This window comes from Lepisosteus platostomus, chromosome 5 (genome assembly GCF_059453375.1).
Source record: "Lepisosteus platostomus isolate fLepPlt1 chromosome 5, fLepPlt1.hap1, whole genome shotgun sequence".
Classification (NCBI taxonomy): Eukaryota; Metazoa; Chordata; class Actinopteri; order Semionotiformes; family Lepisosteidae; genus Lepisosteus; species Lepisosteus platostomus.
Window position 1 is genome coordinate 24,814,423 of NC_142615.1, and position 71,697 is coordinate 24,886,119.

At 43.0% G+C, this 71,697-nt stretch overlaps 1 protein-coding gene and 7 non-coding genes across 8 annotated transcripts; 1 reads left to right on the forward strand and 7 right to left on the reverse strand.

Annotated features, from left to right (window-relative positions):
• Nucleotides 1-13,620: 13,620 nt before the first annotated feature.
• trnal-aag (transfer RNA leucine (anticodon AAG)) lies at nt 13,621-13,702 on the reverse strand. Its single transcript has one exon. It is a non-coding gene; the product is annotated as a tRNA-Leu (tRNA).
• A 2,749-nt stretch (nt 13,703-16,451) lies between these two features.
• On the reverse strand, nt 16,452-16,533 carry trnal-aag (transfer RNA leucine (anticodon AAG)). Its single transcript has one exon. It is a non-coding gene; the product is annotated as a tRNA-Leu (tRNA).
• An 11,197-nt stretch (nt 16,534-27,730) lies between these two features.
• Nucleotides 27,731-27,803, forward strand: trnak-uuu (transfer RNA lysine (anticodon UUU)). Its single transcript has one exon. It is a non-coding gene; the product is annotated as a tRNA-Lys (tRNA).
• A 6,544-nt stretch (nt 27,804-34,347) lies between these two features.
• Nucleotides 34,348-34,458, reverse strand: trnal-caa (transfer RNA leucine (anticodon CAA)). The gene is made up of 2 exons: nt 34,421-34,458; nt 34,348-34,393 (listed from the first exon to the last, which is right to left on the reverse strand). It is a non-coding gene; the product is annotated as a tRNA-Leu (tRNA).
• Nucleotides 34,459-38,037: 3,579 nt separating this feature from the next.
• trnal-caa (transfer RNA leucine (anticodon CAA)) lies at nt 38,038-38,148 on the reverse strand. The gene is made up of 2 exons: nt 38,111-38,148; nt 38,038-38,083 (listed from the first exon to the last, which is right to left on the reverse strand). It is a non-coding gene; the product is annotated as a tRNA-Leu (tRNA).
• Nucleotides 38,149-45,384: 7,236 nt separating this feature from the next.
• On the reverse strand, nt 45,385-47,994 carry LOC148665338 (zona pellucida sperm-binding protein 3-like). The gene is made up of 9 exons (XM_088630936.1): nt 47,220-47,994; nt 47,003-47,118; nt 46,824-46,930; nt 46,552-46,726; nt 46,357-46,474; nt 46,058-46,158; nt 45,907-45,980; nt 45,555-45,737; nt 45,385-45,476 (listed from the first exon to the last, which is right to left on the reverse strand). Exons 1-9 carry the CDS (start codon nt 47,853-47,855, stop codon nt 45,469-45,471), a joined length of 1,518 nt encoding a protein of 505 aa, XP_088487062.1. The 5' UTR covers nt 47,856-47,994; the 3' UTR covers nt 45,385-45,468.
• Nucleotides 47,995-55,028: 7,034 nt separating this feature from the next.
• On the reverse strand, nt 55,029-55,121 carry trnar-ucu (transfer RNA arginine (anticodon UCU)). Its single transcript has 2 exons — nt 55,085-55,121; nt 55,029-55,064 (listed from the first exon to the last, which is right to left on the reverse strand). It is a non-coding gene; the product is annotated as a tRNA-Arg (tRNA).
• A 15,662-nt stretch (nt 55,122-70,783) lies between these two features.
• Nucleotides 70,784-70,877, reverse strand: trnai-uau (transfer RNA isoleucine (anticodon UAU)). The gene is made up of 2 exons: nt 70,840-70,877; nt 70,784-70,819 (listed from the first exon to the last, which is right to left on the reverse strand). It is a non-coding gene; the product is annotated as a tRNA-Ile (tRNA).
• Nucleotides 70,878-71,697: the final 820 nt, after the last annotated feature.

A 71,697-nucleotide genomic window follows, 5' to 3' on the forward strand; every position in this document is an offset into this window, starting at 1 on the left:
AGCTAAAAACCTTTCTGTAAAATCTGAAAACATCCTCACTTCCTTCTGCTGACATGCTGTTACTTTTCTCTAATCAGTTTTCGGTGGGTAATGCTCTTTCAAAAATCTCCACACTAATTCCCACCCTTCTCCCAGATTCTCTCTCAAGGCGTTCTATTTCTTCTTTTGCTTTTTCTTTTTCTGCATATATAACTTCGTTTCGTTCAGCCATTGCTTTTAGCTTTTCCATCAGGGATTTTTCCGTCTCATCTATGATATTCTGTTGAATTCTCAAATATTCCTCTAAATATTTTTATCCAAAGGTTCATACACTTTTCTACATTCCTGTTCAGCCTAAATTCCGTCTGACAGTCAATATTTCTTTTAAATTTCACTTTGGATTAATCAAACTTTTTTTTTCCCTTCACACCTAACCATTTTCACGTCTCCCACGCGCCCCGCGGAATCCCCCAGTCAAGACAAACTGACAAACTATCACAATACGGGAACACGGACCAGGTTCCAAATCCTGGCTTTAAACACACAGTTGAATCGAGTTACCATTTTCGGCTCTTCTGCAAGTACAGTTCTAGTTACTACCTTCAGCCGTACTGCAGTCGTGTACCAGGATGCAACACCTGGATTTTTTCGCACGGGCAGGGCGAGATGCTATTCCTTCAGCAATCCCTCCTTTTCTACCCCACCTTCACAAAACAGGCATCTAAGACACATACACCATTAACTCATTTTTCTGTTGTACTCGCTTCAGCTTCAGGAAAACCCTGAACCCACCACAGCAACATGGAGAGGACAAGGGACTTTTTAGAAAAGAGGAGTCCTTACCTCTTTTTAGAAGCGGCCGCCTAACTTTTCCTCTCCATGTCCGTGTGGTTTAATTTAGATGGATACTTCTTCATCATTTGGGTCACGTATCCGCCAATCTGCCTCCTCCTTTTTAGAGGACGCTGTAAGCCTTTAGGAACAATATGATCTAGCAACAAGGTTATGTCACTGTAGTTAGGCTTAAGACAATCAAGAACAAGGCGCTTGCCTTTCTTCTAAATTCTTTACGATCATCAGGCAATTAAGGAAAAGACTTAACTAATGCAAATAATTCACTAGGAGACCAATGTCAATGTACTGTACATATGCTGGAGTTCCTTCTGGACCTGGAAAAATGCACATTGGTATTTCACAAACAAGTGGCTCCGGACCGCTTTCTAATTTCGGTGGAGACTTTTTCTTTTTAGTACGCATGGCCATGACTTTAGCTGCAGCTTGCTGTTCTTTAGTTTCAAGACTAGTCTTTTTTTTTAAGCTTCCCATTATTTCTGTGATTCCTCTTTCCATTAAATAAGTTTTCCAATTCATTTTCTTTCATTTCTTCTCCTTCTCTTCTAAGTTTCCCCTTCTTCAGGAAACTTCTTTTTCCTAATTCAACTTTCCTCTGTCCATTCTGATTCACTTACAAAGATCCTTCATAGTTATGGGCCCCTAATTATCATATATAAATTATGTGCAAGTTCCCTTACACCTATTACCCTAGCTTTACAGTTCATAAACATAATTTTTTTCCCTAACCCAGGCTATAATTGTTTCTCCGAATTTGTCGTACAATACTTTTGCTGGACTGCTCGGTCCCATTTTCGTCTTTGAATTTTAATTTCCCATTTTTACCGATCGGTGCCTTACTTAGAACCTTATCACATTAACTACTCCGCAGAGCAAAAACCACACGTCTGTGTTAAGATAAGTTCTTTATATGAGTCCCAGACTCATCAAACCCGCGTGAGAACACCCCTGTGGCTCGCTTCTCAAACTATTAATTTTAAAGGATCACTTACTGACGTCAGACAGCTGCCAATTCTCCAGACGCGTCTCTGGAAGGATAAACAGTTTATCCTCCGAGGTTCGTCCAATTTGCTAAAATTGTCCGGGTCCGGATGGAGTTTCAGCAGCCGTTCGCGTTCAGGTTTGTGATCCCGGACGAGCCCCCAAACTGTCATGGAAATATAACTGTCAAGGAAGCCACAAGAGAGAGTTCTCACCTGAGTAAGGTCTTTATTTCAATATTGCAATATTGGGAGCCCTGCTGCCACTTCGCCAAGTGCATCAGAGACTCAATTTGTTACAAGCAGTACAGGGTTTTTATAAGACGTTGCGCTGTAAAAAAGTTCAGCACTTGGTCCCTTCTAAAACTTCCCCTTTCTCTAAGAGAAAACAGATTACATCATAGAGCGAGAGAAGAAAAACTAGATTTGTTATTCAAAGCTTATCAGTTACTTTCAGCTAATTCTAATGACCCAGACAGCATATATTGTTTTGGTACATTGTCTTCTAAACTAACCTGTTTCCGCCCAGTCTCGAACCGGGGACCTTTCGCGTGTTAGGCAAACGTGATAGCCGCTACACTACGGAAACCTGCAGGGGCTGCTGCTGGTGTCTCGCTTGCGTTTCGGGCTGAGAAAGGGACGCGTCACTTTAGGCAGGGGGCGCTGGAGAGAGGAACAAAGGGCGCGATGAAACAAAATGCCAAAATCCGGGATCGAACCAGGAACCTTTAGATCTTCAGTCTAACGCTCTCCCAACTGAGCTATTTCGGCGGTGCGCAAAGCCCACAGCCACCTGCTCCAGCCTTCCTGTGTTGTGGCATGAGCGCACCAAGAGTAGCGGGAGAGTGTTGCAGGAACGTCACTCAGAAGGAAAGCCACCCAGCTGCGCCCTCTGAGCTCTGTCCAGCGCATCTTCCTCGCATGGACTCCTGCCTGCGACGGGCAGGAAACAATTAGCAAGAACAGAACGACACCCCAGGGGTGTCTCATGACCGCACCTTAGGTTGTGACACGTGCAGGTGTGAGGGGTTGCCGGGCTACTTTGGAGCAGAGCTTGGGCGGAGGGGGGGCGGGAAAGCAGACAAAGAGGTGACACCTCAAGGTCTGCACGATCACAGCTCTCCGCCGCCCCAGGCTTCCGCTCGATAAGCTACTGGACACACCCGCCCCTCCTCACACAGACCGTGGAAAAGCCCCCGAGTGGGAGGGCTCTCTCTTCCTCCCAGGAGCTCTTGGACACGACGCACAGACAGGGCGCGGGGAGCCGCCGCCTGCAAACACGGCTCCAGGCAGGACTCCACTCCGCAGGAGCCGCAGAGCAGAGGAGATGAGGGCAGCTTAGCTCCTGTGCAGAGACCTGAGCTGTTGTTGCTGTGGATGCTGTCTTTTCTGCACTCGGGGTAGGAGTGAATGTTGAGTTGCCCTTAGAAATGAAGCAGAGCACTTCAACGGCACGGGTGTGTGTGTGTGTGCGCCCTGGTGATTCTGGGAGACAGATCGAACCTGGGCTAAAAGAGAGGGGGCTTAGCCCTCTTCCATTTGCTAGTTCAAAGTTGTACAACCCATTTGTATCTGCTAGGCGGCGCAGTCGTCGTGCACAAAGAACGCTTTGAAAAGCGTCAAAGGCAAGTCATTCCGAGTTGGTCGTTTGTGTTTTCCGTTCAGACGCGAAATGCTGAAATGATCTCTCGGCTCCTCGGTTGTCATTTCTGCTCCGTAAAGGGATCACAGCACGCGTCGGCTTCCAGCATGCTGGGTCGGAACACGATGCCGGGGGTTGGAGAGAGCGTTGTTTTCCTCGTTAGTATAGTGGCAAGTATCCCCGCCTGTCACGTGGGAGACCGGGGTTCGATTCCCTGACGAGGAGTAGCTTTTCTTTCACCTCCTTAGAGAAATGACTGCCTTTCACTTCTCTGTTTTCTTTCACAGCGTCGTGCACCTTTTCATTGCTCTCGCTTTCAGAGCCTCCGCACGGCACACGACTCGACATCAGGAAGCACATTGAAGTGAAAGCAGGAAGCGCTGCGACATGCACTGTGCAGATCCCGCCACACTAAGAGGTGAGTGGGTCTGTTCGATGCACAAAGAACGCTTTGAGAAGCGTCAAAGGCAAGTCATTCCGAGTTCTTGCAGGTCCTGCGCTGCTTTTGAGCCGACAGAGCTCGGCCTGGTCTGTCGGCACAGCCCAATTGCAAATGATCGGCTCCGCGTACAGAAGGAACGTGCGTTTGGTACAAGAGTGCACGAAGGCACCGGAAATACATTGGGAACAAATGACCGGTCGCTCAAGACCTCTGTGAAGTACAGGAGCGTGCAGAACGAGGCTGTTTCCACCCGGTCTCGAACCGGGGACCTTTCGCGTGTTTGGCAAACGTGATAGCCGCTACACTACGGAAACCTGCAGGGGCTGCTGCTGGTGTCTCGCTTGCGTTTCGGGCTGAGAAAGGGACGCGTCACTTTAGGCAGGGGGCGCTGGAGAGAGGAACAAAGGGCACGATGAAACAAAATGCCAAAACCCGGGATCGAACCAGGGACCTTTAGATCTTCAGTTTAACGCTCTCCCAACTGAACTATTTCGGCGGTGCGCAAAGCCCACAGCCACCTGCTCCAGCCTTCCTGTGTTGTGGCATGAGCGCACCAAGAGTAGCGGGAGAGTGTTGCAGGAACGTCACTCAGAAAGAAAGCCACCCAGCTGCGCCCTCTGAGCTCTGTCCAGCGCATCTTCCTCGCATGGACTCCTGCCTGCGACGGGCAGGAAACAATTAGCAAGAACAGAACGACACCCCATGGGTGTCTCATGACCGCACCTTAGGTTGTGACACGTGCAGGTGTGAGGGGTTGCCGGGCTACTTTGGAGCAGAGCTTGGGCGGAGGGGGGGCGGGAAAGCAGACAAAGAGGTGACACCTCAAGGTCTGCACGATCACAGCTCTCCGCCGCCCCAGGCTTCCGCTCGATAAGCTACTGGACACACCCGCCCCTCCTCACACAGACCGTGGAAAAGCCCCCGAGTGGGAGGGCTCTCTCTTCCTCCCAGGAGCTCTTGGACACGACGCATAGACAGGGCGCGGGGAGCCGCCGCCTGCAAACACGGCTCCAGGCAGGACTCCACTCCGCAGGAGCCGCAGAGCAGAGGAGATGAGGGCAGCTTAGCTCCTGTGCAGAGACCTGAGCTGTTGTTGCTGTGGATGCTGTCTTTTCTGCACTCGGGGTAGGAGTGAATGTTGAGTTGCCCTTAGAAATGAAGCAGAGCACTTCAACGGCACGGGTGTGTGTGTGTGTGCGCCCTGGTGATTCTGGGAGACAGATCGAACCTGGGCTAAAAGAGAGGGGGCTTAGCCCTCTTCCATTTGCTAGTTCAAAGTTGTACAACCCATTTGTATCTGCTAGGCGGCGCAGTCGTCGTGCACAAAGAACGCTTTGAAAAGCGTCAAAGGCAAGTCATTCCGAGTTGGTCGTTTGTGTTTTCCGTTCAGACGCGAAATGCTGAAATGATCTCTCGGCTCCTCGGTTGTCATTTCTGCTCCGTAAAGGGATCACAGCACGCGTCGGCTTCCAGCATGCTGGGTCGGAACACGATGCCGGGGGTTGGAGAGAGCGTTGTTTTCCTCGTTAGTATAGTGGCAAGTATCCCCGCCTGTCACGTGGGAGACCGGGGTTCGATTCCCTGACGAGGAGTAGCTTTTCTTTCACCTCCTTAGAGAAATGACTGCCTTTCACTTCTCTGTTTTCTTTCACAGCGTCGTGCACCTTTTCATTGCTCTCGCTTTCAGAGCCTCCGCACGGCACACGACTCGACATCAGGAAGCACATTGAAGTGAAAGCAGGAAGCGCTGCGACATGCACTGTGCAGATCCCGCCACACTAAGAGGTGAGTGGGTCTGTTCGATGCACAAAGAACGCTTTGAGAAGCGTCAAAGGCAAGTCATTCCGAGTTCTTGCAGGTCCTGCGCTGCTTTTGAGCCGACAGAGCTCGGCCTGGTCTGTCGGCACAGCCCAATTGCAAATGATCGGCTCCGCGTACAGAAGGAACGTGCGTTTGGTACAAGAGTGCACGAAGGCACCGGAAATACATTGGGAACAAATGACCGGTCGCTCAAGACCTCTGTGAAGTACAGGAGCGTGCAAAACGAGGCTGTTTCCGCCCGGTCTCGAATCGGGGACCTTTCGCGTGTTAGGCAAACGTGATAGCCGCTACACTACGGAAACCTGCAGGGGCTGCTGCTGGTGTCTCGCTTGCGTTTCGGGCTGAGAAAGGGACGCGTCACTTTAGGCAGGGGGCGCTGGAGAGAGGAACAAAGGGCACAATGAAACAAAATGCCAAAACCCGGGATCGAACCAGGGACCTTTAGATCTTCAGTTTAACGCTCTCCCAACTGAGCTATTTCGGCGGTGCGCAAAGCCCACAGCCACCTGCTCCAGCCTTCCTGTGTTGTGGCATGAGCGCACCAAGAGTAGCGGGAGAGTGTTGCAGGAACGTCACTCAGAAAGAAAGCCACCCAGCTGCGCCCTCTGAGCTCTGTCCAGCGCATCTTCCTCGCATGGACTCCTGCCTGCGACGGGCAGGAAACAATTAGCAAGAACAGAACGACACCCCATGGGTGTCTCATGACCGCACCTTAGGTTGTGACACGTGCAGGTGTGAGGGGTTGCCGGGCTACTTTGGAGCAGAGCTTGGGCGGAGGGGGGGCGGGAAAGCAGACAAAGAGGTGACACCTCAAGGTCTGCACGATCACAGCTCTCCGCCGCCCCAGGCTTCCGCTCGATAAGCTACTGGACACACCCGCCCCTCCTCACACAGACCGTGGAAAAGCCCCCGAGTGGGAGGGCTCTCTCTTCCTCCCAGGAGCTCTTGGACACGACGCACAGACAGGGCGCGGGGAGCCGCCGCCTGCAAACACGGCTCCAGGCAGGACTCCACTCCGCAGGAGCCGCAGAGCAGAGGAGATGAGGGCAGCTTAGCTCCTGTGCAGAGACCTGAGCTGTTGTTGCTGTGGATGCTGTCTTTTCTGCACTCGGGGTAGGAGTGAATGTTGAGTTGCCCTTAGAAATGAAGCAGAGCACTTCAACGGCACGGGTGTGTGTGTGTGTGCGCCCTGGTGATTCTGGGAGACAGATCGAACCTGGGCTAAAAGAGAGGGGGCTTAGCCCTCTTCCATTTGCTAGTTCAAAGTTGTACAACCCATTTGTATCTGCTAGGCGGCGCAGTCGTCGTGCACAAAGAACGCTTTGAAAAGCGTCAAAGGCAAGTCATTCCGAGTTGGTCGTTTGTGTTTTCCGTTCAGACGCGAAATGCTGAAATGATCTCTCGGCTCCTCGGTTGTCATTTCTGCTCCGTAAAGGGATCACAGCACGCGTCGGCTTCCAGCATGCTGGGTCGGAACACGATGCCGGGGGTTGGAGAGAGCGTTGTTTTCCTCGTTAGTATAGTGGCAAGTATCCCCGCCTGTCACGTGGGAGACCGGGGTTCGATTCCCTGACAAAAGATGTCTGTTTCCGCCCGGTTTTGAACCGGGGACTTTTCGCGTGTGAGGCAAACGTGATAACCACTACACTACGGAAACAGTGGTAAGACATGCCCAGCGGCATGTACTTGCAGGTCCTGCGCTGCTTTTGAGCCGACAGAGCTCGTCCTGGTCTGTCGGCACAGCCCAATTGCAAATGATCGGCTCCGGTTACAGAAGAAACGTGCATTTGGTACTGTTGTAACAGAAGGAATAAGGTTCTTGATCCCAAGATGAAGTAAAACAGATGAGTTTATTGCATGCAAGGAACAATAAAGCCGAAGTCTTGTTTCCCGCAAGAAACAACAAAACCGAAGTATTGTTCGATGTGCCGGTACAAACTTTTAGGTTATATAGTCCTTGCTTGCTGCTTCAGACGTCATTCAATGTTATGGTAAGGGGGGGGGGTCATGGTATTTGGCCAGTTAAGAGGCCCAAATGGTCAGTTTAAGATTATGCCCCCAGGGGGTTCCTTGTTCGCATCTGGAATCCTTATCAGTTAACCCCCTTTCGTGCCATAAACCCCTGTTGCTTAGAAGTCTAATTTTCAGGCAGAACTGACTTAAGTTAACCCTTTTTACATCTTATCTCTTACTTCATTCCCCCCTTATAAAATATGGCATACGTCAGGACTGCCTATTTTTACACATACAATGTCAGGGCAGATCTTTCCTTTTTAAAATGTACAGGCATGCATTACCATGACATTGTGTGTTCCACAGTTACAACAAGATGTTATTGATGTTTTTGTACAAGTGATAGTTACAATTATACATATAAAACAACCCTAATCCTACAAATACATAAAGTCCTACTCCAGGACCCAAACGCAGACCTCAGCCATGTGGAGATCTATCGTCAGGATCTTGGAACAGCAATACTGACCCAACTCCGATTATAATTTTTTGGCTTATAGATATGCCAACACCCGGAATGTATTGATACCATATCCCCAGAAATGCTCCTCAGGCCTAACAAGCACACTGTTGGTCTTAGGAAACATCAGACACAGAAACGGTAACAACATCCTTCTTTCTGTTCACTCAGTCTCTGGTGCCGTGGGTTGGTGAAAGTGCGATACGCGGATCCAGCGATCTCATCCTGTCACTCAGATGGCACAGTCAGTAGTTGGTGGCACTTGATATGGTCCCTCCCAGCAGGATTGCAACGTCTGGCAGGGTATCTCTTCTTCACCTACACCCACTCGCCAGGTATCCGGTCGTGTCTCCCCTCTACTGGAGGTCCCCAAGCGTCCGGCACCTGTTCACGAGCCCTGTGCACTGCTTCAGTTAACAAACCTAAAATACTTTAATAGAGAGTTAGTTAATTCATCAGTGCGTTAGCCAAACTTGGCCTCCAGGGAGTTTCTTTGGCTGCCCGTGATGATCTCAAATGGGCTCAGTCTCACAGTTCTGTTTGCTCCAGCCCGCAAACCGCACAGGACTGCAGGTAGAGCATCTACCCACGGTGTTCCTTCAGTTGATATTTCCTTAGTTGGTCTTTCAGACTGTGGGTGATGGGGGCAATGTGACTTCTAACTTACCCCTAGTGAGGCAATTACAGCCTGGCACACCTTCCCAGTGTAGTATGCCCCTAGATCAGTATCCAAGGGGAAGGGCAGTCCGTACCACGGGATCATCTTTGTCATACACTTGGGTATGTGCCAGCCCACATCCCATCATTATACAACCCCACATTTTTACACATTTGTTCTAACCACTATTAAACATCTATTAAAGCCCTCAACCTGAATTCTCCCCTTTCCCCAATAGAGGTTTCACAGGGGTCTCAGACTCCCGCTCTCCCAGTGCCGCTCGTCTGGCATCTGCATCTGCATGGTTGTTACCTTGAGTTACTGGAATTCTTTATTTATTGTGTTATTTACACCTTACTCAAGCTGCTTCTGTCGGCAGCTGTAAAACTACAAATCAGTTCAGAGACAAGCCCAGTATTCTTAACTGGAGTCCCTGCAGTTGTGAGAGAATCCTATTTCTCCATAGCCATCCAGAATTGTGGCCTACATGCAACAAATACATACATTATATACATATACAGTAACCCTTTGTCCACACTTACATATAAAGGAATGGTTGATCCATCTGAGGAAACCCCAGTCTCAGCACCTGTAAGAGAGCTTGTTTCAAATTATTACAGGCGGCTTTTGCTGCTGGAACCAAGGCAATCTTGTCCTTGTACTGCACTCCCCCCTTAAGCAGATCTGTTAAAAGTTGTGCTCACCCCGTAAAAACATTGCACCCTGGCCCTGTTAAAATTCCACAATGCTCGACACAAAAGGGCCTTATTATAACTGCTTAATATTAGACACTCTAAAGCTGAAGCAACTCAGACTTGTGGGTTTCTTCGTCAGGGGAAGAACTCAGAATAAGTAAACAGATCTTCTCACAAGACGTTATTCTCTCCAGTCTTGATTCTAAACCTACAGCGTTTCAGCATGTCTGGTTTCGAGACATTCGAAAAAATCCAAATTGTTTCCACTATTGCAACTAATTGTATAAAAATACAAACACTGTTTATCTAACTACTTTTACGTCCACCTGTACTGTACTTATACGTTTCAGACGCTCTTATATTTTCCAATCTCCTTACAGATGCAGCCATTCAAAGTGCGCGGTACAGACACGTACCGGAGGTAATTGGCTACGGCGTCGTGCATCGTGACGCGCGATGACGCAAAATACCGCGGTATGTGATTGGTTGACCGACAGGGGCACTCGTGGTCCGTTGGTCTGTCATAGAAAGACTTACTGTAAACGTCTTTACTGTGCCCGTTGTAGATATTGAATTTTACCACTGAAGGGAAATCTGAGTAGCTGAGCATAAAAAGAATAGGAGCATACTGTAATGCGTGTGAAGGCCATAAACGATATTAATTTTGGAACATAAACATACAGTATATAGCTGGTCTTGGTACTTTAAAGAAAAAAATACACACCAGTATTCCATTTCTCCCTAAACATTGTAAACTTCGAAGTCTTTAACTAACGTGATACCGGAGTCAACAAGCATACTTTTCGAATTTGATTAAAAGGGAATATAATATGGAATCGCGTATCTCAAGAATTTAATAACGGTATGATTATATCCATGTACTGCGACAGGGCTCTGTAGGGCTGTTTCGCCTATGTATTCATGTGAGCTCTCTTTTAGCCCACTGGTCTAGGTGCGTGACTACCAACTGGCAGGTTGTGTGTTCGAATCCAGCTGGTGCTGGACTTTTCATTTTTATTTATTTATTTTTTAATCACGTAACATAAACATATTACCGTATGCAAACTGTATACAGTATGAATATGTATATTTAATGTCTTAACTGTGCCCATTTAAGTATTGAATATTCATATCTAATTTTACCACTGAAGGGAAATATTATTACATGGGGATTCAGTTGTCTGAAAAAACGCGTTTATTTCGGGCTGAAAAACACGTTTTGAAAAGTGTGCTGTTACTGCCCCATAACTTACATGGGGTTGACCAAACTTGCAGAAACATGTTTATTTCTGCTGAGAAACACGTTTTGACCCTTTCTGCACACTGGGGTTAAGAGCTGAGTGTGTGGGCTCTTCTGAGCATAAAAAGAATAGGAGCATACTGTAACGCGTGTGAAGGCCATAAACGATATTAATTTTGGAACATAAACATACAGTATATGGCTGGTCTCGGTACTTTAAAGAAAAAAATACACACCAGTATTTCATTTCTTCATAAACATTGTAAGCTTCGAAGTCTTTAACTAACGCGATACCGGAGTCAACAAGCATACTTTTAGAATTTGATTAAAAGGGAATATAATATGGAATCGCGTATCTCAAGAAATTAATAACGATATAATTATATTCATGTTGCAAAAGAACTGCAACGGACATAAAAACTCCCTTGCTTTTAACAGAGCGTTCCATAATTTCTAACTACGAAAATGCCAGGTGAAAGGATTTGTAAACATATTTTGTTAAAGCAAGTCATTTTTTTCCGCAACACATAAAATACATTTTTCCAAGAAAGTTTAGCTTTTGTCACTAATGAAACCACTAAATAAAGACATAAATATAGAAATCTTAAGATTTGTTTTATTTAATGTTGGTAGCAGGATGAACTGTCAGAGTGTATATTTTGTCGCAGAGTTGCTACAAGATGTTAACAGTGAAAAAGGTATTTAGAAATGAGTTATTTCAAGATGAAAAAGAAAACATACACGAAACATGGTTTCATTATGACCAGAATCGGTCTTGAGATATTTTTAACTTGATTTACAGTATTTGAAAGGTATGTCTTAACACCGATACTACAGTGCTTAAGTACTGCTCATGTATATGTTTCTAGGTTTATATTATGCATTTCATATGGTCAAATTACTTTTTGAGCAACTAATAAGAAGCGCGAAACGGTATCTGTTTTAGTTTCGTTTTGTGCTGGGACCCGTGGATTGATTAGAGATATCAAGTACATACAAGTCATTTTTTAAATGTTGTAGTTCGTCTTGAAAAAATGTTACGAGTACATCATCTATCAACAATTACACAGGTTCTGTTTCCATATTGCGGATTTTGGTTACGTAATATTATTTTCTAGATTTCACGTTGTGAATATATGATTTGGGCAAACAGAGCCGCAAAGAAGTACATTATTGGTTGTTGTTTTTTTTTTGCAGTTTTATCTAGAACAAGCGATGCTTAAACCTTTGTCTGATTCTTGTGAAACTATCCACACGACAGTTACAGTACCTAGGAGTTGACTTCAGTGATGTCACTGATGGGATGTTTCTAAAAATCCATCCTCTGTAAAACGTCTTCTCTGGTTGTCCTGCATATGTATTCGCTAATGAAGCTGTGTGTTCTGAGCCTGGATCTCTACATTTCTGTATGAACCAGCTTAGAGGGCTAAAGACAGCTTGTGTTTAAATTGAGTGTAAGGCAATTTATGCTTCTAAAGTCATGGTCAGCATTTATTTATGTACTGTGCTGTAAACTTGTTCTGTTAAAGTCACATTATTTTATAGCGTTTTTATAGCGTTATCAAATCCAGTGGCGCTGTGTGTTAGTTTCCTGACTCCCATGTCACATGGTCTGTGATTGAAACCTGTAAAACCGGTTTAATTCGCCACAGCCAGCACTCTTCAGGTGTGAGGGTCTTCTGCTCAGAATGAAACGCTAAAATGTTTGTGTATATTCTAATGGTAGTGGGGGCAGGGTGTGTGGGAACAGGTTTGGTTGAAATTGCATTGGAGATCTATGTTCTTCACACCTGAAACATTTTCTCTGAAAGCATTTTCTTCACAGTTTAACCGATCTTGTTACACCATGTTACAGTTTACTATTATTAACCATATTAATTTTAAGTGCTTAATGTAAAATCTTGTAAAAATATATTTTCATTGTTCAAATATACATTAAGTCTGACTATCATATAATAAGTTAAATATAAAACTAAAGAAAAAATAGGGTTAAATATAATTCAAAATATTTTGCTAACAATGTTAACTGTTGATGAATAATAAAATTTATTAACTAAGGAGTAGGATGGCACAGTTGTTAGTATGTTTTTTGTTTTGTTTCTTTTTCATAAATACAACAGTAGTACCTGATGTCTCAGTGGCTTTCAAAATTAAATTATGCATGCAAACCTGTGAACTAGAAAGATAACTAAGATATCCATCCATTATATTCCATAATATCCATGAAATATATGGCGCTGAAATATGTGTGACGCAGTGGTGGCCTGACACGGTGAGGTGCCCTGGCAGCTGTATGATGCAGTGGTGGCCTGGCACGGTGAGGTGCGCTTGCAGCTATGTGGCACGGTGAGGTGCGCTGGCAGCTGTGTGATGCAGTGGTGGTCAGGTATGTAGAGGTGTCGAGCGAGGCATGCTTTTTGCACGCATGAAGTAAATCCCACGATCGCTTTTGAACTTGGACAAAGTCCTTCCAAAGGAGCGCTATGCGCAAAGATTTAACAAGCTCAACCCCCGCCGACGATTTGGTGTGAAGAAGCAGAACATTCAAGTTTCACAGACAGAAGCAGCACGCCAGCACAGCCAACATTAAAACGGAGGGCACACTACGATTTGCATTGACACAAAAGTGATCTGGGCAGACGTCGTTCCCTGCATAACGCAAAAAGTGGCAAGGCGCTTTTGGGTTGAGAGGACGCAAGAAGGTTTTTGTTTTGTGCCTTGATGTCAAGCTGAGAAAGTATCTTTAAACACTTTGCTTAGTTTCTCGAGAGACTGCCAAAAAGCAGTTCCCTCCCTTTCGTCTGAAGCCAGCTGAAAGGGGGTCTCGACAGAAGAACCTGGCAGTGGTGGGATTCGAACCCACGCCCCCGAAGAGACTGGAGCCTTAATCCAGCGCCTTAGACCGCTCGGCCACGCTACCCGCTGTGTGTTGTCTCTTTGTCTCATTACTTGCCTGGAGGAAGCCGGGTGGGTTTTGCTCTTGTCGCCCGACTTAGTGGCGTTATGACCGTGGAACCGACTGCACCTGCTTTTTCTGAGATGCTTCCCCTCTCATGGCGAGATCTCGACTTCTTTAACACCTCTGGATAAAGATCTTCTGTGGAGCAGGTTTCAGACCTCTGCGTACAGCACCCTTGATGTCATTTTATTTTTACAGCAGCCGCATCCGGAAAGTTGTGTCTTTTACGTTTTATTTGAACAACAAAACTACATACAATACAAACAAGAGCACATATAACGTATCAAGAAAATCGTCAGGGGCACATGCTATAATACAATTACACTTTATGAAAAACGATTACACAAGGTAAATAAAGATAAGGTCCGCACAGCTTGTTCTTACATTTCGAAAGAGTCCGTAAATACCCCTTTACGTCTATTTTGAACTGTTCAAACGTAGGACTCTTCCCAGACCATTTCACTTTATACCACATTCCTAAACGAGGATGCTTCTCCTGTTTTAGAACTATTTTGGGCGGTATGGCTTATACAGCACACCCACAGTATTCTAATGGTGGACTGCAGATCTGTGCTATAGTTCAGTCGAATTCAAAGGATCCAGCAATCGTACTGGATTTGACTGGGATTCTGAAATGTCTCTTGCAAAAGTATTCGGGTTTGCTTGAACCTTTGATACAAAAAGTGATCTGATCTGAAACTAGCCAGCTTACAATCTCTGAGGTAGTTGTCACTAAACTCGGACGTGATGTGGCACACATGTGCCGTGTGCCTTTACTTTTGTAAAAAACTGGTACTGGGAAAAGTTTCTTAATATTTCTTTTGATTAGCATGCAAGAAAATGTGATTTTACCTATGGAATTTCCCGCCAGTGTGGAGCTTGAATTCACAACCTTGAGACTCAGTGTTCAAGAGTCACAGAAGAGGTCAGCCTGGTCTTCAGTTTGCCAACGATAAGCTCCGGCAGTGCTCCTCTGTAAAGCAGATTGTTCGGATCGGTTATGTAGGACGGTACTTCGATACTAAGATCGTTTGCAGCACACGCATGGTTTCCCCCTTCACGCAAAAAACATAGACGAAGGAAGCTCTATTGTCTTGGGCTGCTGACTCCCGGATTTAAAGCGCTCTGGGTGCCAGCTAAGTCTCTAACAAGCACACTATAAAGACAGGAATTACACTTTGCTCACGTCACGCATGGAATGGCGAGGCTTCTTGATCCAATATTATCTAGTCTTACCTCATATGGTGCCGATTCCTGGTTTTCATTTAAGAAAGAGCACTGCAAACACCGTAAACAGTGCAAAACGTGTGATGAAAGAAGTCTTTTCCCCCCTTTGTCTAAAGCAGAACACAGCGGAGTCATGCCGAGGGTTGTGAGATCAAGATTTCAGTGGAGCACTGTCGTCTACGTCTTTAGCTACATGAGTTGGACATCCTCTTGTACACGGAAAGCAGATTGAGATCCTCTGACATGAAAAGTGCCAGATAAAAGCCATTTCTCATCCTTTCTCTTAGTGGTGGAGCTATCGCATGTAAATGAGGCAACTTGCAAGGCGAGCAGGCTCGGTGCACACCGAACGCAGATGTCTCAGAGCAGTTGAGACGTGTCCAAGTGGCTGTCAAAGGACAGCACTTTGCTGGCACTGTGGCTTAGTTGGCTAAAGCGCCTGTCTAGTAAACAGGAGATCCTGGGTCCGAATCCCAGCGGTGCCTGTCTTACTGTACAGAATTTATCCTTATGGGCAAATCCCATACCTTTTAATTCAGGTGAATGCAAGTGTTCGTTTCCTTTCTGGAACAACTTGTTTTGAAAGAAATCTATACAGCTTGAGAAAGATGAAACACAAATCTTGCTTATCAGTGAAGAAGAGGTGCTCCCAGCAGGCCAGCTAATACCAGCAAGTTTTTTTTCACCCTGACCCAGAGAATGGAGAAAAGTGAGGCGCCTGTGGCTCTGCAGTGTAATCAGTTCGGGAGTTCGGCGGTTAGCTGAAAGAGTGGTAAATGGAGCTTGCCCCAGCCCGTCCTTATTCTTTTAAAGAGGATAAAAAATTAACTTCGCCGCCATTACTACCAGCTTTAAAAGACTGCCATGGGCACGGAAAAAAACACACTACAGATGACTTTTCTGGAACCGAAGCAGAGATTCCTTTACGAACCAACTGATAAAGCTCAGCCAGTGAATACTGTTAACAGAATGTGAAAGCACGATCAACTTTGTAACTGCAACCACAGGAAAAACAGCAAGAAGCAGGCTCCATTCCCCATTTAAATCTGTCGTGCGAAGCATGCTTTTTGCACGCATGAAGTAAATCCCACGATCGCTTTTGAACGTGGACAAAGTACTTCCAAAGGAGCGCTATGCGCAAAGATTTAACAAGCTCAACCCCCGCCGATGATTTGGTGTGAAGAAGCAGAACATTCAAGTTTCACAGACAGAAGCAGCACGCCAGCACAGCCAACATTAAAACGGAGGGCACACTACGATTTGCATTGACACAAAAGTGATCTGGGCAGACGTCGTTCCCTGCATAATGCAAAAAGTGGCAAAGCGCTTTTGGGTTGAGAGGACGCAAGAAGGTTTTTGTTTTGTGCCTTGATGTCAAGCTGAGAAAGTATCTTTAAACACTTTGCTTAGTTTCTCGAGAGACTGCCAAAAAGCAGTTCCCTTCGTCTGAAGCCAGCTGAAAGGGGGTCTCGACAGAAGCACCTGGCAGCGGTGGGATTTGAACCCACGCCCCTGAAGAGACTGGAGCCTTAATCCAGCGCCTTAGACCGCTCGGCCACGCTACCTCCGATGTACTTTGACAACTTAACTTCTGGATTTAGAGACATTTACCTTAGTGTCGGTATACTAAGATGTTTTGGTAACGAGGAAGGAGGGACAAAGCAAATTGGCAGAATGTGTGCTATTTTTAGTCCTCACATGCCAGAGGGTCAATATTAAAAAAAATGTAACAGTATAATCTCTTGTACTTCACAATTTAATAGTGTCTGTTACATTGTGTCTCACACCTCAGTGTCAGAATTGTGAGACGAGTTTGTAATCAGGAGGGAGGGCCATAGCAATTCAGCAGAAATTGCATTCATCTTTTCCCAATGCATTCTCACATGGCATTTTCTCACATGCCATGTTCAGAGGGTCATATTTTTAAAATGGTACCGTAAAATGTCCTGAAGTTCAGGATTTTGACAGTCTGTTATATTGTGTCTCACACCTTGATGTCAGAAATATGAGACGATTTTAAAATCAGGAGGGAGAGCCCTAGCAATATAGGAAACAGTGCATTTACCATTTGCCAATGTATTCTCTCATGCCATGTTCAGAGGGTCGTATTTAAAAAAACAGTACAGTAAAATGTCCTGAAGTTCAGGATTTTGATAGTCTTTTCCATTGTCTCTCACACATCTGTGTCAGAATTTTTAGACATTTTTATAACTAGGAGGTAGGTTCACAGCAATAAGCAGAAAGTGCGATCACGCCCTGCTCATCCTCAGTTAACCATATATTCTCATATACCATGTTCTAAATGTCCCATTTAAAACTGCTATATTAAAATTTCTTGCAAAAAGCAAGAGTTTGAGACTTTTTATGATCAGAAGGCAAGGTCGTGGAAAATATGCAGAAAGTTCCAGTGAATTTACGTTTTGCCTTTGTCTTATTTACTCGTGGTATAACATGCCAGTTTGTTTTATTGTGAGTTGTGTTTCTGAAATGTGTTTCATACAAAAATGCAATTTGGACAGTCTCTACTTACATATTCCATTTTACTGAGGATACGTACAGTAATACATCTGGATAAGTATTTTTAAAAATGACTGTAGAGAGCCATCTACAGGCGAAAGATGACATAACATCACAGCAGCAGCATTTAAAATGGAAAGAGAAACGCGAAGCAGCAGCTGGTGAATAAGAAGCCAACTTCAGCCTCGTTAATGCAATAGCATTAGGTGAGGTGGAAAAATATTTCTTGCTCTGAATCTTAACATTTTTATAGGAGGTGTTCTAGGACTTCTTGCCTCAGAAAAAAAAACTGCCAGTACATCACTTATTTTTACTCCATCAATAGCAGCAGTGTTATCAGTACTGAGCCCTAAATGTAGGTCCTGTCATCATATAAAAAGTCGAAAGTATCGACTGCATTCAACTGATAAAATGTATCTTCTATGAGAGTTACATCTTTATCCAAAATACATCGGAAACAAATTTGCACATTTTTTTGGGGATCCTGAAGACTGAGAATCAAAACATTTTTTTCCCTTCTTTCCAGGACGAAGGATTATTCAGATGCAAACATTGTCCCAAAATCAATGTACTTTCCTATCGCTGTTGCTTCTTCAAATCCTTCATCTGAACGTCGATATTGAAATATGATATCGTACAAATTGTGGTTTTCTTTTTAAAGCAAATTTTATGCTTCAAATTAAATAAATGTTATTTATTATGAATATGCCAGAACTTTTTCAGTACTTAAGAGGGTTCTGCCATTTTAGATGTTATGCTGTTCCTGTCTGATTTATCAAATGTGTCATTTAAATCTCCCGTCATTTCTATATCAGTCTGAAGGCCTTGAAGTAAAGATTGCAATTCATCCAAAAATGCAATTCATCCAAAAAAAGTTTCCCACTGGTGATACATACAAGGAAATGAATGTACATTTTCCCCCCAAATCAACAAATTTAAATTCAAATACCTCCCTCATCTGCAGGTGGAGAGAATAATGTCAGAATAAATACAGGATTAAAAGTCAGGAGCATTGATAGTCCTATTTTAAAATGACACTAAAATGCTCACAATATATTAAAAAGCTCTGTAAAATAATAAAAAAATTAAAACAAGGTAAAAAGAAATAATACACAGTTATAAAGCTCAGGAATTATCAATGGGAACATACAATGGGTTGATATGATTTAAAAAATAAAATATTTGAAAAAATCCACTTACAATATGCTAAAAATGGCAAGAATATTTAAAACAGGTTTTAAAATTAAAAAAAAAAATAAAACAAGTTAAAAATAAATACTAAATGGGTTTAAAATTCAGGAATGTGATTGGTCAGATGCTTACAATGAGTGTTGCTGGTGTTTCGTGTGATTTACTGAAATGAAAAAAAATTCAATTTAAAAACGGCAAGAGCTCATATGAAAAAAAAGTTCTTAAGTATCTTTGTTGTAAGAGCTGCACCAGAACTAGTGTATTCATATACATCAGAAAAGTAGCTGAACTTGACTGGTTTATATTCAGTTATATGCATTGGGGACGAAAAGGAGACTTACATGAATTTTATTAGGTTTTAGGAATCAGAAAATTTATTTTTACACATTTATGCCTACGAGCAGAAATAACTTCCTGCTTTCAGCGCTTTTATTGTTTCTGCTTGTAACCTCGAACAGAGAAACCTAGTACTGACTCACAGAAACGCCCCGGAGTTTCTGTGTTTCTGGGATTTAAGAGGGATGTACTGTATGAAGACAGTAAAGGGAGTTTTTTTTTCCCGCTGTAGAGTATGAAGGCGGTTTGATGAGTCTGGAGGGAGGAGACGAGCATTCCGCACGGGGAGCGCAGAACAACGAGTTTCACCTGCAGCTCGCCGAGTCCTGTCCTATATAACCGCTGAGCCTGGGACACACTGAGTCTCTAACCAGTGTTGGAGATGTAAAGGGTTAAACCCAGAAGTCAAGAGTGGAGTTTTTGTATAAGTGTAAGATTAAGGGAATAGGGCTTTGGTGGGTTTGGTGCACAGAAGAGGTTTCGGTTTAGGTTTAGTTTGCTTTTGACACATTTGTAACGGCCATGGCGGCCTGTAGAGTCGGCATGTGCCGTTACTTTTGCTCACGTTTGGTGTATAAGGGTGGTGAGGGTTCGGCTCACTCTGGTGATATTTCACGGTTGGACTTTTCAAGGAAGGTGTTACAGAAAGGATTAAGGCATTAGATGTCAAATGCTTAATCACTTTGCTGAAGGGAATTGGTTTTGACATTAGTTTCAATCGGCGAAGTTACTGGAAGAATTTTGGATGAAAATAGAGGAGAAAAAAAGATGTGGGCCTGATTAGAATGTTTGAATGGCAGAAGCTGATGGATCTTTCTAATGTGGTGTGAGCCTGATCAGTACCTGGATGGGAGACCTCCTGGGAAAAACCAAGGTTGCTGCTGGAAGAGGTGTTAGTGGGGCCAGCAGGGGGCCCTCACCCTGTGGTCTGTGTGGGTCCTAATGCCCCAGTATAGTGACGGGGACACTATACTGTAAACAGGCGCCGTCCTTCGGATGAGATGTAAAACCGAGGTCTTGACTCTCTGTGGTCATTAAAAATCCCAGGGCGTTTCTCGAAAAGAGTAGGGGTGTAACCCCAGCATCCTGACCAAATTTCCCATTGGCCCTTACCAATCATGGCCTCCTAATAATCCCCCTCTATGAATTGGCTACATTACTCTGCTCTCCTCCCCACTGATAGCTGATGTGTGGTGAGCGTTCTGGTGCACTATGGCTGCCGTCGCATCATCCAGGTGGATGCTGCACATTGTTGGTGGTGGTGGAGGGGAGTCCCCATTACCTGTAAAGCGCTTTGAGTGGAGTGTCCAGAAAAGTGCTATATAAGTGTAAGCAATTATTATTAATTCATAGAACTGTGATTGTTCGCATGTTTAATGAGATGGTGATGAAGGAAGATGTTGTGACATGGTTGTCTAAGTATTGTTTAGTGAAAGGTGAGCTTCAGAAAGTCTTGGATGATGATGGCATCTGGAACTGTGCATGGAGAGTACCTGTTTCATTGCATGAAGACAACAAATGGTTATGGTGGATTTAAACATATTCCTTCTTTGATTGGATTAGGTGAAAATAGAGGCCTTGTGTTCTACCAAGGGCAGCCAAAACTGTGCAGGAGATGTGGGGAGCTGGGTCACTTTGTGGATGCCTGTACAAAGGTGGTGTGTGGTAAGTGCAAGGAAATTGGACATGCATATACTGAATGTACAAGCGTGAGGAAATGTAATCTCTGTGAGTGTGAAGGTCATGTGTTTAAAGACTGTCCAAATTCCTTTGCAAATAGAACAAAACTGGGAAGACCAATGCTCTTCCAATAGCCTGCCACCTGTGGAGACTGAAAGTGCTCAAATGAAATGTACAGAACACAGGGTGCAGTCTAAAAGAGACATTAGATTTAGAAAATGATTTAACTCTGAGCAGAAGAGTGAGGGAAGATCATTTTCCGAGTCCTCAGGTAGGTTTTCCCATGGGTTTAGATGTCTCCAATATATGTGATCTTACTGACCAAGCTTTAGAACCAGAGACTCAAGGAGGGCAGGTGGAGGTATATCCTATGGATTGTGGGGGTGGTGGAGGAGGAGACAATTAAAGCAAAAGGGGGGGGAGGCCTGTTGGGTAGGTGTCACCTACTGAATGATTGTAGCCAGAGCTTTAAGTCTCCCCTGGTCCTACTTTAAGTATGGCTCTTAATATTGTGTCCATAAATGTGAGAAGCATTCGCTCCAAGTTAAGGGCAAGGAATATACTATCATTTGTGAGGAAGGTAAATGCTGATATTGTGTTGTTACAGGAGTGTGGGTTACCCTTTAAAAACTGCCATAAGGATATGGAAGAACTGGGGACATTGGGCCCATCAATCTGGAGTGGGTCCAAAGAAAATAAATCTGATGGTATAGCTGTTCTAATTAAAAATAAGATGGTAGAGGTACGTCAGCACCTTGTAGTGAAACCAGGGAGAGCACTGGTGGTGTATCTGGGTTTCATGAATGTCTAATTTAAACTCTTAAATATATATTGTCTGAGTTGCTCACATGACAGATATGTCCTAATTCAGGAACTGAGTATATTGACTGGGATGGGATTTTAATTCTCTTTTAGAAAGAGAAGGCAGAATGAGGGGCGAGAGACGGGTCCAATTTGATAAATCATCAATATTATTGCAAACATTATGTAAAGATTTTAAACTGAAAGATGGCTTCAAACTTCATAGTCAGGGGAGGGCAGGTTTCACATGGCACTAGTCTAATGGGACCCAAGCCTCACGCATTTTGTTTTGATACGTGATTTTACTTGCACGACCGCAGGCCTAACCCCTGTTTTTTTTTCTCTGACCATTGTCTGCTGTCATGTACAATTTCTATTCCAACAGCTGTTACTGTGGGGAAGGGTGTGTGGAAGCTCGATATTTTGCTTCTGGAAGGTGAGGAAGTGACGCACAGGTTCAGGGAAAGATATAAGGAATGGCGGTCTTTGTATGACCTGTTTGGCACAAGAGCACAGCGGCCGACCCTGCGCTCTGACCCCCAGCTTCTCTCCCTGTCTGTGTGTCTCATGGAGTTAGAAAGACTACAAGCTGTGCAAACTTCCAAATCTTTAACATCATTTCAAGGGTGTATGATAGATCATTCACAAGATCAAATGGCTGTTTATTATTGTAAGAACTGTAGTTCACTACTGTTCTTTTTACTCTTTTGCTTGCATTATACAGCCGTTAAGTGCATTTAGAACCTAAGAGATATCCAACTGATTAACCTGTCTGATGAATGTTAAATGGGTTGTGACATTTGGCAAAGTTTTTTGCAACATTATTTGTTTCATGAATACCATTCATCTCTATAACAACTTTCCTGTACCCTGAACATATGTTTTAAATTGCTTGATCCCATTTGGTGCAACCTTTCCGTTGTACACGTTGTACCGTTGTAATGTGTTGTTTGCATTAGGAGTGTGTTAAATAAGCAGAAAAGAAGCCCGTTTCTTCTACTGCTTCTGATCTTATACAGTGGTCAGAATCTCTCATCCAAAAGCTGATGAGTGGGAGGGGGGGAAATTAGTGTGTAAAAAAACATTAAAGAGCATAAGGGTTTTCATCACATGGACTTGTTTGACTGTTTAGGATTAATGTTTTGGTGCCAGATCAATTAAAGGACAACAACCAGAAACACTGGTTCTCACACTGAACATATTCTCCTTCAATAATCTTTTTTACCAACAGGTGAGTGGAGTTGCCATGGGCACCAGAATGGGACCCAGCTATGCCAATATCTTTGTTGGCTGGGTAGAAGAACTCTTCTTCGCTTCCTACACTGGCTATGTCCCTGACCTCTACAAGCGATATATTGATGACTGCGACAGTGCCGCCACATGCTCCAACGATCAGCTTAAGTGTTTCCTGCACCATTTCACCAACTTCCACCTGTCCCTCAAATATATGGTTAACATATCTTCCACTACTCTTCCGTTTCTGGACATCAACTTCTCCATCAACTACCCCAGACTCTCCACTTCTGTTTATTACAAACCCACGGATTCACACAGCTATCTCTTGTTTTCACCCCAAACATACTAAAAATTCTCTCCCTTTTTCACAGTTCCTTCGGCTACAACAAATATGCAGCAACGACATCGACTTCCAGAATCAAACCCTCAAAATCTACTCCTTTTTCATCAACAGAGGATACCCCAGCAGTGTTATTGACAGGGCCCTTGCCCGAGCCAAAAACACCCCTCGGACCATCAACCCAATCAGGAACTCCCACCATAACAACCGCATTCCTTTGGTGCTTCCCTAACACACTTCCTATCCCCAGGACTGTTAACGACAACTTTTCCATCCTACAGGATGATCCCTCCATTGGGGCCCTCTTTTCTGACCACCCCATCATCTCATATCGCCAATCACCTAATCTGCGCAACCTTCGTGTTCACAGCTCCCTTGACCGCTCTCAGCAACCATCCACACCAGGTACTTTCCCCTGCAACAGAGCTCGCTGTATCGCCTGCAAGTACACATCCAACACCACACTCATTCAAGGCCCCTCAGGACAATTCTGGATCACCCAGATGGCATCTTGTACCTCCAGCAACCTTATTTACTGTATCTCTTGCAGTAAGCACCCAGTTTCTCTCTATATTGGAGAAACAGGAAGGAGACTTGGAGACCGCTTCAGAGAACATGTCAGGGCTGTGAAGATTGAAGATCTCTCCAAAAACCACTGTTTCTCATTTCACCTCTGATGGCCATGACCACTCTAATCTCTCCATCTGTGTTCTCAAAGATGGTTTTCTGAACTCATACATTAGAAAGACTACCGAAACCAAACTTATCCTGCAGCTAGGATCACACCTTCCCCCTTCTCTAAACAACAGACTACTATTCTACTAAATTTTCTCCATTCATTGGAAGTTGTATTTCACACATCTCAACACCTATTCTGACTTCACACCTCTTGATTGCCCTCTCTTTCTGTCCCCTGTTCCCATCTCTCACTCCTCCTCCCTCCCAGCCTTTGTTCTCCCACTACATTACCTTTCCCTACTGCCTTTTCTCTCTCACACCTGAAGAAGGCTCCACAGCCGAAACATTGTTTTCTCTCTTCTTTTTTTTTCAGCCTGGAATAAACCTATTACTTGTTCCTTAACAACCGGAAACAATATCTTCGGTCTTTCCAGAGCTGTAAGTAGTCATTCCAAGTTTATTAACTTGTCTCTGTGCTTGTATGTACTCTTCAATAGCCACTGATGTTATTTACAGCAACTATTTTTAAAAATAAATTAGCATTTTTTTGGACTTCCTTTAAAGAATTGGCACATTTGGCAGAGCGGTGGCTCTGTGGCTAAGGATCTGCACCTGTGGCTGGAAGGTTGCTGGTTTACATCCCACGGTCGGCAGAGGAATCCTACTGTCACGGACGTCCAAAGGGACTCACCGTTGGGAGCAGGAGAGCGGAAAAAGACCCATATGTGTAGCGGCAAGACGGGAAAAAGGCCCGGGCTCATTAGTGCAAAGAGTTCAGGAATGCCGTATAGAAACCTATGCCCTCAGGGAGCGGACGTGGGGCGCCCTGGTGCTAGGCGGGTCTCAGGACATCCGAACGTCAATGCTGAGTGAGGACAGAGTGCAAGACCCGGAAATATATAGCCCAAGGGAAAGAGAAAGACCGGAAGGACAGCAGACCGGAAACTAGGGACAGGACAGAGAAGGAGCGCCCTCTGGCTGCAGAGGGCGTGACACCTACTCCATTGGGCTCCTGAACAAGGCCCTTAACCCCAACTGCTCCAGGGGTGCCATATAAATGGCTGACCCTGTGCTCTGACCCCCAGCTTCTCTCCCTGTATGTGTGTCTCAAGGAGAGCAAGCTGTGGTATGCAAAATAGGAATTCCTAATGCAAGAAATTGTATATGGTCAATACAGTGATCATATCTTATTGGCACATGGTAATCTCCAAGGAACAAGTAATAGGTTTATTCCATGCTGAAAAGAGAAGAAGAAAACACAATGTTTTGACCATGGAGCCTTCTTCAGTTATGATTTGATTTTTTACAATCATACCCACACAAACTTTGCAATTTTTAAAAATCTTGCAAACACAACCCAGATATGTTGACTTTAAAAAAAACAAAAACAATTTGGGGGGTATTTTTTTTTAAGAAACACATACTTCTTTTCTAGTTTTTTATGTGGCTGTGACTGTCAGAAATCCTCAGTGAAAAGGTATGCAGATCCTGTGCAGATGTAAGTAGTTATTGAGACAGGCGAACAATCCAGAACGTCAGGCGAGGTCCAAGGTCGAGAGGCAAAAGAGAGTCCATAACCAGTAAGCGAGATTCAGAGTAAACGCGAGGTAGAGCTCTCAAAGAGAAGACTCAATACCGAGTAGCGGGAAGTGGGTTTGAATGGTTAAAACAGTGCTGCTTGCCGCACAGTAGAGCATGTGGTGGTGGATTAACACATGTTGATCTCCACCAGTTGGCTGGTGGTCGTGACATTGACAGAATGCTGTTTTGTGATTGATGCTATATCAAAATAAAGGGTCCCTCAAAAATTAAACACAGAAATAAAAACATTGAATGGATTTGTACATCTGTTGCACTCCTACACTATTAACATCCACTGGGAGTTGAATTTCAATTATGTTTCCACTTCATTCAGATGTGTTCCCTATTTTTCAGATTGTTGGCAATGCCACATGTTAAAGGAGGACAGAGAAGTAGGAGGCCAGACCTGTGGCTGGTGGAGTAGGGAATGAGATCAAAGAATTTCTGAAGTTTTTTAAGCTAGAAAAAAAAATTAAGTGGCATGACAATATGTGGTCAACACTGTCAAACAGAGTCCTTGGAGAGGATTGCTCCAGCAACAGGAAATGGTTATCAGTGATTTGGCATGAAGATAGAAAAAAAGTAAGAATCCAAGTGCTTAGGGTGCAGAAGGAGGTGAGTATTGGTAAGGATTCAAAACCAGATGACAGTATACAATCTATAGTCCATATTTCAAGTCAAAGTGAGAGACATAGTTTGGAAGGCAACACAGAGCTCAGAAGTTCATCAGAAGATACAGAAGATGCATGGGCTGCACACGGCAGCACAGACAGTGGTGACATGTTTGAAGGAGAAAAAATCTGTGTTGAATCAGAAAAAAATCCTGAAGAGCACAGTGAATATTCCCAGGGGGCAAGCTCGTCTGGGACGTCTCCTCAGGATAAAAGGGGATTAAGAAAGATTATGTCTGTGCCTAAAACTTTCCAAGTATGTCTGAAGGCTGAACAATGGAGAATAATACCACCTTTAAAAGGTACATCTAAACTAAGATGATCATGGACCCATATCTTATATAGAGAGTTCAGGAAGATAAATCCTTGCTGCCCAATAGCCTTCAAATACATCAGGAAAGAGAACAGCAGAAAAAAAACTTTCTTATAATTAAAGCAGTCTGTACTTTCAGTTCCTACCTTCAGTACCTTCAGTTCAGTACTTTCAGTTCCTGTAATGTAAAATACACAATGACAACAAGACAAACCAATGGGCAATGATGACATCACAATTGATGTTGTACTAGTAGGGCAAATACAACACAGTGAAAGGGAAACACAATTTCGACAGGCACGTCAGCCTTATCGTTGAAAGATTGCCCGTGCCCTCACAAAAGGAATCAGCAATGTGTACTACAGGCAGCTGAGCAGAACTCCGCTTGCTGAAATTGCAGCAGCCAATTTATCTAGGGCTCACAAGCAAGTATTAAACTTGCTTGGCAAGTTCGGCATTTAATTTATTCTGCGGAAACATCGTATCGGAATGAACTGCCCGAGATAAAAGAGTAATTGCGGCTTCAGATCGTTTTTACAGAGCATTGCGTTGTTCTGTTCATGCTGACTACACGCTTTAGCTTTGTCATTTACTGCAAGCGTTGCTTTTCCAGGTTTTTCTGAAATTCCTCGCATTTGAGCCAGCACTAAATATTTCATTCCCGTCGCTGAATACATCGTGGAAACGGTATTTGCAACGGAATGCTGTCACACATGAAACCTCTTTGTTATTCGGTTCTGAAGTTTGAAAATGAAAATAAAACGGGGGTCACTTCATAGGCTTGAAAGAAGTCCAAGCAGCATAAAAACCCGCGAATTCTCACAAATTGCATTGTGCTGCACCTTTCTTCTGCTGCTGTTATAAATCAGCCTTAAACACCTGAATGCATACCTTACTGCTGCTAATCACATTCACGTATTTACGAAGCTTTTTTCTGTCTGTTATGTTTTTGCTAAGCAGTTTCTCCGTTTCCCTCGTACTGTGATTGTCAGTGAGCACAACAAGACTGAAACAGTGTAAAGGCAGGTAAAAAAGACAGGGTAAAACGCCTGACTGTCGGGAGTGGGATTTGAACCCGTGCCTCTATTTGGAGAGTGAAACACAAAGCTTAAAAGACACGAAGCTGTGAATTTGCTGTTTTAAACCGCTCGACTATCCTGAAAAAATGGATGCTGATTGCACCAGTCGCATTTTAATGTTGTTGATTAAAAGATTTTATTAAATGAGAAAAAAATCTGAATGTGAAAAAAGGTCAAAATGCTATTGAAAAAAATCAGTAATGTGAGGAAAGATGGATTGTGGGAGCCCCTTAACTACCCATGTCATGCTGTATTTCTCACTCATTCTACTGGGAGTGGTGCCGTCGCTTCTGGATAAAGTCTGTCAGTGGTCATCCCGACAGTGTTGACTCTTTCAGAGCCCGGATAGCTCAGTCGGAAGAGCATCTGACTTTTAATCTGAGGGCCCAGGGTTCAAGTCCCTGTTCGGGCGGTTGTGCTGTTCTTATTGTGTCTATTGTGAATGTCATCCTAAATAGTCTTTTATCTTTCACTCTTCTAGCTGTACTGTGGTTATTTTAAATGTCCATTACTTGTATTTACAGTAGTGTATTTAGTGTTTCATTTCACAAACCGAAAATGTTCAAGTAGTTCTTGTCACTCTACTCCACGTAATCATCTAAATTAAATCACAGTAGAGTACAGAACACGCAGTGAGGAGCTCACACAGTGAGTACTCTTGAATACGACAAGAGGAAAGGCACACTGCAACTCTGCAGAACATCACGTCCGAGTTTACAGTGAGAGCAGAGGTTGGAAGCGACGTAGTTTTTTAATACTCGCTCGCTGAACGATCTCTCAAGAAACCTCGGTGGAGATTTAACGGGTGTCTAATAATCACGTTCAAAAAGATGACGATAAGTTTTTTTTTTAACTAGGTAGCCTTAATGGCAACACGGTGTGAGTAGATCTTAAAGCAGCTGCAGAGTACCCGTAATGGCAACACACTGCTTTGAGTTCGGCTTTTCTTATTTCTTCTGCAGAACCAGTGGTATCGGAATATACTGATCCGCATAAGAAGCGCTTTCGGTTTTTGATCATTTTTATTGAGCACTGCTCTAAGTGCCACAGGCCAGATGGCTGGTGGTCTAAGGCGTTACGTTCAGGTCGCAGTTAACCCTGGAGACGTTTGTTAAAATCTCACTTCTAATAAAGAGGTCTTTCTCGTTAGAGTAGAAACGATAGAAGCCTTAAGCGGGAAAAAAATCACAACATCTCGCATTTCACGTGTTTAATGTTAACTGTCTCAGTGGTTGCCTCGGTGATTGATGGCTCTTCTCCCTCGCAGGGTGACTGCAAACTTCTTCAGAGAGGGAGTCTCCCATGCACGGCTTTTCTTTATCAAGAGCTGAGACAACAGAAACAGACTTCCAACTGACATTAATTACTTCTTGAGCGTTTAGTTTAAAAGCTGAAAGCAGGTGAAAAAGTATTTGGAAATGAGGAAATGACTGCTGACAGTAAACAGAGCTGACGCTCAGCTGCAGACAAGCGCTCCTCTTTAGTATAGTGCTGAGTACCTCCGCTTGTTGCGCGGGAGACTGGGGTGCGTTTCTGTGACAGGGCGCTGGTTTAATTTTTTAACAACCTGAGTTCACTTAAAAAGTGTGTACTGTGTACTACGTTTCGGATTAGTTACGGCGGTAGAATATGGAGATCATCTCTAGCTTTGAGCTCAACTGCAACAAGAAGTCATACTAAATGTAGTTTAGTGAGTAGACATCGCGAGACAACAGAACGAGAGAGTAGAAGGCGGGAATATACAGTATGGTGTAAGGGCGTGATCTGTGTAGTTAATAAAATAGTTAAAATAATATGAAAACGTCTCCTTATTAAGATACACAACATTTATGGCGACGAGAGATGAGTGGTTAACGGACTCAAAGCGAGCGGAACACTGCTGATTTTAGTTCTCTTGCTGGTAGAAACGAACTTCTGAATTTTCGGACTTTTCGTTTAGCTTTCGCCATGGAAGATATGGTAGCCGCGCCGAGAAGCTTTGCTTATGCTCAGCTTTTTCCACCATTTCTACTGAACCTCGGACCTCCGTATTTGTATACGGAATACAAGATATGGATGGAGTCGTACAGATTTTTTTAAATAGCCAGTGGATCTACAGAAGCTCAGGATGCCGTGAGACGGGCTACATTACTGCACTGTATCGGGGCTCCCGTGCAGCGGATTTTCGCCAACCTCCCTGGAGAAAAAGGTACATATGAACAGACTGTAGCTGCCTTAGACGCTTACTTTACACCGCGGAGAAAAGTGGTTTTGGAACGGCATAAATTTAGGCAGAGAACTCAGTCTCAGGACGAATCTGTTGTTGCTTTTGTGACTGCACTAAGAGAACTGGCTAAATCTTGTGACTTTGGAGTATTGGAAACTGACATGTTAAGATATCAACTTGTGGAAAAATGTGCACATAAGAGACTATAAATTGCTGCAGGAGGAAGGGCTGACTTTAGAAAGAGCTCTTACAGTCGCTAGAATTCATGAAGCAGCTCAAGCAGAATCAAGAATGCTTTCTGACCACAGTGACAAAGTGACACTGAACGGGGCGCTCGCTCAAACTTTACAAACAAAAGCCGAGCAGCCGGACGCAGTCATGCTAGAGATATAGAAGAACAGGGGACGGCTGACATTACATGTTACAGGTGCGGACTAACAATGCACAAAGCAGATGAATGCGGAGCGTGAACAGCAAAATGTCTACACTGTAAGAAAACAGGACATTATGCACACGTCTGCAGAACTTCACGTCCGAGTTTAAGGACAGCAACATCAGAGATTGGAAGTTAGGGAGTTTCAGGTCTGTTTTTTTATTATAGGTTCAAGAAAGTCTGAATACCTTTGCAAGAAGTATTTCAGAATCCCACTCAAATCCAGTACGAATGCCGCATAAATCTGCATTGTACAATTAGTATACTGTTTGTCCGTTGAATCAAACACGCCTTATGAAGCATTTCTAAAACAGGAGAGTTCGTTAGGGAATGCGTCTTCCTGTAAAAATAAAATGACTTCAAGGGCACTAAAAGCAGAGGTGTGAAAGCCTGCTCTACAGAAGAACTATAGCCAGAGATGCCAAAGAGGTCGAGATTTCACCACGTGAGAGAAAGCATCTCAGAAAACGAAGCTGCGGTCAATTCCACGCGTTATAAAAACACTAGGTCAAACAACAACTCTGTTGAGAGTAACGTGGCCGAGTGCTCTAAGGAGCTGGCTTAAACCTCCAGCCTCTTCAGGAGAATCTGTTGGAGTCGCACTGCTACAGCGTATCTCCTTGTTAAGTATCCCTTTTATTGTTGTTGCTGCCTCCAGGCGATGTAAACCAGATTCAGAAAAAAATAATTTGGACAACATTATTCCCATATTTCCTCGAAGGTGCGGTGGCCAAGTGGTAAGGCGTCGGTTTTGTAAACCGAAGATCGTGGGTTCACCCCACCCGTGCCCGTGCCCGTTTCATTTGTCTCCACTTTCCTTTAGTTTCAAAGTCTTCAAAAAAACTCGCAATGTAGGAGTCTCAATAGTAAGAGAGCATAACTGTCGCCAGTGATTAGTATTCTTGCATATCCTGCCTTGTTTTTTAGTCGACAAAGCTTGTCTCTCTTCACAACCATCTTCTGAATGATCGCCTCAGCATTGGGAAGGAACGTGCGCTTGGTACAGCCCCCGACTCCATGGTCGGATCACAAACAGATCGGGTGAGCTGTCAGTCCAGGTTGGAAGTAACGTTCGGAAGCACTAAAAATCTGACTTAGGAACAAGAAGTGAAATAAAGTCCACAGTGTACATTTCTAAATACCACAAAGTTACAACATATGGAATAGCATTTATTTTAAAATGTATTTTAAAATTTGCATTTATTTAGAGCTATATTTAGAGCTTAGTAAAGATAGCATTGCTAATATTGATGGAGTAGAAATGTAAGATGAATTGATAGCTTTTTCTGAACTAAAAAAGTCCTACAACGCCTCCTGTAACAGGTAAGGACTCATAGCAAGACATTGCTATTGCATTGCGCATTTTGCAGATACGACCAGTTTCTGCTTCTGGTGAGTGCATCTTTTCCAAACTGAAATTAACAAGAACATTTTCAAGATGCGCCATGTCCCTAAATCGTTCATCAGGACTACTATTAATATCAGGTGAAAGCAGTACAAAGCATAAATTTAACCTAAATATTAAGAGACTATATCTGTCAGCTACTGCTGTAAGCCATGTTCAGGCAACGCTAGAAATATTACTGCTCTACTACAGTAGCTAAAGAAAGCAAGTCCGACTTAGAAACGGATCACAAGTCGAAAACATAAACCGACGAGAATGGGATTGGAACCCACGCGTGCAAAACACAATGGAGTAGCAGTCCATCGCCTTAACCACTCGGCCACCTCGTCACGAGAGCCACCCCCCTTGGGCATGATTTTGCTCGGCGACCAGGCTCAGCGCACATCGACCTCAGATGTCTCAGAGCGGTGTGTCCAAGAGGCTGTAAAGAATAGGTAATAGGTTTATTCCATGCTGAAAAAAAGAAGAACGAGAACACAACGTTTCGCCCGTGGAGCCTTCTTCAGGTGTGAGAGAGACAGGGCAGTAGGCAAAGGTAAAATAGCGAGAGAACAAAGGTTTGAGGGTGGGTACCCACCTGTATAAGAATAGTATTCTGCCAGTGCTGTGGTAAAGCTGGTTAAAAGACCTGTTTCATAAAGAGGAAATCCTGGGTCCGAATTCCAGCGGTACCTTTTTTTTCCTGTCTTGTTTTACAGAACATGTAATTTGGGACACTCAAAGAGGTCTTGATTTGGTTTAATGCGTTTATTCATTTCCTTTGCAGAACAACTTGTTTTTTTTTTAATCATACAGCTTGCGAAAGATGAAATGCGAGCGAATTTTTTTGTTCACCAAAAGTATGTAAATGAAAAAAAGCAAGGTGTAAGCATTTCTGTGGTGCAATCGGTTAGCGTTTTCGGTTATTAATCCCCAGGTGGGTTTTTTGATCCCACCCAGGGACGCACTTCTTCCTATAGTAAACATCATCACCGCAAAAATTTAATTGTTCCGCAAAACCTGAACTATTTTGATATTTACTCAAACAATTGAGTACCAGAGTCAACATTACCGGGAATTTCCAATAATTACCGACATTGGCAACTTGCAAGCAGTTAGTATTCACCCATAGAATTATATGTTCCAGTGAGTGAGGGAGAATTCACTTATGCTCCCGTTGCATCTTCAGCTAAAGTAATTTAAAAAACAATGCAAAACTGTTCGAGAACTTGTCAAGCAAAAACAACAGATCGCCGGAGTTCTATTTTAATATTTTCGTATATTTACCTTAATTTGAATATAAATGTTAACATAAACGCTGTTCAATATAATGTAATGTTGTTGTACTTTTAAAATATTTTAGCTGAGGGTGAGAGGGGGGATATAACGCCTTGCCAAACATCTAAAATAACTGTAAAAGGGGATGGCATTTTAATAAAACTGGCAATCAAAAGAAAGTTACAATTTGTATGGTATTATGCTCAATATCCCTCGATATTGAAGGTCAGATGAGGAATTTGAAGAAATTATCAAAGAAACAACGGCAATAGCAGAGGGTGTTGATTTTGAACCAGTGTTTGCACCTCAATAATCCATCAGTCTTCGCTTGACAGGCTTCCTCAAGATATTCGGTGTTCTATACAAAAAATCGACAATTAAGCGCAAATGTGACAAGAGGCAAAGACTGCGGTAGAGGAGGAATAAACTCCACACGATGACTGTATGTATACGTCTGTCTAATATTCGGCCCCTGCAGGGGCATCATATTCGCTGAACTGCCTGCCAGCGTGTGTACGGTCTTATAATTCAAGAATATCAATGGTCAGACGCTTACAACGGGTGTTTGTGTTTGTATTATTTAGAGAATTGAAAAAACATTTTCAAAACTACAGCTCGAATGAAATTTAAAAAAGTTTATTTGTCTCTTTGCTGTAACAACTGTGCCAAAACTATTCAGATACATCAAAATAGCATCAGAATGTAACTAGATTTTATTGGATTTTAGGAAATGTATTTTTGCGCATTTCTCTATACGATCAGAATACCTTCCTGTTTTCACCGTGTTTATTGTTTCTGCCCATGATCTCGGAAAGAAAGATCCAGTATCTGTTCACCGAAATATTCCAGGAGTTTGATATGGTTTGAGAGGAGTGTATGAAGGTAATGAAGGATGGAGGACACGCGCATTCCGCACGGGGAGCGCAGAGCAATGAGCGGCGCCTGCAGCTCTCCGAGTCTTTTCTTATACAACCTCTGAGTCCGGACACACAGCGTCTCCAGCCAGAGATTTACAGTTCAGAAAACATCTGTCTCGAGCAGAAACTGATCTTCCTGCTTTAGTTAAGGTTTGGTTATTGTGGGGGTTTAGCGCTTGTATCTCTCTTCTCTTACTAAACACTATCTACTGTAAAGTATATAAATAGAAGCTAAAATGCAGCTAAAATACTTCAGTAAGGCCGAGCAGATAGGAAAGTTTAATAAAAATGTTCTATGATCTATGTTCTAGTTGCCCATATTTTTTTTAACTCTCGGTTCGAGCTCTGATTTAATCCTCTCGGCTCCTGCCGCTGTCACCGGGAGAGTGGCTGCATTCCGTAGGGCTACAGGCTGATTTCACAATGCCACATTTAATGAAATACAGGGGAAACCGCAAGGAAAACAATATGTTTTAATACATCTTCTTCTGGATTTATATTTCGGTCTTTCACCTTTGAATGCATACCTTGACCGTAAATCTTTACTCGATTACAGGCACCCCAAACAGTTCTTAAGGGAGAAATCGAAGCCTATTTGACTTTCTGCTAATCACATTGAAGTGTTCACGAAGCATTTCCCTGCCCATCATGTGCCCGCAAGCCTGTTTCTCCGTTTTCTTCTTTCTGTCGTTGTCAGCGAGCACAAGAAGACAGGAAAAATGCAAGAGAGGGAAAAGCTGTCAGGAGTGGGATTTGAACCCACGCCTCTATTCAGAGACCAGAACACCCAAGCAATGGAAAGACAGGAGTCCTTGAGTCTGGCGCCTTAGACCACTCGGCCATCCTGACGAGTTGCGTAAGTTGGTGTGTTAAAAGCACCAGTAGTTCACAAAACTGAGAAATGCTTTGCTGGAGAAGCGCCACGTTGCCTAATGTTGCCTAAACGGATCGCGGAAATCAAATATTCGGATCGATTTAGAGTGTGCTTTACAGCCTTTGTGTAATATTTTAAATTGTTTTTAAAAAGTGTGTACTGTGTACTACGTTTAGGACTAGTTAGTGTGGTAGAATATGGAGATCATCTCCAGCTCTGAGCTCAACTGCAACAACAAGTCGTGCTGAACAAAGTCAGAGTTCAGCTGAACCTTTGCTCAGTGTGGTGCTCAGGACTCAGGAGTATTGTTGTGGTTCTAATTAGCATGAACTGCAGGGGCTCTGAATCAGAACATTTCAATTTATCTGTTCAGTAAGTTAAAATGCAGGACATGTTAAAATCAGATTATCACTGTGTCTGTCCCGTTTGTATATAACCGAATGTTTAAAAGATACCAGTAAGGACACACAACTACTAATGCGGTACTTATTGGAAATAGTCCCAAAACAAGTACGTCCGGCAGCTGGTAGACCCCTGTAATAATTTTGCAGTGACACTTTGAAGATTTACGCTCTATTTAAATATTAATTTACTAAATTTCAGTTCTCTTTTCTCACACTCCCTGGCATAACTGAACTCTCACTCTCGCATACTAAAGGCTTTACATTCATTAGCTGTAATACAGATTCTTAATAAAGACAGAATGAAACTGTTTGTTTTGTGTCTCATGGTGATCCTCTTCTCGATCCAAATGAAATGTTTAATATGATCCCTCGAGAAAGAAAAGGAGTCAATTTCCGCCTGGAATGATTGATGCTCCATCAAACATTTTGTAATATCTCCGGAAGTTTATACAGTAGAATCCTGGTATGTGGCTTAAATTCAAGGTAAACAAGACTAAGGAAACGAGTTGGAAACGATGTCGATCTGGGATTTAAATCATCCGGAACATTTCACTACATCGGACAGTATATGCCAGAGAGCATCTCCTGACATCTGTTGGTAGCTCAGTTGGTAGAGCGGAGGACTGTAGTGGAAACAAGAGGGAATCCTTAGGTTGCTGGTTTGACACTGGGTCGAAGGAAGGTGCCCTTTGTGTATTTCATTCAAACAGTTAAAATAGCCGATCTTTTTCCACTCAGACTTTGATCACAAGCTCAATAAACGACGAAGCAGAGGCTCTTGTTCCGAATTCAGCTCACGTCTGATTGTCTTGTTTTGGCCAAGATCTGATCTTTGAATTCAGGGAATACTCTGTCTGCTTTGTACAGTAATTCAAAAGTAGATACAAATGTCACTTTTTTATTGTAGATATAAAGGTGTTCTCTGTTTTCAAAGGATAGGTACTTAATTGGCTTTATGATTTGGTTTTGATTTTGTATCGTTGTATTATTAAGTTTGTGCTTTTTGTGTTTTTAACATATTGTGAACTTATTTTTGAAACAAATGCTTACAAAAGCAGACATGGCACACATCTGTTTATACCAGCGGTGAATTGTATATTTTATTAAGTAGAAGCTACTGCGCACTTCTGGGAGTATAACAGGTTCGATATAAAGTGGCAAAAATATAAAAGGGGAAAATACCCCAGACTGGGTGTAAAGGCCTCGTTGTGACTGTTGTTTTATTGTTGAATACGGCATACTGTGCACGAAATGTTGCAGAAACACAATCTGATAGTTAAATAATTAGTATGAGGCCACGGATCCAAATATTAATTGCTGATTTTTTTAAAGTGATATCTTCCTATCCTCTGGTAGAAGTAACACGATGTGAGCAATTGTTTTTTGTTCTTTTTTTTCACGTTGCGATCCAAAAAGCCTCAGATGCACAGTCTGACAGCAACCAAACCAGAATGGATTCTGCTGGGAGCCGGACTGAGCTCATTCTTGCTCCCTGTGCTGAAAACAGAATTAGCTCTTCCTCGAACATCGTCTACAGCTGCTGGATGGTGCTCTACGTCCTGCTGCTCCAGCAATTATTTGGACGAAAGACAGATCACTTGTGCGCTTTTAACCTTCTCGCAGCTACAGGCGAGACTGAAGCTGGCGATATAAAGGCACGCGCTGGTACACCTTCTCGAACTTTCACAATCGCGATAAACATTTTTTTAAGACCTTTGAAAAACTAGATATAGATATAGATAAAACTAGATAAAAAAACATGAGCTTTATCGGTTTTTACATTAATCGATTTTGAATCAAATTTGATCTTTTTACATTGCATTTTACGTTGAAATGTAGCATGCATACCTAATCCACCAACGGACAGAGCAATATTTTACGTTGCCTTCCAGAGCTTCCAACGTTTGATGGATTTGTATGGGTGTCTGTATGATACCACTACAGCACTGGCGTAGGTGCAAAATCCACTTTCACAAGACTTTTTCAGTGTCTTCTCTCTCAAATGGACCGAAGCACAGGAGCCAATATAAGAGAAAACGACAGATGTTTAAACAGAGTATGTCCCAATGTCTGCGACAACGCATTGTGATTTTGTATAAACGCAAATGGTTTATCATTTAAAAGCCAACATCATTCTTTTTATCCCTGGCGCTAATACGCTACCATACATGCGAGCTGTTGTGTGAAAGAAAATTCATATGTGCGTAGGAAGGCAGAATAAAATCCAGAACTGTGTTGGTGACATCGATAAACAGGGCTCATGTTCACAACAAAACTTTACTGTATAAAAGGTTAATATTCGTAAATATATATTTTTTTTAATTATGCAAGGTGTCTGTTAAACCATTCATGAAGGATTTTTAGACAAAAAAACACACCATTATATGAGAACATATATTTACTATATCTGCATTTAACTCACTTTTTAACAATATCAATTTCAAGGCCGATATAAATTGCTGCCCTGCTTTTTTGTCATAAATACACAAGCTTGTTATGTCTTGTGTCAGAAATAAACTGCATGAAATTTGCTAAAGCAACAGATCTTCCTGCTTTAGTTAAGGTTTGGTTATTGTGGGGGTTTAGCGCTTGTATCTCTCTTCTCTTACTAAACACTATCTACTGTAAAGTATATAAATAGAAGCTAAAATGCAGCTAAAATACTTCAGTAAGGCCGAGCAGATAGGAAACTTTAATAAAAATGTTCTATGATCTATGTTCTAGTTGCCCATATTTTTTTAACTCTCTGTTCGAGCTCTGATTTAATCCTCTCGGCTCCTGCCGCTGTCACCGGGAGAGTGGCTGCATTCCGTAGGGCTACAGGCTGATTTCACAATGCCACATTTAATGAAATACAGGGGAAACCGCAAGGAAAACAATATGTTTTAATACATCTTCTTCTGGATTTATATTTCGGTCTTTCACCTTTGAATGCATACCTTGACCGTGAATCTTTACTCGATTACAGGCACCCCAAACAGTTCCTAAGGGAGAAATTGAAGCCTATTTGACTTTCTGCTAATCACATTGAAGTGTTCACGAAGCATTTCCCTGCCCATCATGTGCCCGCAAGCCTGTTTCTCCGTTTTCTTCTTTCTGTCGTTGTCAGCGAGCACAAGAAGACAGGAAAAATGCAAGAGAGGGAAAAGCTGTCAGGAGTGGGATTTGAACCCACACCTCTATTCAGAGACCAGAACACCCAAGCAATGGAAAGACAGGAGTCCTTGAGTCTGGCGCCTTAGACCACTCGGCCATCCTGACGAGGTATGTAAGTTGGGGTGTTAAAAGCACCAGTAGTTCACAAAACTGAGAAATGCTTTGCTGGAGAAACACCACGTTGCCTAATGTTGCCTAAACGGATCACGGAAATCAAATATTCGGATCGATTTAGAGTGTGCTTTACAGCCTTTGTGTAATATTTTAAATTGTTTTTAAAAAGTGTGTACTACGTTTAGGACTAGTTAGTGTGGTAGAATATGGAGATCATCTCCAGCTCTGAGCTCAACTGCAACAACAAGTTGTGCTGAACAAAGTCAGAGTTCAGCTGAACCTTTGCTCAGTGTGGTGGTCAGGACTCAGGAGTATTGTTGTGGTTCTAATTAGCACGAACTGCAGGGGCTCTGAATCAGAACATTTCAATTTATCTGTTCAGTAAGTTAAAATGCAGGACACGTTAAAATCGGATTATTACTGTGTCTCTGTCCCGTTTGTATATAACTGAATGTTTAAAAGATACCAGTAAGGACACACAACTACTAATGCGGTACTTATTGGAAATAGTCCCAAAACAAGTACGTCCGGCAGCTGGTAGACCCCTGTAATAATTTTGCAGTGACACTTTGAAGATTTACACTCTATTTAAATATTAATTTACTAAATTTCAGTTCTCTTTTCTCACACTCCCTGGCATAACTGAACACTCACTCTCGCATACTAAAGGCTTTACATGCATTAGCTGTGATACAGATTCTAATAAAGACAGAATGAAACTGTTTGTTTTGTGTCTCATGGTGATCCTCTTCTCGATCCAAATTAAATGTTTAATATGATCCCTCGAGAAAGAAAAAGGAGTCAATTTCCGCCTGGAATGATTGATGCTCCATCAAACATTTTGTAATATCTCCGGAAGTTTATACAGTAGAATCCTGGTTTGTGGCTTAAATTCAAGGTAAACAAGACTAAGGAAACGAGTTGGAAACGATGTCAATCTGGGATTTAAATCATCCGGAACATTTCACTACATTGGGCAGTATGTGCCAGAGAGCAGCTCCTGACATCTGTTGATAACTCAGTTGGTAGAGTGGAGGACTGTAGTTGAAACAAGAGGGAATCCTTAGGTCACCAGTTTGACTCCGGCTTGAAGGAAGGTGCCCTTTGCGTATTTTGTTAAAATAGCTGATCTTTTTTCACTCAGACTTTGATCAAAAGCTCAATAAACGACGAAGCAGAGGCTCTTGTTCCGAATTCAGCTCATGTCTGATTGTCTTGTTTTGGCCAAGATCTGATCTTTGAATTCAGGGACTACTCTGTCTGCTTTGTACAGTAATTCAAAAGTAGATACAAATGTCACTTTTTTATTGTAGATATAAAGGTGTTCTCTGTTTTCAAAGGATAGGTACTTAATTGGCTTTATGATTTGGATTTGATTTTGTATCGTTGTATTATTAAGTTTGTGCTTTTTGTGTTTTTAACATATTGTGAACTTATTTTTTAAACAAATGCTTACAAAGGCAGACATGGCACACATCTGTTTATACCAGCGTTGAATTGTATATTTGTATTAAGTATAAGCTACTGCGCACTTCTGGGAGTATAACAGGTTCGATATAAAGTGGCAAAAATATAAAAGGGGAAAATACCCCAGACTGGGTGTAAAGGCCTCGTTGTGACTGTTGTTTTATTGTTGAATACGGCATACTGTGCATGAAATGTTGCAGAAACACAATCTGATAGTTAAATAATTATTATTTTAATAATTTGATAAGTATGAGGCCCCGGATCCAAATATTCAGTTCTGATTTTTTTAAAGTGATATCTTCCCTTCCTCTGGTGGAAGTAACACGATGTGAGCAATTGTTTTTTGTTCTTTTTTTTTCACGTTGCGATCCAAAAAGCCTCAGATGCACAGTCTGACAGCAACCAAACCAGAATGGATTCTGCTGGGAGCCGGACTGAGCTCATTCTTGCTCCCTGTGCTGAAAACAGAATTAGCGCTTACCCGAGCACCATCTACAGCTGCTGGATGGTACTCTACGTCCTGCTGCTCCAGCAATTATTTTGACGAAAGACAGATCACTTGTACGCTTTTAACCTTCTCGCAGCTACAGGCGAGACTGAAGCTGGCGATATAAAGGCACGCGCTGGTACACCTTCTCTAACTTTCACAATTGCGATAAACATTTTTTTAAGACCTTTGAAAAACTAGATATAGATATAGATATAGATATAGATAAAACTAGATAAAAAACATGAGCTTTATCGGTTTTTACATTAATCGACTTTGAAACAAATTTGATCTTTTTACATTGCATTTTACGTTGAAATGTAGCATGCATACCTAATCCACCAACGGACAGAGCAATATTTTACGTTGCCTTCCAGAGCTTCCAACGTGTGATGGATTTGTATGGGTGTCTGTATGATACCACTACAGCACTGGCGTAGGTGCAAAATCCACTTTCACAAGACTTTTTCAGTGTCTTCTCTCTCAAATGGACCGAAGCACAGGAGCCAATATTAGAGAAAACGACAGGTGTTTAAACAGAGGATGTCCCAATGTCTGGGACAACGCATTGTGATTTTGTATAAACGCAAATGGTTTCTCATTTAAAAGCCAACAATATTCTTTTTCTCCCTGGCGCTAATAAGCTACCAGACATGGGAGCTGTTGTGTGAAAGAAAATTCCAATGTCCATAGGAAGGCAGAATAAAATCCAGAACTGTGTTGGTAATATCGATAAACAGGGCTCATGTTCACAACAAAACTTTACTGTATAAAAAGTTAAAATTCGTAAATATATATTTTTTTTTATTATGCAAAGTGTCTGTTAAACCATTCATGAAGGATTTTTAGACAATAAAACACACCATTATATGAGAAAATATATTTACTATATCTGCATTTAACTCACTTTTTAACAATTTCAATTTCAAGGCCGATATAAATTGTTGCCCTGCTTTTTTGTCATAAATACACAAGCTTGTTATGTCTTGTGTCAGAAATAAACTGCATGAAATTTGCTAAAGCAACAAAAACTAAGCGCCACAAAGAAGACAGACATTTGCGTTTATAGTGCAATGTTATCTCGAGCCTTTAAAATTACTTTAAATGCAATTTGTTTTTCTCTGTGGCTCTAAGGCTTTGTCATTTACTGTAGTTATTCAGGAGAACATTATGTTAATCATATAGATGAAACATTTAATATATTCAGGTGGGTAGCTACGTCAGCATGCGTATCTGCAAAGGAACAAGTAATATTGTAGGTTTATTCCATGCTGAAAAGAGAAGAGAGAAAACAAACCTGAAGAAGGTTTCACAGCTGAAACGTTGTGTTTTCTCTCTTCTCTTTTCAGCATGGAATAAACCTATTACTTGTTCCTTTAATATATTGTTCGGTTTGACTCAAAATGCTTTACTACTACAAGAGAGAATTATAGTATGAAGGATGAGACAAATTTATGATTTCTTGGAAGAAAATGTTTTTTCTTTGCATTGAAATGATTCGAAACTTTAGCGCGACACACAAACCCTTTGTCATTTTTAAAGATATAATATTTTTAAACAGACAGTATAGTAATTTTTTTTTTTACTAAGCAATTTTGGCCGGGGGCGATGCATTACTAGTAGTGGCGCTGAGGTCACTATGGTGCAGTTGAGCACCGTAAGATTAGGGCCAGTGACGTAATGTATAACGCATCTGACTGTCTGAAGATCAGCTCCTGCTCTGAGCTCAATAGCAATGCAAAACTGTGCGAAACAAAGCTGGCGAGCAGCTGATCTTGTGCTCAGTAGTCAGTACGGTGCTGAGGGTTCAGTTCTGGCGTTGTTCTAATTAGCACGAACTGCAATGGCTCTGAATCTGACCATTTCTATGGAAGCCCGTTTCCGCCAGGGAGTAAAAATAAAAACGCGCTATGGTATCTCAGAATTCCGACTTAGTAACTGAGAATTGCGACTTAAAAACTCAGAATTCCGACTTTATATCTCGTAATTACGACTACCTCACATTTGGGACTTCGAAATAACCCATATTTCATTGTCTGTCCTTTTGTTATTGTAACGGATTCGGGTTCCAGGGCTTGTGCCCTCGCCGCTCCCACCCTAGTTCGTGCCTCACTGCATTGGCTCGAACCCAGGCCTTGCCAGCTGAGCTAAAGAAGAGTTTCTTTTTTAAGTAAAAAATGACATACAATGGAAATATTTAAAAAGTATAAGTTTCAGCTTTTATAATTGTGAATTCTTCTGGATGTGAAGTGTCTATTTCTGTATCTTATTTCATATTCTTTCTTCGTTTTTGTATTTCTGGTGTTTAAATAAAAAAAGAATTTAAAAGCCCACCATCCACTATTCCATCCATGTACTATGGAAGCCTCACTACCGGAAATGGGATTCCATAAAAATTAGTGTAATTAATTTGATTTTTATCAGGGCACTGTACAAGACAAGTCTTCAGGCTTATAGATCCTATGATCTTGTACGATTCATCAATATAGTGTAACGGAACGGCCAACATACAATTTGTAGTTCAGGTGGGTAGCTGCGTCAGCATGCGTAGGCTGCAAAGGAACAAGTAATAGGTTTATTCCATGCTGAAAAAAAGAAGAAAGAAAATATGTTTTGGCCGAAACGTACCAGTAAACTTTACATTAACAATACCAGCCAACGATACATTATCATTTCACACCGGTTCTACAGGAATCTACAGCAGAGCCCTGAGTTGACGCCCAGAGTCCCACTGAGCCCATAGAATTCCACATCACCCATCACTCCTGCACACAGTCCGCTGAGAGCGCCTGTCCATAAACTACTGGATTGAGAATGGGATCAAATAATTCCCCATTTTCTTAATTCTACATCAAAGGACTGTTAAAGGTCTATTTGAAGGCATCGATTTGTATTCTTAAACCAGATGAACGCCTGGAATAAGTTAATATTACTTTAAAAAATAAACAGTCGTGCTACAGTACTCCAGTTGAAGGCACGCTTCTAGCTTTGCGGTACTCTGGTGCGGTACTCTCACAAATTTATGTTTGAATTTCTGTGGATGAACTACTATAGGTGTACCCTCGCTCACTTTCTTTAGCAACAGTCGTTGCTCCTCATCTGAGTGATGTATTTGCCTTGTTTACAGTTCACTTCCCTGCAAGGAATATTCACCTCAGAGCTCTCTTTCACAGACTGCAGGCGCTGTTTGTTAACAGGTATTATAGTGATGACATCTTTCTGTATGATCAGGACAGGAGCTGCAAGTCCACTGTGTTGTGGCTGCAGTACAATTTTAGCTTATTATTATAATACTTTTTAACAGCGACAGATTCTTAAGATCACGAGGTGTTACGATATTATTTCAGTATTAAGCTGTTACTACATTCGGAACTGTCCCATAGGATTCAGAGTTCCATTAGTTTGGCACTAAACTGCTTAGTCTATTGCAGGAATTGTACTTAGTCCTGTCCTGTAGTGTCCTCTAGAGAGCAGCAGCTGTTTCCTTGGGCTCATTGCAATTGGGAACATTGTGATTACTGAGCAGGGGACTAAAGTCAGCAGACGAGCGAGTTGCAAATCGGTATTAATCTGGCGTACAGAGCTGCATGCTAATCTCTGGATCATCTCCAGTTAATGCGATGCTGTTCTTACCTTGCAATTGACCCAATCTGACTACTGGCACCAACAACCCTGTTATTACAAATAAACTTCTTGTGTACCTACCGTGATACATAAGTTTGCTGGAGAGGTTTGGCAGCCTATATTCAGTCAAAGGTGTGTGTGCAGATCACTGTGATATACAGGCATCAACAAACTGACATACAATATTAAATGTTTAACTGATAAAACCCAAATGAACCAAACCTGAATAAATTAGTGGTGGAAAGGAGTCTTTTTATATAGCAAAAGGTCTCTGAGCCTTTGGTAATAACGATGGGTATATAACCCATTGTCCTCAATATTAGAAATGAATCCTTGAGCACTGCTGTTGTACCAACAGTCCTCAAAAGTGCTGCCATTACCCCCGTCCCATAAAAGCCTAACATTACCCTTTCTTGCATAAACTGTAGAACGTGCCTTCACATTTCAGTTGCAGTTTAATCTATTATCACCCTACTCTCCACTTCATAACCTTCACTCTAATTCTGGTCTCCTAACTGTCCCCCAAGCCCGTCTACACTGTATGGGTGACAGGGCCTTCTCCTGTTATGCCCCCAGGCTCTGGAACTCTCTGCCCAAGGATAGCAGAGTCAGCTTCCCTAAACTCCTTCAAATTCAGACTCAACACCTTCTTCTGTAGAAGAGCCTTTACTGAACTGGTTCCATTCTTTAGCCCTCTGCTTCTACTTTCCTTAGTACCACCATCCATGGTCTCCTCTGTCTATTGGAATTGTGTTATCCTGTGTATTCTTATTGTAATTCTGTCAAGTGCTTTGAGAAGCCACCTTCAGAACCATTATATAAAATAGTTTATCCTAAATCCTTGAAGCTTTAATAGGGCACTGCAGTAGGGCTAAGAATTGACAGTGTTAGTGGGCCAGCAGGATTTGTGCAAATTATAGGTAGGCACAAAGGAAGACTAGGATTCACTTGAAATTCATGACATGGGACACTGAAACAGGGGAGAGGCTTTGTGTAGTAAGCGTTCAGTCTCAATCTACACAGTCTGTGCTGCTGGTAGAGGTGGTTGTGAACACCCGCCTTCCCAGTCAAGTACTGGGATCTCCAGTCTCAATCCTAATACTTCCCCATGACTGTCCAATACCACTACTGTGAAACCAACACCCATAAGACAAGACCTCCGAGATTTTAACTGTACCATTATTCACTGATGTTTGCGCACCAGTATTGTTCCTCTGCTAAGGTTGGGAAGGCCTACTTTACACCAAGCCCCTGTTGACAATTCCTTCCTTGTGTTTCTTTTAGTCAGTTTGTGCAGCCTAGAATGGGACACCAGATCTCACTCTTACTGGGCACTACAGTAGCAACTCACACTCCATAAGCACTACCCATCTCGGAAACAGGAGGATTTCCAGTATATTGAACACCTCCGTCTCTCTCACAGTAAAAAAAGTCACACTGCCCTGCCCAAGGAATAGTGCGGCCATCTTCCCCCACTACAACGCTTTATTACTCCAGCCATTTTCAGTCCTCATTGGCAGCAATACGGGAAGCATTCTTGAAAGGGGAACCCCCACAAATACTTCCATTGATTAATGGGTCTCACTTCCCTTGAATTCCTCCACCCCATTCAAACCTATAAACCATAAAGAAACAAGGGCAGGCAGAAGGGTCTTTCACAGCTTTATTGAGATGTTGCCATTACAAGGCAAGTGGAGGCAGGAGAGTCACAAGGGCCAGGCTGGAGCCTTCATTCAGGCACCTGGGGAGAAAGAAGGAGAACAATCCAGCCGAACTGCAGGACACCACCCCTACAGGAGCTCCTCCTGCCAGACCCTACCTGTCCACTGGCCAACATCTCCAAAGTCCTCTGTTCCCTCCACATCCTCACTGGTGCTCTCTGCATCTTCACTGGAGCTCTGAGGGTCTCCCTCCTCATCCTCAGTCCAGTCAGCTCCCACATCCAGAGGAGCTTCTACTGGTGCCACAGCCACCCGACTGCTGGTCACCAGGCTCCTGGTACCTGTGGACAAGCAGCACCCAGGAGTGAGGGATCTGCTATACCCAGAGTCCCACAGTGATGCTACTCATCTAAACAGTCTTTGTCCAGCATGGGATCATTCCTCAGTTGTCCAAGCATGGTTGTCTCTTGAGCAGAGATGCATCCACAAGGGATAGAGAACCAGACCCACCTTCATTCCGACTGCCAGCACACCTGGACTCACAGCAGGCACAGACCTCATGGTCACCATACAGCTCCTCCCACCTGGAGGAGAGGAGGACAGGTGAGGCCTAAGCCTGGCATGTCCCAGAGCACCCTCAGCAGGCTCCTTGCAGAAGTACCTCTTAGCCTCCCTGTTGTAGGTGCAGGACTTGGTCCCTGGTGTTGCTTTAGCAGGAGCCACAGCCATGACACAGTGCATGTACAGCTCAGTCACTTCATGCTGCAAGAGGGAAGGTCACAGCATTAAGGGATCAAGGCCAATAGAGGGACAGAGAAAGACCTTCTGCCATCAGTGAAGGCAAGCTGGCAGCTCTAGGCACTACAGCTGCCACAGTCTGGTTCACATCTAGATCATGGATGTGAAAGCAGACCATGGATCAGTAGAGCAAGAAGGCTGAGCAGCCTTTGAGAGCAGTACCTTCCTGGACAGCTTCTTCTGGAAGAGGAAGGCATCAATTGTGAAGCGGAGCACATCCTTCTGCTTGGAGGGGACAAACCTGGACAGGCAGCCATCTGCCTTGCTGTCCACCATGCACCTGGGGACAAGGACAAGGATGAACCCCTGCAGGCTCTCAGGGCTCCTGCCCACCTCCCCTCCCAGAAGGGGCCGTACCCCAAGTTGTCGATCACAGGGAAACGGGGCTGGGAGTGCTGGTCTGGTTTCTCCGTTACGTAACACGAGTGGATGTACAGCCTCTGCTCTGCTGTGGCAAAGTAGGCAGTGGCCTGGAAGTACATGGGCTGACCCAGGAAGTACTCATCCTTAGGAGAGAGCCGGACCCAGCGGGCTGGAAAGAAAGAGAGAGAGAGAGAGAGAGAGGCAGCATTACACCTGCACACAGCACCCCCTGCAGGCAGGAGGAGCCACTCACTCAAGGAGCTTACAGTTGGTGGTGAGCAGGACAAAGCTGTGCTTGTTCTTCAGGGTCTTGAAGAAGGTCCTTCTCCTGGCCCACGTGGGGACATAGCCAACCTTGTAGGAGTAGTGGAACCTGCAGGACAGAGGGGATGAGGGGCATCTGGACACTTTCCTAGCGGCTTCTCAGCAGCAGAGCCCTGCCTACCTGTTGTAGGAGCACTTGACAGGCACAGAGAAGGGAATGAAGCGATGCACAGGTGCACTGGAGGAGGGCGGGGCATAGCGGAGAGTGTTGGAGTACACCAGGCGGCCCTGGACAACCTGCAGGGTCACAGAGGAAGGGATATTCCCAGGAAAGGCAACCCCGACACTGGCCCTACAGCTCACATCGATACACTGCCTGTAGATGAAGACCTGCTTACCGATCGCTCGGTGCCGCACTCGTGAAGCCCGTAGATGAAGTAGAAGTAACTGCGTGTGGTTCGGCTGACGCTGCAGTTGCCCAAGGTCACCTCCGATGGCCGACAGCTGAAGCCGAACAGGAGCCGACTGACCCTCACGTACATCCTGCTGGAGTCACACCACACAGCCACTCCTCGGGTGCCCCCGATAGCCGGGCGAGCCGGCTGCCGCCCTCGCTGGGGAGGAAACAGGACGCTCTTGATGTAGGCGGGTAAGGGGCGGCTGCCGGCTTCGGGCTTCATCTTCTCCTTGTCGAAGTAGTGCGAGTACGCGTCTCTGGACACGGGAAGGCGGCGAAAGTCGGGAGCCAAGGACTGCGAGTCGTTCTCGCTTGCAGACAGGTCTTCGGAGGGCGCATCTGCCAGGTTCAAGTCCTCCAACTGGGCTGCGTCTTCAGGAGCCGGGAGGTCGGCCTGGAGCGCCAATTCCCGAGAGTCCCAGCCAGCCGGCCCGGCGGAAACCAGTGCGGGGAGCCCGGCCCCTGTGCACAGGCACAGCATAAAGAGAAACGAGCGCATCGCCAAATTAACGTCCCGCTCAATTGCTACAGGAGTAAAATAAGTAAACCACAAAACTGTGTTGAAGCAAGAAAGCATAAAGTGTGAACGCGGTGACTAGGTTTTTATACTGGCAGGACCTGTTACCGCACACCTGGTCACACAATCAACACAATCAATTACATACAGAGATCCGGATTGTTCTCAGCGTCTAATTAGAACCTGATTTCAGTCTGAGGCGGGACTCCGTGAAGCCGCCTGAACATTTTCCCGTGTGTATCTGACCTCAGCGGAGGAGTTCCACGCAATTTCGACAGAATTAAATCACCCACACGTGTAAAATTTGCTCAGATTAATTTATTGTTCAATTAGTTTCTAATTTCCGTGGAAAGTGTGTTAAACTCGCTGTCAGACAGAGTACGGAACATGCGACACGTCCGTCCACACTTTCTTTTATCGAGGGGGCTGTTCTATCAACACGTACCGCAATGAAAATAATTTTACTATTTTTCACGTGTAATTCCATGTCATATTAAAATGTGTAATACAAGCATCTCTTTGCTTCCCAGTAAAGAAATACTGATCAGCTTTTGACATGATCTGATAATTTGTCTGATTTTCCAGAGATTGCTTTTGCTTCGCAGCACCGAGAACCTATGGAAGCCCGTTTCCGCCAGGGAGTAAAAAAAACGCACTATGGTATCTCAGAATTGTGACTTAGAATCATAGAATTGCGGCCTAAAAACTCAGAATTTTGACTTTATCTCTCACATTTGCGACTTCGAAAAGCCCATATTTCATTGTCTGACCTTTTGTTATTGTAACGAATTCGGGTTCTAGGGCTTGTGCCCTCGCCGCTCCCACCCTACTTCGTGCCTCACTCTATTGGCTCAAACCCAGGTCTTGCTAGCTAGAACCCGAATCCGTTACAATAACAAAAGGACAGACAATGAAATATGGGCTATTTCGAAGTTGCAAATGTGAAATATAAAGTCGGAGTTGTGAGTTACTAAGTCGCAATTCTGAGTTACTTAATCGGAATTCTGCGATACCATAGCGCGTTGTTTTGTAACTCCCTGGCGGAAACGGGCTTTCATACATTTCAATTAGTCTGATCAGTGCAGGACAAGTTAATGTAGATGTCTGATTACTATGTCTGTCTCTTGTTTGTATATAAATGAATGTCTTTGACAACTTAATGTTAGTTTTTAATTTAGTTTTACGATGTAGGTCATGTGTTAACATATGCACGAGCATACGAAATGTCTCACTCCTGATTCAGCTCATGCTCCATAGGAGAGAAGAGATTCCTCCTGCTTCTCGAACAATCATATCAGAACAGAAGCCCGTGTCGCCCAGCTCTGATTCAAGAGCGACTCGCATCTTCAGCCCTTTTTTTATTCGTGATCCTAATTTTCTTTAGTTATGATCAATATTGAACTTTTTCTAAATAAAACGACAATAATCAAACATGCAGGCAGACTTTTAAAAAGTATTAGGAGCTGACAGGGTGCCCCTTTGGAATAGTTGTCAGAAAATGTGAGAAAAGGAAAGGTACGTAAGCTCTCACACACAGCATTAGAGATTGGCATCTGATGGAAAAAAAAAACTACCTGTCTCCCCAGCATTTAACGGTGCTGTTGTTTTGATTTTACATATTGTTAGCATTTTAATGAATTGTTAAAAGATTGATACACAAATCGCTAAATAAGAAAACGTAAAAACCCTAGCTGTAAGCAATTGGCCATTCATATTCCTGAATTTTAAATCCCTGTGTTTTTCTGTATCCGAATGCCTGGTGCAGCTAATTTGAAAGCAGAGTCTACCATTTACAGAAGCGTATTGTTGCACCAAGGAAAAAAAATCCTGAGTTTACAGGAGTAAAGAGGAAACAAATGCAAACACCGTTTAGAAAAAACACACACGTCTCAGGCCTTAACCATGACAAGGATAGGATTTGAACCTAGACGAGCAGAGCACAATGAATTAGCAATCCAAAAAGTGACTCCTGTTTAATTTTCTTTTCGCTTGCTCGATTTGTAGTACGCTCCTAAATCCTTACAACCGATAGACAAAACGGCTTCATGTGCCACAGCATTCTGCTGCAGGTACGGTTTGCACCGTGTATTAGGCGAACCCGAATTAAATATTTCAAATATGTGAAGAATTTCATGAAACCTGAAAAAAGATCACAGCCAATGTCAGCAATTCAGAGCCTGTAGGCAGCTTCAACAGAACAAAACGATCTGAAGCCGCAATAATTTCATAGAGTGTATTGTGACACTCTAACCACGTTGTTGCTATTACTGCTACTTCTGCTGCCGTTGCTTTAAACTCTACTCAGCGGGCAAGTAAAGTTGTACAAAGAATAGACTACTTTGAGCCGTCCAAATTCCATTATGTGAATTTAAGCTTTTTTTTTATTAATAACAGCATTAGTAATACAATGCGTGGTCAGAAACCTTACTTATTAGCTTATGAAGCAATAGTGTTTTGACAATTTGCGGTCTTCAAAAAGTAAACGCTGAAGTTTTTATACTTCCTTGTGAGCAGATCACCTTTGATTTAGAAAAGGAAAACTTACTCCCCTGTTGCTTTAATTGCAATATCTGAATCGAGACCCAAGCGCTAAGAAAGCTGAAAAACTCAGAAGTCATAAACCCGATTTTAATTTAGACACACATTTTCTAATGCAGCCTTCATTACAAGACAGTCTATTTCTCGAAAGCGTGTTATGTAAAAAAGAGAAAAACGAAAATATATGGCTGACAATATTTAAAAGCTTAAGATTTTACTTTTGAGAAACTGTCATTTTATGTATCTAGACGCTTTTCAACCACTGCTTTTTGAACTTTGCTGTGCTTCCTGAATCATTTTCAGCGTTATAAACTGGGTGTGGAAGTAGCGCTCACTTTGTAGAGCAGTTGATAGACTGGAGCTGTTCAGACTACTCTTGTTATTTCTCAAATGCTTCCATCATTTTTCTTTCAGGCTAGGACGCGAGTGTGTACATGTGTTTGGTTTTCGTTTCACTGATTCCCATTGAAGATTTGTGAATTAACAAGGAAAGAATCAGTTGCCTCGGAAAGCAGAAGGTTTGGTTCTCAACGATCTTGAAGACACGCCCATGTAGAGCAGCGTGTGATGATTCGTACTATAAAAGACCAAGTGCTCAAAGTGACGTCTGTGTTTGCCGTTGAAACTTTTCATCTCGGGCGCACTTTTAGAAAACAAAGATAGAGCAGTTGTGTTGAATCACACTACGACAGCTGTCAGCAGAGTGGCGCAGCAGAAGCGTGCTGGGCCCATAACCCAGAGGTCGATGTATCAGAACCATCCATTGCTATACACACCGTCAGTCTAATGAAGTGAATTTAAACTGATCTTTTTCTCTCGTGTATGTGCAAGCTTCACACTTACTGTATTCGTTAATCTTTACCAATAGCAGATGCCCAAATGTATCTTTGGTTGTTCTGCGATCCTTCATAGTTTCCTCAATTCCTTCAAATGAACATCCACATCAAAGCAATTATATATATATATATTACAATTAAGGTACATATTAAAAATATCAACGCACATTTCTATAATGCTCATTTAATAATGATTGTCAAGGATTGTCAAGTTCTCCAACAAATCTGTGTTCTAATTTTAAAATATTTTTGCTAAGGATACAACGGGTGTATAAATGAATTCTCCCAACAGCCAGTTAAAGAAAAATTCCACACGTGAGGATGGTTTTCTTGGACATTGACTTAGGTACTGAATTGTTTACTTGTTTTAGTTGCACACGAGTAAAACACGAAGATTTCCTGCAACATTCAAGAGGGTTTGCGAAGAAACCCCTTCAATTTTTAGCGGAGATTATGTTTACATCATCACAATCTGAAGCACGTCCCTGAGTGCGTTTGACCCACCAGCCCTTTGTTTAACAGCTGCAGAGGGACACATTCCCGTTGCTTTTCACAAATCACTGGCATTTTTTTGCAGCATTTCTTCTGTCCTGAGAAGCAAGATTTGTATTTTATCTTTCAGAATTTGTATGAATTTCTTGAAGTTCAAAAACAACTTGTTCCTGAAAAGAAATGAACACTTGCTTCAAAGTAAATCAAGACGTATGTGTCTCTTGCTGTGTGTGCTCTTATCTGTCCATCTCTCTCTCCTCTTCTCTCTGGCAGTCTGTGTAGAGTATCTGAAGGGGATGTAACACCACTTGGAAAAGAAGAAAAATTATCAGGAAAAATTCTCAGGAAAATTCTCAGGCAGAATAAAAAATCATTATTCTTTTCTCAGTCAGATTCATTGCTCAGACTCACACTCAGACAGGATCTCAACTCCGTACTGCTCTCTATCCTCACAATCCAGAACCAGAAGATATTTAGACAATCAGTGCTGCTACATGAACAATATCAGACAGAACAGCCTGGACTCATGTCACATTTCCCCCTTTTATCCTTCCTCCCAGCCCTCTTAGAGACATAGAAGAGCCCCTGGTTCTCCTCTCTGTGAACTGGGCTCAGGGGTCACTGATCTGGCAGTTGTGGGCTCTGTTCCAGGTCGAAAGCAAGAAGGTTCTATTAACGCTTTCCAGGACTTCCAGCCCTTCAGTATTACTTTCTTTACTGTATGTCAGCCTCCCAAAATGTTTATAAATGTTTTATAACACACATGAGTGTGGAATTATCTTATTATTTATATATAGTATTTATGTAATAAACACCAGTAGTGACAATATGATCAGTATATTGATTATTTGTAGCCGATTGTCCGATGGTCGTGTCTACAATAGTGACCATTTGACCAGTCTGTAGCTCTGGGCAGTGGGATTCAGATCACACAGAAGACCTGTCTGTGTGTGATTCCACACCAGCCCTGGGATTCAGCTACTCTCACAAATGTCTCACAGACTGTCTTATAAATTTACAATTAGATGAAGTCATGTAACAGTTTTACAGATAATTTAAATAATCAGACAGCAGTTTTGGCAGTGGATACATCTCCACATGGGGGAAAGGGACAGTAAAATAGTAAGGAAAATACAAAAGAAGAAACTGAAATATATGCGCTCACTGTAAAGTACGAAGAGGTGGTCAGACAAGCAAAACAGCTTTGCGGATAATGTGAAGTGACATTGTTTTGTGTCAATCAGCTCATGGATTCAGCTTCATGTGCCTTAAGCTGTGCATGCCTTCATGAAGACTCTCTTTAAGATGATTGCACCTTTCATTGTCAAATCGCGTTCTTTGGATACAAAAGTTGCACCAATACTAAGAGAAAGGATGAGGAATGGCTTTTTTCAAGCGATTGCAGTGTTTGTTTGACTGAGGATCCTTGTGTGCTGAACTGGCCTCTGGAGAAGTGTAGTGCAGTAAAACAGAAGGTTTGTGTCACTCAAGATTGTTACAGAACAGAACAATACAATAACAATACTTTTGTGAGAGTAAATATTACTGGTGCATCACAGTTCTTATAATGGTGAAAACAGGAGCACCTTCTCTACATTTTTGACTGAAGTATTTAAACGGAAAGAAATACTATCACTATGCAATTCATAAATGCAATTGAGCTCCTATAAAAGTTCTAGTCTGATGAAACAATGTATAGAATTAGGTGACAATATCGGAATTCATTCAAATGCACAAGATTAATTTTCAGCAACAAAAAAAGTGCTCGGAAATATTTTACAAGAATGAAACCTTACATTCACCTAAATAAGCATTCACCCTCTACATTAGCAGAGAACAGTAGGACAGAAGGTTAGTGTCACTGGACACTGCATCAGAGAGGCCGATCTCTTCTCCCTCATTATGCAGGCTTACCCACTCATGATGAACTGTCCTCCAGCGATACTCAGCTGCCATCATCGACTCAGACATGACGTTCATGTACATATTATACCTTAATATGGCACTGCGTTACAATAATTTGATCAAAACAACTGGTGAATAAATAATAATCAAATATTTTTTCCTTTCTTTTAGTAGCTAAAGACCAAAAAAGAAGCATTTATTCTTTTCCTCTCCTACCAGCCCTTACAAGTCACCCAGTTTTTAGTTTAGAGCTGGATTAAAGCTCCAGTCTCTTTGAGGGTTGAGTTGGAATCCCACAGCTGCCAAATATCTCCAACTATCTCAGTGTTAAGAAGCAAAAAAACTCACATTTGCTGCAGAAGGAACAGGAGAATTCGTGCCATTCAGCCTTATAGCGTGATGTCATTTTCTCATTCTCGTTTTTAGATGCTTGTGATCGAATCTATGATCCTTATGAGTGTGGTCACCCTCCATAAAGGTAGCACAGATACAACGTGCCACGTTTTCAGAGAATCACATTAATTACAGGTCAGAAGAAGGCGACAAAGTGTCCGCTAGGCAGTCCAGCGATTTCAATGGTGTTCTCTGTTGTTTAGGTCCAGAATGACACCCGTTACAACCAGGAAACACACAGTGTCAGGCATCAAAAAGACTTCCCAAAACCCTGATCCTCTCCTTGATCCGGTGATGGCATCCAGACATTTCCTGCAACACAGCCAGGATACGGTCTTCAACAACACGAGTGAAAAGCTAATTCCCAACCTTTGCAATCCTTTGCAAAGAAGGACCACATGTGCTCAGTGTTAAATGCACTGTTCATTATTAATAATAATAATAATCTTTACATTATATAGCGCTTTTAAAGGTGGCTTTTCAAAGCACTTTACAGAATGACAACAATAAAGTTAAAAAAATACACAAGATAAGCAGGATGAGAATACACAGTTAGAGGAGACAATAGATGGTGGTATTAAATACAGTAGGAACAGAGGGGTAAAGAATAGTGCATTAAAAGCTCTTCTAAAGAAGAGGGTTTTGAGTCTGGATTTGAAGGAGTTTAGAGAAGGTGACTGATATCCTTGGGGATAAAGATCCAGAGCTTTGGGGCAAAACAGGAGAAGGCCCTGTCACCCATAGAGTGTAGTCCAGATGGACTGGGGGACAGATAGGAAAACACAATTAGAAGAGCGAAGGTTGTGAGGTGGGGAGTAGGGCGATAACCCAGACAGGTACTGAGGTGCTAAGCCATGGAGAGCCTTATAGGTGAGCTTGAGGATTTTGAAGTTGACAGGAAGCCAGTGCAAGGACTCCAGGACAGGAGTGATGTGATCACAGTCCAGTGCTAATTTCTTTCTTGTGGCTGCTGGTTCATTTTCAACTGTGGACTCTTAAGAAGTCCTGTATTTGACTTGATCAACACCAATCCCTAGAGGATTTAGAAAGGTTCAATAAAAATGATACATGACTCTGGTAGGACTCGAACCCACAACCTTTGAATGACTTCATTCTATCAAGGCCTAGAAGTCCAACGCGCTCTCCATTGCACCACAGAGCCAGCTATATGAAAAAGTGTTTGCCCCCTTCCTGATTTCTTATTTTTTTGCATGTTTGTCACACTGAAAGTTTTAGATCATCAAACAAATTGAAATATTAGACAAAGATAACACAAGTAAACACAAAATGCAGTTTTTAAATGAAGGTTTTTATTATTAAGGGAAAAATTAAACCTACATGGGCCTGTCTGAAAAAGTGATTGAGATTTATCAGTCTGGAAAAGTTTATAAAGCCATTTCTAAAGACCAAAATTATCCCAAGAGCACAGCGAAGACTCATCCAAGAGGTCACAAAAAACCCCACAACAACATCCAAAGAACTGCAGGCTTCACTTGCCTCAGTTAAGGTCAGTGTTCATGACTCCACCATAAGAAAGAGACTGGGCAAAAATGGCCTGCATGGCAGAATTCCAAGACGAAAACCACTGATGAGCCAGAAAACATCTTGATGACCCCCAAGACTTTTGGGAAAATACTCTGTGGACTGACGAGACAAAAGTTGAACTTTTTGGAAGGTGTGTGTCCCATCTGGCATAAAAGTAACACAGCATTTCAGAAAAGGAACATCATACCAACAGTAAAATATGGTGGTGGTAGTGTGATGGTCTGGGGCTGTTTTGCTGCTTCAGGACCTGGAAGACTTGCTGTGGTAAATGGAACCATGAATTCTGCCGTCTACCAAAAAATCCTGAAGGAGAATGTCCGGCCATCTGTTCGTGACCTCAAGCTGAAGCGCACTTGGGTTCTGCAACAGGACAATGATCCAAAGCGGGCAAACTTCTATGCCCACTTTGATGCTCTGAACAAGGGCAATGCTGAGAAGACCCCAAGTGTGCAGGGCGAGTTTGATCTGAAACTCTCAGAGCAGGACGTGCAGAAGACTCTGAGCAGGGTGAAAATCCGTAAGGCTGCAGGGCCTGATGGGATACCACCTCACGTCCTGAGGACATGTGCAGCCCAGCTGACCACAGTGTTTACGGACATCTTTAACTCCTCCCTGTCACAGTCCATGGTCCCCACCTGCTTTAAAAAAAACACTATTGTTCCAACCCCCAAAAAGACAAAAGTGACATGCCTGAATGATTACTGCCCAGTAGCATTAACATCTGTGGTGATGAAATGCCTGGAGAAGCTGGTGTTGTCACACATCAACTCCTCCATCACAGAATCCCTGGACCCCTTGCAGTTCGCCTACCAGAACAACAGAGCAGTGGATGATGCTGTCTCCCTGGCTCTGCATACAACCTTGGAACACCTGGACACTAAGAACTCGTATGTGAGAATGCTGTTTGTGGACTACGGTTCAGCATTCAATTCCATCATACCCAGTCAACTGGTGACAAAGCTCAGGGGATTAGGTCTGTGCAACTCTGTCTGCAACTGGCTGCTGGACTTTCTTATTGAGAGACCACAGGTGGTGCGGATAGGCAATAAAACATCAACACCACTCACCCTGAGCACTGGAACCCCACAAGGCTGCTGTCTGAGTCCAAGGTTGTACTCCCTATTTACTCACGACTGCACAGCAAGACACAGCAACAACCACATCATTAAGTTTGCCGATGACACCACTATAATAGGACTGATCAGTGATGATGACGAGTCCACTTACAGGGATGAAGTTGTACAGCTGCTTAGGTGGTGTCATAGCAATAACCTGGACTTGAACATAAAGAAAACGAAAGAGCTAAAAGTGGACTTTCGGAGACACAGGCCATACACTCACAGCCCACTCAGTATTGATGGAACGGAAGTGGAAACAGTCACCAGCTTTAGGTTTTTGGGAATTCACATCTCTAAAGATCTAACCTGGACTGTGAACACTGACTCTATCATGAAGAAGGCTCAGCAGCGCCTTTATTTCTTGAGGTGCCTCAAGTGATGGGGGATGCCAATACATGTGTTGGTGAACTTCTACTGCTGCACCATCGAGAGCATCCTCACCAACGGGATCACTGTGTGGTATGGTAACACCTCTTCGCGAGAAAGAAAGGCACTACAGAGAATGGTCAATATGGCCCAGAAGATCATCGGCTGCAGTCTCAACGAGATTAAACAGCTCTATGAGGACCGCTGCCGTGGTAGAATTCTGGCCATCACAGAGGACAGTCACCACCCCGGGCATGAGCTCTTCACCCCACTGCCCTCAGGCAAGAGATATAAGAGCATACGGACACTTAACACTAGATTCTTCAATAGCTTCTATCCACAAGCAGTGAGACTGGCGAACAAATTAAGCCATCCCCCTCGGACCACACCTACACCATCACCATCTACCTCTTTATGATTTCTTATCTATTGCACATCTCCAGTCATTGTTTACACGTCTGTATTGTTTACATTCAAACTGTCTACATGTTTACTTGCACATTGTCTATTGTTTGTTTGTACATTGTCTTGATGCACTGTTTGCACTTTGTCTTGTTTTTTACACTTGTTTTACAATCGAGAGACTTTCTGTAAGTAAGAATTCCATTGTACCAGTACCGGTTACATATGGCAATAAAGTTCAAGTTCAAGTTCAAAACACACCAGCAAGTCCACCTCTGAATGGCTTAAGAAAAACAAAATGAAGACTTTGGAGTGGCCTAGTCAAAGTCCTGACCTGAATCCGATTGAGATGTTGTGGCATGACCTTAAAAAAGCGGTTAAGGCTCGAAAACCCTCCATAGTGGCTGAATTACAACAATTCTGCAAAGATGAGTGGGCCAAATTTCCTCCACAGCATTGTAAAAGACTCATTGCCAGTTATCGCAAACGCTTGATTGCAGTTGTTGCTTCTAAGGGTGGCCCAACCAGTTATTAGGTTTAACTAAATGTTATCCACAACTTCAAACACCTGTGAGAAACGGGCAACTGCAGTGTTTCGCCTGCTGGCTCCACAGATAATCCTTTTTTGAAGTTTAAGGAGAGGATTTCTTTGTCAATTCAATTAAACGTTTCAGAAATGCTGAACTATTGATGTGTTTCACACGCAGCACGGGCTCTCCTTTGCTTACAAATATTTTTTTTACACCAATTTACTCAACTACGATTTTGCTGAGCATTTTGTTTGCTTGCTTCCTATTGTATACTGCTCTGATTTCTGTATTGTTCAATTTCCCTGTTGATTTTAATTTCTTGTTTTCTAAGACAATCAGACCAGCTGTTCTGACCTTACCCTGCACTGGAGCCACTCTTTTCTTTCCAAAGGCGTGGAGAGAGATACTACTGCATGTAACACCCCATGAGAAACATCATGAGTTTCTGGAAAAGCTCTCTACCTGCCCGCTCCCCACACCGACGTGTGTGAGCAGGGATTTAAAGGGACATTCTGAAGTGTAGAAACATTTTATCGTTACATACTTTTTCTGTGCAGTTAGTTCTCCTTCAACTCCGCCCGACAACAGAGGTCGTTTTTAATACAGGAGTAAAGGCACACTGCACATCTGCAAAACATCACGTTAAGGTTTAGGGAGAGCGACATCAGTGATTGGAAGGTACAGATGCAGCCATTCAAAGTGCGCAGTACAGACACATACCGGAGGTAATTGGCTACGGCGTCGCGCATTGTGACGCGCGATGACGCAAAATACCGCGGTACGTGATTGGTTGACCGACAGGGGCACTCGTAGTCCGTTGGTCGGTCGTAGAAAGATTTACAGTAAATGTCTTTACTGTGCACATTTTAGCATTGAATATTCATATGGAATTTTACCACTGAAGGGAAATCTTAGTACCTGAGCATAAAAAGAATAGGAGCATACTGTAACGCGTGTGAAGGCCATAAACGATATTAATTTTGGAACATAAACATACAGTATATGGCTGGTCTCTGTACTTTAAATAAAAAATACACACCAGTATTCCATTTCTCCCTTAACATTTTAAGCTTCGAAGTCTTTAACTAATGTGATACTGGAGTCAACAAGCATACTTTTAGAATTTGATTAAAAGGGAATATAATATGGAATTGCGTATCTAAAGAAATTAATAACGATATAATTATATTCATGTACCGCAACACAAGAATAGTACATGCTGTACATTGTCTGTTGATAATGTTTCTGTAGTGCTTTTTCAGCACTCTGCATGTGACCTTGCTGGTGGCACTGTGGGTTAGGCTCCTGACTCCTACCTCACATGCTGTGTGTTTGAATCCTGCTGGAGTCATGACTTTTTTTTCAACAAACATTTCTTTGAAAAAATAAAACATTTCCCTGGGTCAGAGATTAAATAAAACCTCACTCGCACCAAACAAATTTATATTTCTAAATATCACAACATGATCGAATTTAAGTCATTTTAATAACGATGAATAGTCACCTATGTGTTACAATATAAACATTTATATTGATTTAAATCGCGTTTTGATTTAAATCACAAACGCAGGTTTAAATATATGTGTTTTTTGATTCACAATCAGACAAATGCAACATAAATTGATATCTTTGTCTTCTAAGTATCTTAATAAACTTTCAGCATAGCATTCTCCCCGTTTAGATTTATTTTTCTTGGGATCCTGGGATCAAACATGGAAAGATTAGATTGTAATCGTTTTTTTTTTTTAAATACATTTTAGAAAAGTGTAATCTATACTAAAAAGTTGTACACCACCTGCTATAAAGATACATATTGTAATACTTTCGGGTTCGGATAGGACAGACACGAGAACTCAGACTTGCGGAGTTAAAGCAAGTTAAAGCCTTGATTTTATATATCACCTTTAAAAGTGGCATCTCAAAGCAAAGTAAATACCCAACACTGATTGTACCAATCTGTCATGCTAATAAAGCACCTTGAATTGAGAGAGAGAGAGAAGGGGAGGGCGAGCAAGCGAGAGAGCATAGCCAGGACAGACAGGCAAATAAGATACACTCCACAGACATTCACAACAGCGACATATCATAAAACATTTGCACATATAGTTAAATTATTATTTGTTTTTCAGGAAGTTAAAAAAAAACACTTGAATTACTTATCCAGTCTCTCGAAATAAAATTATTTTTCAAGCAATGCAACTAACGTCGGGCAATGTGTCTTTTTTAATCCAACATTGACAGCCACATCTTAAATCTTGTCAGTCAGCTCTTTTTTCTCTATTTGAATTGTGGCAATTCAAACAACCTGGGATAACAAGTGGTCTCAAAGTCACAGAGCTCACAGAGCTTTCACAACAGATGACAATTCCCTTAGTCCTTCCTTAGTCTTCCTGAAATTGTCAGATTATGAGTGAACAAAAACATTTTATTAAAAATTTAATAAAAATTATTTTTTAATCGCGTATCTAAGGAAATAGCAGTATAACCTTGTTCATGCAGTGGCATGTTACATTATTAATTTGGGTGTCTCCTCTTGCCAGAAAGCTCTAAATTGCATTTTGAGTTCGGTTTTTGACTTTTTTTAAATTGCAACCCATAAATAAAGCTGATACTGTTTAGACTTTTAATTATTTTAAACTTTATTACAGCAGCACAATGCAACGTAAATTGCAAAAATGCACTTGGAATCTGTCCAAGCCCTGCTTTGTCAGGCATTTTCTTTTACTGTAATGGACATAAAAACTCCCTTGCTTTTAACAGAGCGTTTCATAATATCTAACTACGAAAATTATTTAAACTGCTACACTTATCATTCAACCAGAGCTTGAAATATCACAAGGATCCTCAAGAGCACAGCAAAGACTGTATTAAAAGTATACTAGTGACAAATTAGTATACTTTAGATCTTTTTTTCTGATACGGGGAAAATCTGATCATGTTTCTCTATAACAATAAAAAAAACATTATTTTACATATCACCTTTATGTGATATCACCTTAAGGACAGCACATACAAGTGTAAATTGCACAATGGACCGCGCATATAAATTTAAAATAGTCTTCTTTAGGTGTGAGGGCAGGAGTGGATCGCAGAAGGCATAATCAGCAAATTAGGAAAACAAAGAACAGGACAGGTGAGACGTGTATCCAGAGAGCGGGTGATCAGAAAAAGAAACAGCTGTTATGCCCAGGTTTTACGCTCTCTCTGCTGAATGAATAAAAGCATTTTATTAAAAATTATTAAAGCGTTTGTCTGGGTATTTACTTTGTAATCTGTGGTTTCCATCTACTGTATTGCTTTGAGATGCCACTTTTAAAGGTGATATGTAAAATAAAGTTTTTTATTATTGTTATAGAGAAACATGATCAGATTTTCCCTGGTTCAGAATAAAGACGATTAAAATCTGTAATCTTTCCACTTGTATGTCATCGGAAAATACAAGAAGTTTCTGCTTTGTGTAAGGATTGTATCAAAAAGTAATCTAACTGGTGAGAAAGCTGTGCTGCTCAAAGCGCTTTACAGGATAAAAACAATAACAACAATAGTGTTAGGCTGGGCAAACGATTTTTTTATAGAAATACAAAATGAGATATAATGATTGTTCCGGCTAAGACATTAACAAGTACAACCCCCCTCTCTGCGGGAGTGCTGGCTGTGACGAATTAAACCGGTTTCACAGGTATTTTCAAAGTAGAAGGGGGCAAGATTTCCAGCGAAAGACACCTCCCCCCTCCAAAAGTACATTACTTACTAGTTAAGAAAGCTAGGCTCCTCAATGAAATCGCTTTAACATGCTAATGCGTTGGTGTAACAGTCCGGGCGTGGCAAGCTTCTAATGTCAACCCGACTACGGCAAAAGGAACCCTTCTTTCATTGGAAGACAATGAACATATTCTAGCCCTAACTGAATTAATAGCAAACATGGTTTACATAAAATACATTTTTCCAAGAAAGTTTAGTCTTTGTCACTAATGAAACCACTAAATAAAGACATAAATATATTTTCATTCCTTCCAGAGGAGCACATGAAAACGAGTTTCCATCTGCGCCATTCTCACTCCTTCTCTGCTATTGTCACAGCTCCTCCTTGTGCACGACCAACACAAGGAGGCGCTGGCACACTCTGGCGAAGACCTGGGATTCGAAGTTACGCCCCTGGTCACTGTGTAATTCCTCCGGCACCCCTAGCCTGGCAAACATCCCCTCCAGCAGTGCATCGGCCACGGTGGGGGCACTCTGGTCCGGGAGGGCATAGGCCTCCGGCCACTTTGTAAAATAGTCCACCACCACCAGGACATAGCAGTTTCCAGCCTCAGTGCGCGGAAACTGGCCCAAAACGTCAACCCCCACCTGCTCCATAGGAGTCCCCACCTGGTGTTGTTGGAGGGGGGCTCCTTCTGGGCCACGGGCACCGCACACGTTCAGCAATACCGCTCCATGTCCCAGTGGCAAAGACCCCAATAAGAAGTTTTTTTTACAGCCGAAATGCCCCACGCCCGGCTGGCCGTGCACCACTCGTGCAGGACCTCCATCTATCACACCATCTGCCCTTCTGGCTCCTTAAAGTGGAGCAGCCAGGTGAGGGACACATGGTCGGTCCTCAACTGGAATTGGGTCCTGAACAGGCACGGCCTGAAGTGGCGGACCGCCACCATCACCGCCAGCAGCTCACGACGGGTCACGCAGTAGTTCCGTTCAGCCTTATTCAAAACCCGACTGTAGTAGGCAACTACCTGCTCCCCATCTGGCCCCTCCTGCGCCAACACCGCGTCCAACTCCGAGACACTCGCGTCGGTATCCAGGATATACGGTAACCACGGATCGGGGTAGGCCAGCACGGGGACCCCCACCAGAGCTTCACGTAACCGGCTGAAAGCCATCTCGCAGCCCGAGTTCAAGTCGAAACGGCGGCCCTTATCGGTGAGGCGGTGCAGCGGGGGAGCGATGCTGGCAAAGTCCCGGACAAACCTCCGGTAATACGAAGCCAACCCCAGAAAGCTGCGCAGCTCCGCGACAGTGCGGGGGGTCGGCCAACCCCTCATTTAGGCGACCTTACCTGGGTCTGTAGCCACCCCTCACAGTCCAACAACATGTCCCAGGAAGGTCACCTCCTGCCTCAGGAGCTCACACTTGCGGGGATTGAGCCTCAGGCCAGCACGGCGGATGCAGGCCAGCACCGCCTGGAGGTTCGTCAAGGCCTGGTCGAAACCCTGGGCATGAACCAGCAGATCGTCCAGATACAGCACACACTGGTTCCACGGGACCGATGCCAGCACCCTCTCCATCAGCCTCTTGAAAGTAAACTGCCAGAGGCTTCGAGCGAGTGGTACCTGCCAGTAGCCACAGCGGAGGTCAAGGGAGCTGAACCAGGTCGACCCGGTGATGTAGTCCTTGGCATCGTCTATCCTCGTCAGGGGGTAGGAATCCTTCCAGGTGACCTCGTTCAGCTTGCGGTAGTTTACGCAGAACCTCCACGAGCCTTCTTTTTTTTGGACCAGTACAGCTGGCGCCGAGGGCTCGCAGAGGGCTTAATCACTCCCGCTGCGGCCATCTCCCGGATCTTTTCCTCGGCGGCGGTCCGCTTGGCGTGAGCCATGCGTCCAGTTGGGATGCGGATGGCAGAGGGTCTCCAGTCTCGATGTCGTGTTGGTAGAGGTCCTCAACGCCGCGCCTCGCTTCCACGCAACCGCCGCCGCCGACTCAGGGGCAGGATCCGGCACGCTCGCTCCCCGGCTCACAGGCCCGGTCTGCCACCGCCGCCACTGACTCTTTTTCCCCCGGCTCCGGCAAGCCCGTGTCCCTCAGCCTTCGCCGGGTCTGCCCTCCACCTGGTGAAGTTGCTCCCCCTGCCACACCAACTCCTGCCGGCCCAAGTCCAAACTGGCCCCCACTCGCTGCAGTAGGTCCAGCCCCAGAATGCAGTCCTCCTGGATGGGTGCGAGGTAGCAGGGGTGGCGCACCATCGCTGCACCTAGATGAAAGGCAAGCACCTGTTTCCCCCGCACTACGGCGAGCTGTCCCATCACAGTCCTTAGCCGCAGGCTGGAGGCCTCTCATCCTGGGGGGTTGGTGCCCTCGGTGTCGGGGAGGATGCCCGGCCGGAGTAGGGTTACCGATGAACCCGTGTCGAGCAGGGCCAGGCAGGGTTGGTCCTCGATTCGTTTCGGCACTGGAGGTACAGGCTATAGCCGACTCGCCCCACAGTGGTGTGAGGGGTGCCGGTCTTCACAGCGCTCTCCGGAGAGGGGGTTGAGGTGTTCAAGGGCAGCCGTCCCCGCGCTGAGCCGACCCGTTCCCGTTTCCCGACACTGATCGCGGAGTGCGAGGTTTGGGTGCCCAGCAGAACCGGGCTCAGTGTCGTCTCTTCCCGCTGCGGTCGCAAAACAGCGTGCGGGGCTGTTCCGCGGGGGTTGCTGCACGGGCTGGCTTCTCTTCCCCCTTGCTGGACTCCTCCGTCTGTGTGGGAATCGCTGGTCAGCTCTGGCAGGGAGGGTATCTTCTCTTTGGGGCATCCACTGGGCGGGAGTAGCAGGCAGTCGCCCCAATTCTACCGGCAGGACCACTACTGGATAGCCCTGGTAAGGGCTGTGGCCACCTGTCGCACCCAGGAGTTGCTCAGGCTCCCTATGTGCGCTGCCGATGGGTTCTGTCTCTTTTAGAGTCAGACAGCACTTGACAGAATCGGCTAATGTCTGCCAAGATTTGTCCATCCTGCCCGCTTCTGACACCAATGTAGCATTTACAGGTTTTTCTCAGAACAAAGGACCAGTGGAGACGCAATTAACAAACCAAGCAATAGCTTTATTCTTTAACAACCACAAAACCAAACACAGCATATACATGCACATGAGGAGACTGACAGAACACGTACACATCTTTAGGGTGGTAATTACTTAACAACACGCTATATACTTATAAGACTACACAGGGCACTAGAACTACTAGGACATTATTTACACAGGTAGGGTCAGCCGCTGGTCACCGTGCTGACCCTCAGACTCTCCCCGGCTACAACTCCCAGCATGCCCAGCGGTACTATGCACGCCTAGGGGCGCTTCCTCCTCACCACCAGGCGAGGGCGTTACAATATATATATATATTTTTTCTCTGGTTCTCAGCAGTATCATTGGGCTGAACTCCAGTTAAATGCTTGTCTTAGAAAGATCAAAAGTGAGCGAGGGAAGATGGGTGGAGATTAATGGAAGTTATAAAGGCAATGGGTTGGCTCTGCTTAAGCTTCATTCAGACCTTATTAGGGCAAACTCTATGGGTCAATTGCATCGAACTGAAAGTAGCATACTAACAGGAGTTCAACCCGTGCTTAGAACGCAGATGCCGTCTAAACTTGTGCTCCACCTTAAGTCCAATTGCAACAAACTTTCCTGCTGTGCTTAGTCCGCAGTGCCGAACTTAACCTGTTCTCAATTGCAATGAACACAAAGTAACAACTGCAGCACTCCAGAGTAACTAAAGTAGCGGACTAATTTAAACTGTCTTCATTTGGCTTAGCACCGTACTCGGTGTAACGCAGGATTGCATTAGAAGGCTCCCAAATATAGTGGAAATAATCCGTTGCTTGGAAATGTATTGGAATATTAATTAAAATTGCTTTACACTCATACCATATTTATTAATAATGAAGTTTATTAATGTGTGTATTTACAGAAGTGTCATTTACTATTTATGTTTAATGTCAATCATTACTAGTAGCTGTGAGCTTTAAGATATGCTAGGAAGTGAAGAGAACAGAACAGAGCAAATGGTTATATAAATAGAGTGGGAGCTTTTAATATGTTCTATAAAATTTGGGAGTCAACTGAATAGATTTGCTAAGTATTTTATTGTGATGGGTCTCTGTATTTGTGGTTATCAGTGGAAAGCAGGGATAATAAGGAAATGGGTGGCACCCAAGCACATGTTAAAGAAAAAAACTTGGCTTCTTAAAAGTGATTATGATAGCCACAGGACAGAAGAGACAGTGCACTGTGGTCCAATAATGACTGTGTTGAAACAGCCAGAGTGTGCTGCATGCCATGGAGATGGAAAAGGTAGCTCATCCCAGTCAATCGCAAGGTTGTGTAGGACTGCACATGACCTGATGATGATGGTGCTGGCTCTTGATGGACTGGTATACAAACCAAATGACAGCCAAGCAAAGCGTTAGTTGTTTTACAATTCCGAAAGATTGTTCAAAGTGGCTTCTTGCATTTTTATGACTCCTGTTATAGTGCTTCTCTTGTAATGTTGTAGGATTGTGCACAGGTGTCAGAAGATATAGTCATAAAGAATAACCACAGGCAAAACAACATGCCAGCTTGCTCTTCCCTACTTTGAAAGGAAGATATTGGAACTGATTAAAGAACTTAACTTGAAATGTAAGCTCCTACTGACACAGGAGAGAGAGTTCTGAAAAGTAAGCACAAGGCACACTGTGGATAAATAAATGTATTCATTTAAAAAAAGAAATAATGAGAAGGTCAGAGGAACAATAATTGTTGTATTTATTTGCTCAGGTAGTTTTATAAGTTTAACTTTCAGTAAAGTTCTGTTAAAAATAAAACTGGTCATTAGTTGGCGTCTTTTGTAATGATTTAGCAATAGTGACATGTCGGCTTGTTCGACTGGAGTGTTAAACAAAATTAATACAGTAGCATCCTGTCTCAAGTGTACAGCTGCAGTTCTCGTTTGTTTCGTGACTAATTGCAATTGCATTAGTCTGTGTAAAAAAAGACTTCTGCAGCTCCAGTGGTGCGATCGAACTCATGCTGAGATTGAGTTCAAGCCTCACCTGGAGCAGTGTGGCCTATATTTTCAACTATTTAAACTAACTGACCAGTTTAGGTCCTGTTAAGTATTTGCTGGAGATCAGGTCTAAATTAACATGAAAGGAACAAGTAAAGGTTTGTTCCTTGTCAGACCTGAAGAAGGCTCCAAAGCTCAAACGTTGTTTGCTTCTCTTTTCAGCATGGAATAAAATTTTACTTGTTCCTATGCAGTCCACACATGCTGACACAGCTCCCTACTTAAATTACCATCAGCAATGGACCTCCAGCAGACCTATACACAAATATATGAGAGAGGTCTACTGAAACGAGAGGAGCACGATGGAGTACCGAAGACTTGAAAAAGCACTCACTTTTCTGTGTTTTTGTTGTTACCCAGATTTGTTTTTAATGTTCTTTTTCTCTTTGTTTTGAAGTTGTTCTGTTTTTTTTTTCTTTTTTGTAGGTGTTAGACTACTACAGGGATTTACCTAGGTTCTATTAAGACTTCTTTTATCAAAACATATTTTATTAATAAAAGCGTGATTTCTTAATAATCAACTTTAATGTTATCTTTATTAGTAGCTGTATTACAGGTAATGCATGCACAGCCTTTATTATGCTATAGTGAATTTTCAGGTATCCCATGGAGGGAAGAGAACTGAAATTAAGGAAATACTTATTTAAAGGGGTCTTAAAGTCTTAAAAGTGTTCTGTCACATCTGGGTGTTAATTGAATAGATTTGTTGTATTATTTCATATGATTTGACTCTACACTTGTGTTTCTCAGGAGACAGCAGTAATATTGGGGATTTGAGGGTACAGATAATAAATTATACTATACAAGTGTAGAGGTTTGATGGGTTTACTGAGACAATTATTAATTGTAGCAGTAATCACGAGGTTGTTCGTTGTGGTTTTTAGAAAATCAATCGTCAGAACAACTAACAACGCACACACGGGTTCAATACACGAGATACATTTATTCATATAAATTGTGCACCAAACATATACTAGTCTGCCTGGATACGAGCAGCAGACCTTACTGTGAGGGTTATCAATATACAAAGTATATAATCTCGAAGAGATGCAAACACAAAGAGATACACAACAGAGAATATATGTCAATATATATCGTTCGGTTACCAAATCGCTAATCAGTGTTATTACCCACTGTTACTCTAAAATCGTAAGTAAATACATTACTCATGAATTAAATTGATAACAACTTGTGTTGAGGTACAATTGAATTCTCAAGACGCAATGTAGAACATGGGGTTTACTTATCCACTGTGTATGGATTTGGAATTTCCCAGCACGAACACCAAACCAGCTGACAGGCTCTGTTGCAGCCTCAGTCCCAGCGGTTGTCCAATGGGCGTTGTCCCGGCGTCCTCTGGCTACTGGCCAACCAGTCGAGGTGCAGCTCGGAGTAGGACGGGCGGAGGAATCTGACTGCGGCGCGCAGGGCAGTCGTTGCTCCGAGGGGATCTACCAGCAGTCCGGCTGGCTGGTAGAAAGTCTCTATGCACTATGCACTCTATGCAGTGTGACGGCTAGTCCTCACAAGTCACTCTTTTGCCCAGGAAGAAGCTGGTTCGTTCCCGGTCCAGCGCTGCTTCTGAATAAGCTATTCAGGTTGTCGACGAGGGTCCAACTGTGGGCTGCCGTTGATCAAGCGGAGCGTTCACGTTGGTAGAATTCTGAGTACGTACAGGATCCTCGGCCCCGCGCTTAGAACAAAGTCCAAGTCCCTTTGCAGACAACAGCCTTTGTCACGTGATTGTCTCTGAGGATGCGCGAAAATGGCCAAGGAGAGCCCTGATCTGAGCTTGCGCTCCCTTTTTGACCAAGACACAGATGTGTTCTGATTGGTTGAGAGTTTGGCGGGCATTGGAGACCCACATGGTGTTACCACACCCTGCCAGTCTCTAATTGGTTGATCAAGGTGAGATACGAGTCACATACTCCTGACACTTAGGAATGCAGTCCAGATGTCCATTTGGCACTCCCTAGACAGATAGGCGCCAATGGATGACCATTGATCATGATAGCCAGGCTTATCTAAGTGCATCCCCGTTTGGGAGCTGTCCCTTATCAAAAGAAAACATCTTAAATCAGCCTGCATGAATACTTTCTCTGTGGCTGAACCACAGAGATGGAGAGTGAGATGGGGCCTCATTAAGGAAAGCACAGCAACGCTTAATTCTGTCTTATTACCAAGCATTGCTGCTACAACTGCTTAAATTCAAACTAAACAGGACTATGGGAATGAGATTTGATTTCGAACTGGGTTTTAAATAAATAGGACCGCTGCACTACATTGTGCTTTATGTAAGACAAAAGGTGGGCTTCCTGTGTTTTCGATAACTCAGTTGTAAGAGCGGAGGAATATAGTGGAAACAGCTGGGAACTCTTTGTTCTCTGGTTTGAATTTGGCTGGAAGAAAGGTGTTTTTTATGTTCTTTAATCAAAAAGTGAAAATTTGTCGTTCACTTAGTTGTCTTATTTTCTAGGCTTGTAGACTCCTCACTCTTCCTAAAAGAAAGTGCTGCAGATAAAGATACAGTAGTTGTCGGAAGTTTGTTCAGTGGTAGAGCACATACAGGCTGTATGTGGTTGTTTTCAATCGCCGGCGTCTCCACTCTGGATTTCTTCCTAAGCGCGATATCTTTCCTTACTTGTGTGTGAATTTCAGCGCGACACATAAACCCCTTTGTCTGTTTTATAAAGATTATATTTTAAATCAGTTAAAACAAAAAAGTACCTATTACATACACGTAGAAAACACATGTATCTAATTTGAAAATTTGGGCAATGTATTACTAGTAGTGGAGCTGAGCTCACAGAAGAGCAGTTGATATTGTTAAACCACGTATTATTTTTAAATGACGCTACTAAGCACTGGCACGGTGTTAGTGCAGTCCTACCCAAGCTTTCTATTGACTGGATGAGTCTCCTGTTCCATCTCCAATTCTTTCCGCACATTTCGCCTGTTTCACCACCATTATGATTAGACTATAGCCACTAATACGAGAATACTGTTCTGAAAGACTGTCTTAAATAATAATGTTGAAAAGGGTAATGATAAGAGTTTTTTTTCATTAAGGTAACCATACATTTGCCTGTATAGTACAACTTATTATCTGTATCCGCAAATCCCCAATATTAATGCTGTCTCCTGAGAAACACAAGTGTAGAGTCAAATAATATTACAACAAATCTATTCAATTAACACCCCTATGTGACAGAACACATTTAAGACTTACACCCCTTTTAAATATGTATTTCCTTCATTTCAGTTCTCTCCCCGGGATATCTGAAAATTCATTATAGTATAATAAAGTCTGTGCATGCATTACCTGTAATACAGCTACTAATAAAGATAACATTAAAGTTGATTATTAAGATATTACACTTTTATTAATAAAATAAGTATTGATAAAATTCCTTGTGAATAATTGTAGTGTCTGGAAAGCAATTGTTCATTACTTAATGACGATATTATTTCCACTACATTCAGGACAGTTCCAATGTAATCTATTGTTCCACTTCATCTGCTTAGTCTCCTACTTTAGTAACATCTAATGGGGAGCAGCTGTTATTTTAGGTTTGTTGCAATTGAGAACAGGTTTGCTACAGAGCTGCTGACAAATTTCAGCAGCCAGTTTGTTGCAACTGACCCGTTGTAGCTACCAATCAGAAAAAAAACCAAACGCAACAACTTCAAAAGAAAAAGAACATTAAACAAATCTGGGGAACAACATAAACACAGAATCTAATGCGAGAGCTTTATCAAGTCTTCAGTGCTCCTCTTGTCTCAGTAGACCTCTCTCATATATTTATGTACAGGTCAACTGGAGGTACACAGCTGATAGAAATTTAAGTAGGGAGCTGCATCACAGCATGCGTGGGCTGCAAATGGAAAAGTATAGGTTTATTCCATGCTGAAAATAGAAGTAAACACAACGTTTCAGCTGTGGAGCCTTCTTCGATTGTGACTCGAAATAAATCTTTACTTGTTCGTTTGATGTTAATTTATCTCCATCAAATACCTAACACTATCTAAACTCGAAAGTTGCTCTCAGTAGCTAAAGACACTGCTCCAGGTGAGGCTTGAACTCACAACCTCGGCATGACTCCGCTGTGCACTGCTGTATAAGTACCGCGCGCTGACCGATTGCGCCACTGGAGCTGTGCAAGTCGTGCTCCTCATACAGACTGACGCTGCAGAAACACAGGGTGAAAACGGTTTCGGTTGTGGATCCATCTATACATGGGGAACACTAAAATAGCAAGGAAAATACAAGAAAAGAAACTGAAAGAATTGTGCTAACAGCAAAGGGGAACTGAGGGAGGTGGTCAGACAAGTAAATCAGCCTGGCAGATTATTTGTATCGACATTTTTTGAGTCAATCAGCAAACAGATTTCTCTTCATGTGCCTTAAACTGTGCAGTTTGTATCTTCGCTGTAGATAGGTTTCTTCAGAAGTCCAGTAAACTGACAATAATGGAGAACTAGCTGACGCACCCCGTCGTGAAGACCCTCTGTAAGGTGATTACACGTTTCAATTTCAAGTCGCCTCCTTTACACTCAATTGCAGCCCCGAAACTGAGAGAAAGCATGAGAAATGGCTTCAGTTTCAATGTGAAAGTGCAGTACAGGCTCGATGGCTTCACATCTCCCATCAATCACATAAAATTGCAGTAAAGCGATCTAAATATGACTCTTAAGTACTTGGAAAGATGATTATTTTGAGCGTGCCTCCAAGGGTCTGCTACGAGGCTGAAGTTACAGTAGCTTCTTATTCACCAGCTTCTTATGCGTGTTTTTCGTTCCACCTTAAATGGTGCTGCTGTGATGTTATGTCGCCTTTCGCCTGTAGATGGCTCTCTTCGATCAGTACTAATCCGGCTGGAATACTGTAGACATCTTCACTGAAAAGGAATATCCAAATAAATAGCGACTGTCCAAATTATATTTTTGTATGGAATATATTTCAGAAAATCGCAAA

Bases quoted from the DNA above. Each gene is read 5' to 3' on its own strand.
- LOC148665338 (XM_088630936.1), bottom strand. From the start codon at position 47,855: ATGCTTTCTTGCTTCAACACAGTTTTGTGGTTTACTTATTTTACTCCT. The intron at 46,475-46,551 runs GTACGGCCCCTT...CCTTGTCCCCAG, and splicing joins CCTGTGATCGACAACTTGGG to GTGCATGGTGGACAGCAAGG. The intron at 45,738-45,906 runs GTGGGTCTGGTT...GCTTGTCCACAG, and splicing joins TGCTGGCAGTCGGAATGAAG to GTACCAGGAGCCTGGTGACC.